This window comes from Thalassophryne amazonica, chromosome 7, assembly GCF_902500255.1.
Source record: "Thalassophryne amazonica chromosome 7, fThaAma1.1, whole genome shotgun sequence".
Lineage (NCBI taxonomy): Eukaryota > Metazoa > Chordata > Actinopteri > Batrachoidiformes > Batrachoididae > Thalassophryne > Thalassophryne amazonica.
Genome location: NC_047109.1, coordinates 44,000,273 through 44,072,361, shown reverse-complemented (window position 1 = coordinate 44,072,361; position 72,089 = coordinate 44,000,273). Strand labels below are relative to the sequence as shown.

The 72,089-nt window shown below is 41.1% G+C and overlaps 1 protein-coding gene across 1 annotated transcript; it reads right to left on the bottom strand.

Moving 5' to 3' along the window:
* Positions 1–15,444: 15,444 nt before the first annotated feature.
* Positions 15,445–57,828, bottom strand: eva1ba (eva-1 homolog Ba (C. elegans)). Its single transcript, XM_034174075.1, has 4 exons — positions 57,493–57,828; positions 27,435–27,573; positions 16,568–16,662; positions 15,445–16,473 (listed from the first exon to the last, which is right to left on the bottom strand). Exons 3-4 carry the CDS (start codon positions 16,632–16,634, stop codon positions 16,052–16,054), a joined length of 489 nt encoding a protein of 162 aa, XP_034029966.1. The 5' UTR covers positions 16,635–16,662; positions 27,435–27,573; positions 57,493–57,828; the 3' UTR covers positions 15,445–16,051.
* Between the last annotated feature and the right edge of the window lie 14,261 nt (positions 57,829–72,089).

Genomic DNA, 72,089 nt, shown 5'->3' with positions numbered 1-72,089 from the left:
CAGGTGGTCGCGGTGCGGTGGGAGGCACATCTGGAGCCATTCCAAAGGTGCTTACTTTATTTACATTGTAGTGCCTTGGTAAACAGTTGCATAATTAGGCCTTCTGATGGTTTGGGCGATGTATCGGTCATTATATGTCTATTACAGCTATGACACCGTGTTCACAAGCGCTGCGCATCAGCATGCCTCTGTGATGCACTGACACATAGTGCAGCCTTCTGGACAGGGTGTAACAGCCATGATAACATGATATTACAGATACATCCTCTGACACATGAGGTGGACTGACAATGGATCTGTGATATCATGCACATTATGGACATAACACCACGATCACAAGCTCTGCACGTCAGCACATCACAGTGATACATCACAGTGTGTAACAATCAGTGATGCCGGTAACGTGTTACTTAGTAACGCGTTACTCTAATCTAACCACTTTTTTTAGTAACGAGTAATCTAACGCGTTAATCTTTCCAAATCAGTAATCAGATTAAAGTTACTTCTCCAAGTCACTGTGCGTTACTATTATTTTTGCATTGTGGGTCGATAGCAGCATTAAACTTGGTCTGTGGGCAGGAGGTCGGGGTTCGACTGAACTGCCCACTTTAAGCGAGCTGTGAGCTTTTCAGCCGCGGTTTTCTGCAACAGCTACGACTCGTCGTCACCTCTTAAAGCGCGGTGATCAGCACACCTGCACTGAGCTTTACAAAGACATTTTTATGCTTTTTTTTTCTCCTTTATTTAGAATTCTGAGCTGAGCCGCTCCGTATCTGCTGGTAAAAACAGCTGATCCTCTGCGACGCGTCAACAACTAACACTATTTTCCACTCAAATGCACCTAAACTCTCTTTCTGAGGACCACATGATGTGAAAACGCACTAAAACTTTCTTACCTGTAAATCTGGTCATGTTTTCTGCATAAATAAATGTTATCCATTCTTTGTGTTTAAACGCCAAAGCAAAGGCGAATCCAGATGGAATGGGGGCGTGGGGCAAGGATGTCCCCCCCCACAACACCCCTAGATTAAAGGTCCAATTTTGAAGCCTTTTTTTACTACAACTACTAATACTGCTTATAATAATAAGAATTCCGACAAGTAAAATGTTTAGAGAGAATTTAAATGTTAGAAAAATGTTAGAAAGAATTTAATAGTTACATTTATAAACAATGTAGGTTAGAAATTGCAAGTTTTACTGTCACAGTGCCGTCAACAGTTAAATATGAGGCCAAGAAAGAGGTCTTTATTTTACTTTTTATAAAACAAGTATTTATTTTCATTGAAGTCAAGAAAGGGTGACTATAAAGTGAGTTTTGGCAAAACAAGTATCATTGTCATGTTGAGGTGGCAGAGGGTTGTTGTCGGCAGCTGGGGAAAATAACTAAAAAAGTATGTTGTGTGGGCCGCTGAAGAGGAGGTACTGCTGGCCCACCACCACCAGAGGGCACCCTGCCTGGAGTGCGGGCTCCAGGCACCAGAGGGCGCTGCCGCCTCACAGGAGCAGCCGGGGTGACAGCTGACACTCATCACCTGTGACAGCTGTCACCACTCATCTGATCTGCATCGGTATATCAGCAAGACGTCATCTCCACCTCTTTGCCGAGATATCGTTCTACCTGAAAGGTAATATCCTCAGCCTGACTGCTTGATAGAAAGCCCTTTTTGTGATTTTTGTGAGTGATAACAGACTTTTTCTCCAATGAGAGGTGGAGGTAGCTTCCCTGCCGTGCAGATTGCTGGGTGCAGACGCACCCACGTTTAATTGTGTTTTTGTTCCTCACCAGCAGTACCAGGTCCGACACGCGGAGGCAGTGGCCACCTGGGAGTTCGGGACTTTGCGGCTCCAGTATTCCCGGGGTCTGGTGGCGGAGGAAATCGTGTGGTTCCGGTTCTGCTTTGGACAGGCGTCTCCTATCTTCGAGCCTGCCCACACGACACCTTGTAATTTGACCTTTGATCTATTGTGCAATCTGTTGTGTTTGTTGTGCACGTTCGCAACAGTAAAGTGTTGTTATTTGACCTATTCCATTGTCCGTTCATTTGCGCCCCCTGTTGTGGGTCCGTGTACTTACACTTTCCCAACAGGATATCTCGGCCAACGTCATGGATCCCGAGGGGCGTCAACCGGCTGTTGAACGGCCAATGGAAGAACAGGGCGCACAGGCGCCCGCAGGAGGAATGATCGGTGAGTTGCAGCGGATCCTCACCGTTTTCACGGCTCGGTTGGATTTAATGACCGAGCAGAACGTCCTCCTTAACCGCAGGGTGGAGGCTCTCGCCGCGCAGGTGGAGGCGCGCCCTCAGGGCGCTGCTGCGGCTCTCCCTCCTGTCGACCCTGTGCGTAACAGTGACGTTCCACTGGTCGTTCAACGACCCCTCCCACCTTCCCCTGAAGCATACATAAGCCCTCCAGAACCGTACGGAGGTTGTGTGGAGACGTGCGCGGACTTCCTTATGCAGTGTTCGCTTGTCTTCGCACAACGTCCTGTCATGTACGCGACTGATTCTAGCAAGATAGCTTATGTAATTAATCTGCTTCGCGGCAAGGCACGCGCTTGGGCTACAGCGCTTTGGGAGCAAAATTCACGGCTCCTTCTGACATATGATGGGTTTGTGAGGGAGTTCAGAACAGTGTTCGATCACCCAAATAGAGGAGAGACCGCTTCAGCCGTGCTGCTGTCAATGAGACAGGGGCGCCGGAGTGCAGCTGCTTATGCAGTCGACTTCCGCATCGCGGCTGCGAGGTCCGGCTGGAATAACACTGCCCTCCAGTAACTCTGGTGGTGTCTGGAAACCACCGGGAGGAGATTGAGTTTTTTGTAACTCCTGCCACCTCCCGCGTGATTTTGGGCATCCCATGGATGTTAAAGCACAATCCCCGGATCGATTGGCCGTCTGGGGTGGTGGTTCAGTGGAGCGAAACCTGCCATCGGGTGTGTTTAGGATCCTCGGTTCCTCCCGGTTCCCAGGCTAAGGAGGAGGTCAAAGTCCCGCCCAATCTGACGGCAGTGCCGGTTGAGTACCACGATCTTGCTGACGTCTTCAGCAAGGATCTGGCACTCACCCTTCCCCCGCACCGTCCGTACGATTGTGCCATTGATTTGGTTCCAGGCGCTGAGTTCCCGTCCAGCAGGCTGTACAACCTCTCACGACCTGAGCGCGAATCAATGGAGACCTACATCCGGGACTCATTAGCTGCCGGGCTGATCCGGAACTCCACCTCCCCGATGGGGGCAGGTTTCTTTTTTGTGGGCAAGAAAGATGGCGGACTTCGTCCATGTATTGATTACAGGGGGCTGAATGAGATTACGGTTCGCAACCGATACCCGTTGCCATTATTAGATTCCGTGTTCACCCCCCTGCATGGAGCCAAAATCTTTACTAAACTGGATCTTAGAAATGCGTATCACCTGGTTCGGATCCGGAAGGGAGACGAATGGAAGACGGCATTCAACACCCCATTAGGTCACTTTGAGTACCTGGTTATGCCGTTCGGCCTCACAAACGCCCCCGCGACGTTCCAAGCATTAGTTAATGATGTCTTGCGGAATTTCCTGCACCGATTCGTCTTCGTATATCTAGACGATATACTCATCTTTTCTCCGGATCCTGAGACTCATGTCCGGCATGTACGTCAGGTCCTGCAGCGGTTGTTGGAGAACCGGCTGTTTGTGAAGGGCGAGAAGTGTGAGTTCCACCGCACCTCTTTGTCCTTCCTGGGGTTTATCATCTCCCCCAACTCCGTCGCTCCTGATCCGGCCAAGGTTGCGGCGGTGAGAGACTGGCCCCAACCCACTAGCCGTAGGAAGCTGCAACAGTTCCTCGGCTTTGCTAATTTCTACAGGAGGTTCATTAAGGGCTACAGTCAGGTAGTTAGCCCCCTGACAGCCCTGACCTCACCAAAAGTTCCCTTCACCTGGTCGGATCGTTGCGATGCCGCGTTCAAGGAGTTGAAATGGCGCTTCTCGTCTGCACCCGTTCTGGTGCAGCCCGATCCTAGTCGCCAGTTAGTGGTTGAAGTGGACGCCTCGGACTCAGGGATAGGAGCTGTGCTTTCCCAGAGTGGGAAGACCGATAAGGTCCTTCACCCGTGTGCCTATTTTTCCCGCAGGTTGACCCCGGCCGAACGGAACTATGACATCGGCAATCGAGAACTCCTTGCGGTGAAAGAGGCTCTTGAAGAGTGGAGACATCTGTTGGAGGGAACGTCCGTGCCATTCACGGTTTTCACTGACCACCGGAACCTGGAGTATATCAGGACCGCCAAGCGGCTGGATCCCAGGCAAGCCCGCTGGTCACTGTTCTTCGGCCGTTTTGACTTCCGGATCACCTACCGTCCCGGGACCAAGAACCAGAGATCGGATGCCTTGTCCCGGGTACATGAAGATGAAGTCAAAACGGAGTTGTCGGATCCACCGGAACCCATCATCCCGGAGTCCACTATCGTGGCCACCCTCACCTGGGACGTAGAGAGAACCGTCCGGGAGGCCCTGGCACGAAGCCTGGACCCCGGAACTGGGCCGAAGAACAGACTTTACGTCCCACCAGAAGCTAGGGCTGCAGTCCTGGACTTCTGTCACGGCTCTAAGCTCTCCTGTCATCCAGGGGTGCGAAGAACCGTGGCAGTTGTCCGGCAGCGCTTCTGGTGGGCGTCCCTAGAGGCCGACGTCCGGGATTATATCCAGGCCTGCACCACCTGCGCCAGGGGCAAAGCTGACCATCGTAGGGCTTCGGGTCTGCTCCAGCCGCTGCCCGTGCCCCATCGCCCCTGGTCCCACATCGGCCTGGATTTTGTCACGGGTCTCCCGCCGTCCCAGGGCAACACCACCATCTTCACGATAGTGGACCGATTCTCCAAGGTGGCCCACTTCGTGGCCCTCCCGAAGCTCCCGACGGCCCAGGAGACAGCGGACCTCCTGGTTCACCACGTCGTCCGGCTGCATGGGATCCCAACAGACATTGTCTCAGATCGCGGTCCCCAGTTCTCCTCGCACGTCTGGAGGAGCTTCTGCCGGGAACTGGGGGCCACGGTGAGTCTCTCATCCGGGTACCATCCCCAGACCAACGGGCAAGCAGAACGGGCCAATCAGGAGATGGAGCAGGCCCTGCGTTGCATGACAGCCACGCACCCGGCGGCCTGGAGTACCCATCTGGCCTGGATCGAGTATGCCCATAACAGCCAGGTGTCGTCAGCCACCGGCCTCTCCCCTTTCGAGGTATGTCTGGGGTACCAACCGCCTTTGTTTCCAGTGGTTGAGGGAGAGGTCGGTGTGCCCTCGGTCCAGGCCCACCTACGGAAGTGCCGTCAGGTGTGGCGTGCCGCCCGTTCTGCCTTGCTGAGGGCCCGGATGAGGTCAAAGGCCCATGCAGACCGTCGGCGGACCCCGGCCCCTGCGTATCGGCCAGGGCAGGAGGTGTGGTTGTCGACAAAGGACATCCCCCTCAAAGTGTACTCCCCCAAGTTACAGGACCGTTATATCGGTCCCTTCAAAATCCAGAAGGTCATCAGTCCAGCCGCAGTGAGGCTTCAGCTGCCGGCCTCACTGCGGATCCATCCTGTATTTCACGTGTCCCGAATCAAACAACATCACACCTCACCCCTCTGTACTCCGGGTCCGGCACCGCCTCCTGCCCGGATCATCGATGGCGAGCCAGCTTGGACTGTGCGCCGGCTTTTGGATGTCCGTAGGATGGGCCGGGGCTTCCAGTATTTGGTGGACTGGGAGGGGTACGGACCTGAAGAACGCTCCTGGGTGAAGAGGAGCTTCATTCTGGACCCGGCCCTCCTGGCCGATTTCTACCGCCGCCACCCGGACAAGCCTGGTTGGGCGCCAGGAGGCGCCCGTTGAGGGGGGGGTCCTGTTGTGTGGGCCGCTGAAGAGGAGGTACTGCTGGCCCACCACCACCAGAGGGCACCCTGCCTGGAGTGCGGGCTCCAGGCACCAGAGGGCGCTGCCGCCTCACAGGAGCAGCCGGGGTGACAGCTGACACTCATCACCTGTGACAGCTGTCACCACTCATCTGATCTGCATCGGTATATCAGCAAGACGTCATCTCCACCTCTTTGCCGAGATATCGTTCTACCTGAAAGGTAATATCCTCAGCCTGACTGCTTGATAGAAAGCCCTTTTTGTGATTTTTGTGAGTGATAACAGACTTTTTCTCCAACGAGAGGTGGAGGTAGCTTCCCTGCCGTGCAGATTGCTGGGTGCAGACGCACCCACGTTTAATTGTGTTTTTGTTCCTCGCCAGCAGTACCAGGTCCGACACGCGGAGGCAGTGGCCACCTGGGAGTTCGGGACTTGGCGGCTCCAGTATTCCCGGGGTCTGGTGGCGGAGGAAATCGTGTGGTTCCGGTTCTGCTTTGGACAGGCGTCTCCTATCTTCGAGCCTGCCCACACGACACCTTGTAATTTGACCTTTGATCTATTGTGTAATCTGTTGTGTTTGTTGTGCACGTTCGCAACAGTAAAGTGTTGTTATTTGACCTATTCCATTGTCCGTTCATTTGCGCCCCCTGTTGTGGGTCCGTGTACTTACACTTTCCCAACAAAGTAACTAGTAATCTAACTTAGTTACTTTTACAATTGAGTAATCAGTAAAGTAACTAAGTTACTTTTCAAGGATTAATCAGTAATCAGTAATTGGATTACTTTTTCAAAGTAACTGTGGCAACACTGGTAACAATGGACATTGATATTACTATTAATCAGTCCCTGGGAACCAGAAACGCTCTGAACAAAGGACATATGTCAACCTTGCCGGTTGTAAAACATGACATCAACTAAATGTGCCAAATAATAAATACAATTCTGAACAAAACCTTCTCATTTTTACTTTCCTGCACTTTCACTTTAAATGATTATTGAAACTTGCATTATTTATTACTACCCTTGAAAAATGCCAGCTAGCTATTTTACCAGGGAGCCCATGGATTCTCACAGACAAAGTGCAAGTTGTTTCATAACTGCATAATTACAATAAACCTATATTTCTCCTAATTAAAACATCTCAATTGATTCCTGCAAAATAATTACGTATGCCATTCCACTTATTAAATAGTGGATCTCTGAAACCTATGTTATATTCTACAATATAGTAGAGAACTACACACAGAGGTTTACATAAATATAATTACGCAGCTACTTCAAAGAGTGCACAACATCAGATCCATTGATTTCTCCAGTGAGAGCTTTTCCAAGACTTCAGTGAAGACTTTAATGTCAAACACAAACGGTCCCAAAGCAAACCCGAACCCTCTCTGCTCCACCAGCAATGTGTACTTTGTGGACCATTCAGATGGCTAGAGGAGGTTCTTGGCCTGTATCTTCATATTAAGGCAAGGCCTTTCTTTAAGCAATGCCAGCTTCACTGCAGGAGGGCTTCAGTTTCTGGCCTCCATGCTAGTCAACAGAAAGGTTAATGAAACATAATGAGCAAACAGTATTTTAACTCTTGCAAGGCTTTATTTTTGAGCAGGTTACATTTTAAAGTTTGTTTGGTTTTTTTTTGTTGTTGGTTTTTTTTTTCGTTTTTTTTTACGGTTTCTCTTCCAACCCCCCAAAAGAGATTATCTATAGCCTGGCAGGACATCTGCAGTCCATGGATGCACTCTAACAAATGTTTCATGGGGTTAGTGAGTTAGTGTGTACAGCTTAAATTGAAGAGCATTTTCAGCATGAAAATATAAGTTGACACGCATCAAAAAATTTACAACCTAAAAAATATTGCACTGCTCATCTTAAAAGAAATTAAGGTAACAATTTGCATCCATATTGGATCTGCTGTGGCTACCCCAAATGAGAAGGCAAAGACAGATTTTTTTTTAAATTTATTTTTCTTTTATTGCTGACTAAATGCAATGAGATTTTTATAGTCAGACTAACTCAAGTTTAGTAAAACATCTGGCTAAGTGGTTTAGTATACTTGATTTGCTTTGTCCTGCCCAAGATTAAATTTAATTAAATTGCCGAGCTTATGCAGGCCTACATGGCAATACTCTGAGGGCTGCAAAGGGGTCTGCGAAATGTCCACAAAAAAATGAAACATTTCGCAGACCCCTTTGCATCCCTCAGAGTATTGTTATGTAGGGGCTGCATAAGCTTGGCATAGTCAGTGTGCTGCATTACACAATTCTATGTTGGCCCAGTGTGAAAGGGGCTGAAGTCGACATCAGTCAGGCAATGCTGATGTTCATTGTGGTCCTGGTAAAACAGGTGACATCTCCGAAGTCCATGCTAAAATATCAGCAAGAATTGGGCTCCGCTACCACAACTTCACCTCTGCTAGTCTGCTGTTACTGCTAGCCAACATCAGAGGCTTAACTGGATGCAGCACCTTCTTTGGATCCATTGGGCATGAAAAAATATCTAGGACCGGTAGCAAGTGATGCAATCACAGTTGCGTCGAGTTTATATAAGCAACGTCACGTCTGAAATGTTGGATCCATACGTTCCGCCAAACTACACTACTGCTCCAAAGAGTGCATTACAAATGTGCCCACCCTCCGATGGCAGAAGGTAAAAAACATCCCGTGTGAGTCACTGGGACCATCTCACCAGTACAACACTACCATTTGCTGGGCTAAGGCGACTAGCGTTGGAGACAGGAAATTTTTGTGGATCTGCTGTGTCAGCCAGTGTAACCCACATCGCATAACATTTTTTTAGAGTGAAAAAAGTGTGCATAATTTAGTAAATTAATTGCTTATTATAAAATGTTTAGGAAAAACACACATAGGTTGACAGTGGTTTCAAAGTAAACAGTTTGATTGTTGAATTCCAATTGCATTGTGTATTTTTTTCTGATTTAAGTGAAATAAGTTACTAATCCTATTTGCATGGACATTCCTGATTAGAAGTTTGATCTGAATCTGATCTGGATTTGGGATTGTGTGGACATTCAAATTTAATATTGAAAAGTCCATTTGATGTACATTTTGCATCTGCCTCAATCACTCTTATCTCACGTTTGGCAATGAGGTGAAAAGTGGCACTCTCAATGAATAGGCTATGTTTGATCCACATCTGATCCGTATTGCAAATTTAGCAGATATTTCATTGTTGTTAACATTGATTGATATTTTGTATTATATTTTAGCTTATGAAAAGCCACTTCTAACAGGACTTTGACCTTGAAACTTTTTTCCATGTCCATTTTTTAATCATTGATGATGATTATTATTTACTCGGCAATGGCTGAGTTGGATGGTGGCTTATCGGTTAGCTCCACTGTCTCACAGCCAGAAGGTCATGAGATTGATTCTCACCTGTGGTTTTTCTGTGTGGAGTTTGCGTGTTCTCCCCGTGTTTGCGTGTGTTCTCTCTGGGTGCTCCGGCTTCCTCCCACATCCAAAGACATGCAGGTTAGGTGAATTGGAAACTTCCAATTGCCCGTAGATGTGCATGCGGGTGTTAATGTGTTTGTTTGTCTATATGTATCCTTGTGACAGGCTGGCGTCCTGTTCAGGGTGCACCCCACCTCATGCCCTATGACTGCTGGGATAGGCTCCAGCCCCCCGTGACACTTAATTGGAGTAAGTGTTGTGCTGCCTTGGCCTGCTCTCTCTCTCTCTCTCTCTCTCTCTCTCTCCCTTCCTGTCTCCTCCAGGAGCCACGTTATAGAGTTGATTTGTCTCACCTGTTCTTCATCAGTGGCACCTGTATATTAACTTCGGATCTTCCACTGCACAGACACCAGAAACTCAGTTTTCCCTGCGGGGTATCTGGTTTCCGTTCGTGTCCTAGTCTTTTCCTGGCTCCTCGTCTTTTGGCTCTTTTTGTAATGTGAATTTTTGCTCTTCATCAGATCACCCGCCTACCATCAGCGCCGTCATGGCTGCCTGGACCTGTCCGTCTGTTTTTGGAACTGGCTTCCTTATTTTTCCTGCTCTGGAACAGCTGCCCCTAAATTTGGGCACCCCAACAGAGAAAATACATCAATATTTAGTAGATCCTTCTTTTACAGAACAGCCTCTAAATACTTATTATAGCTTTCAATGAGAGTCTGGATTCTGCTTGAAGGTATTTTGGACCATTCTTCTTAAAAAAAAAACATCTCCAGTTCAGTCAGGTTTGTTGGTTTCTGAGCATGGACAGCCTGCTTAAAATCACACCACAGATTTTCAGTAACATTCAGGTCTGGGGACTGAGCTGGCCATTCCAGAACATTGTACTTGTTCCTCTGCATGAATGACTTAGTAGATTTGGAGCAGTGTTTAGGGTTGGTGTCTTGTTGAAGATCCAGCCCCGGTGCAACTTCAACTTTGTCACTGATTCTTGAACATTGTTCTCAAGAATCTGCTGAGATTGATTGGAATCCATGTGACACTCAACTTTAACCCTCTGGGGTCCAAGGGCATTTTTTGGACAGTGACATGTCTCTTTTTTTCAGGACATCCTGTGCTTTCATAATATATATGCTTTTGTTGTGTTTTATAAGTGTAATAAAGGTTTACAATCAAAAATAAGGAAGGAAAAAGTAAAGCAGAAAATAATTTTCCACACACATTTATTCAAAACACACAGCAAACTATAATAAACAACTGTTTTGACACTTTATAAAGGTAATTTGAGGTCTTGTGTGAAAGACTGTACAACAAAAAGGTTCAAATAATAAACACAAATGCACATTTTGAACAATATGTATATACAATGGTCTGTGCTGGGTTTTTTGGTCTTCATGGTAAAAGCAACAGAGTTATCCAGTAACATTCACATGCAAACTAGTGGAGCAATCCTGATAGTTACACACTCTGTTTGAGCACGTGAGATTGTCATCAGATGTTCTCCGTCTGCTCAGTCTGCTTCACTGATCGCTGTGCGTAATGGCACAGGGCGCATTTGGAGCCCAATAGTATGTACTCATTGAAGCACCCAGGGGGCTATTCAAACGGGCCAACTAGTAACATATCACTACTGAAAACGATCTTTGGCTTTTCATGTGAGGTGGCCCTATGATTGGATTTTGGAAAACCATGTGACGGTGAACCAATTCCGATTGGACACTCACATTGCGCACGTCATCACACAGCTTCTATGAGGAGAACAAAGATGGCCGATGGCTGGCTCGAAAGTCTGCAGAGTTAACATTTCCGCAAAAAAAAAGTAAGGTTATATCTCATGTCATTAAAAAGTTATTTATAATTTAGTAAAGCTTGGTCTTAGCCGTCGTATACGACGGCATCGGCCCCAGAGGTTTAAGAAGATTCCCAGTACCTGCGCTGGCCACACAGCCCCACAGTATGATGGAACCACCTCCAAATTTTACTGAAGGTAGCAAGTGTTTATCTTGGAATGCTGTGTTCTTTTTCTGCCATGCATACTGCCCCTTGTTATGTCCAAATAACTCAATTTTAGTTTCATCAGTCCACAGCACCTTATTCCAAAATGAAGCTGGCTTGTCCAAATGTGCTTTAGCATACCTCAAGTGACTCTGTTTGTGGCGTGTATGCAGAAAAGGCTTCCTCTGTATTACTCTCCCATACAACATCTCTTTCTGCAAAGTGCGCTGTACGAGGTCTATTAGGAAAGTATCCGACCTTATTATTTTATTTAAAAACCATATGGATTTGAATCACGTGTGATTGCGTCAGACAAGCTTGAACCCTCGTGTGCATGTGTGAGTTTTTTCATGCCTGTCGGTTGCGTCATTCGCCTGTGAGCAGGCTTTGAGTGAGGTGTGGTCCACCCCTCTCGTCTATTTTTTATTGAGAATAAATGTCTGAACGATTTGGAGCTTTGCTGCATCAATTTTTTTCCAGAAACTGTGAGAGACCTCCAGGTGGACACTGTTCGAAAAATTAATATGGCTTTCAGGGACGATTTTATGGGGATTACACAGATTAAGGAGTGATCCAGACGGTTTAAAGACCGCGCGCCGATCGACAGGCTCCAACCCCGCTGGAACAACCAGATCATTTCCAACGTGAAAGCTTTGTTGATCCGGGACCTCGTCTGACTTTCACAAAAAGGCAGAAGATGTGGACATCAGCACCTTATCGGCACATTCCACCGTTACAGGAGTTTTTTTCATGGAAAAAGAAGCGGAAGGACGCACCACCGTGCCACTCATGGCGCGGCACAAAAGCACCTGTGGCTTGACTATAATTGTTCTCACCATCCTTTGCTTCAGCTTATCTGAGATTTTTCTTGGCCTGCCACTTCGGGCCTTAATTAGTACTGTGCCTGTGGTCTTCCATTTCCTCACTATGTTCCTCACAGTGGAAACTGACAGCTGAAATATCTGAAATAGCTTTTTGTATTCTTCCTCTAAACCATGATGTTGGACAATCTTTGTTTTCAGGTCATTTGAGAGTTGTTTAGAGGCTCCCGTGTTGCCACTCATTAGAAGAGATTCAAAAAGGAGAAACATTTGCAAATGGCCACCTTAAATACCCTTTCTCATGACTGGATTCACCTGTGTAAGGAGGTCAGTGACCTTACCAAACCAATTCTGTGTTCCAATAATTAGTGCTAATGTATTCAGATGAATAAAATGACAAGGGTGCCCAGATTTATGCACCTGCCTAATTTAGTTTAAATAATTATTGCACACCTTCTGTAAATACTAGAAATTTCATTTCACTTCTCAATTATCAGTGTGTTCATCTGCTATATGATATATTTAACTGAAATTGCTGATCCAAACAACCAATGATTTATAAAGGAAAATCATGAAAATTATCAGGGGTGCCCAAATACATACATACCACTGTATTTTAGGGGATTTTAGCACTGCATTATATTTAGAGTGTGCAGAGTAATGTCATGCCCAGAATGTACATACATAAATTTCCTGATCTGGCCTGAAACAGATCTAATCATAGTGTGGAATGGATCAAGATGCAGTAAAGGGGAAAAAGTAGATTATTTTGAAACAAAGCTTTTGTGTTACCACATTGGTGTTTGGGTCATTTCTAGGATTTTAGGATTTATTTATTTTTTTAATTCATGTTCATGATAATTCCATTCTTTTTGTTTGGAAAGGAGAGCAGTGAGTGACTAAAACCATCTACTATCACACAGGACATCCCAGAAATTTTATTAAAAAACGGTTTCTTCAACACTCTAAGTCACATACACCAGACATCCACCAAAAATAACAAATAACAAATGATTACCTTCCTATTAATAACACTGGTAAAATAAGGCTTTTTCCAGAAACAGTATATGTTGATTATGGCCCAAAAGAAACACAGAGGAGCTCAGCTGTATGTTTGTCTGAGATTTAAAAATAGAAGCTTCAGAAAATGATCTCGGAGTGTGTATTTCTTTTATCCTTAAAAGACCCACACTGTAAAAAACAACAACAACAACAACAACAAAAAAACAACAACAAAAAAAGCAGAAAAATACATTACTTTTTTGGCGGGGTGGGGGCATTGTTGCATGCCCACAAACACACGATCCTTAACAGTTCCCGATGGCTGGGAAATCCCAGATGATTGGGATCTAAAGACGAGCCTTCACCCGCCTTTACAGCCATTGGATTACAAGCCATCACCTTGTCTGCCTGATCCATCACTGATGACTTCTTGTTTCACCAAAGAGCCCTTAGCCATCTCATGTTCAGGGTTCCTGTTGGGCCTTCATGATTACCGTAGGAGCCAATATGGCATTACGATATACATTATATTTTCAGAGTAGTTTCAGTTGTGTGACAGCACAGTGGCACAAAAAATAAGTGTGCTTATCTCCTGAGTAAAATAAACCAAGATTCAGGGCTGCTTGAACTCAGTTCACCTGGAGTTGTGGTTGGAAAAACCACATCAGCATGTGGCGCTCATGCCAAACCAGCCCTGTCTCACACTTTTTTTTCATGCCGTCACTAAATGTGTCACATTTTCATGACACCATTTATTTTCATTTATTTTACTATTCTTAACCCTACACCTTCGCCTAACCCAAGCCATAACCTAACCATCTCCCTTTCCCTTACACTAAACATAACCCCCACAGACCCCAACCCCACCGTGCCACCATGCATTTTGTGATACCATCACAAAATTAATTTTGTGCTCCCGTCATGAAAATGTGGCACTTTTCATGACAGTATCATGAACTAATAGATTAATTTACTTTTCATGATACCATCACAAAATGTATTTTGTGCTCCCATCATGAAAATGTGGCACTTTTCATGACAGTATCATGAACTAATAGATTAATTTACTTTTCATGATACCATCACAAAATGTATTTTGTGCTCCCATCATGAAAATGTGGCACTTTTCATGACAGTATCATGAACTAATAGATTAATTTACTTTTCATGATGCCATCACAAAATGGCGTGAGATTGGGTTGTGACAATTGGTTCAAAATGCTGCAGCCAGACTTTTGACACGAATCAGAATGTTCGACCACATTACACCCATTTTTGCATCCCTTCACTGGCTTCCTGTCCCAGTGAGATCAGGTTTTAAGGTTCTGCTACTAACCTATAAAATTATTCATGGACTGGCACCTCCCTACCTAGCTGACCTAATTAAACCTTTACGTTCTCAGGGTGCAGGACTACTTTGTGTACCTAACAGAGCTTTCTCTTATCGTGCCCCTGTTCTGTGGAATGATCTCCCTGCGTCAATAAAACAGTCAGATTCTGTGGAGATTTTCAAGTCCAGACTTAAGACGCACTTATTTTCCCTTTCATATGGCTAGCATATGGGTACAGTTTTGTTTTACGCTTTTTACTCTTTTAATTCATTTATTAGTAATTGGAATGGGCTGCGGCCTCAACTGTACCTAAATTCTGGGTCTTTTAGTGAAGCTTAGGGCTAGTGGCCGGCGATCACCTTAGTATTTCTCTGTTTTTCTTGTTATTTAATTCTGACAAATTATACTGTACGTATTTTTTGTCTATCTGATGCCTGATTCTGTTTTTTCTCTGTTTAAGGTGCAGCTCCATCCAGAGATGGGAGTTGTATTCGTATTGGCGATCCTCCTGTCCTGTGCGCCAATAGCATTTCTTGTATATTTGTCCGTGAATTGTTCTGTAAATTGTTTTGTAATTTATGTTTGTAGCATGGCTCAAGCAGAGGGTCACTCCTTTGAGTCTGGTCTGCTTGAGGTTTCTTCCTCAGTGGGAGTTTTTCCTTACCACTGTTGCTCTGGGAGTTAGTAAGGTTAGACCTTACCTGTGTGAAGCGCTTTGAGGCAACTCTATTGTGATTTGGCGCTATATAAATGAAAATAAATTGAAACTGAATTGAAATTGAAATTGACAAACACCCTTGTGGTGGCCCAGAGCAAATGGGATTCAGTATACAATAAGTAACAGCTGCATTTAAGCTTGACAAAAATAATTGTTTTAAAATATCATGATAATGCCAAATTAGCAGAAAAAAATTACTGGTATTTTTTTTTTCAATTGCAATAGTTTTATATCTTAAAATTTACAGGTTGCTTTGTAATGGTATTTTTAACAGAATTATTCTGAGAACCACAGCTGCAACAATTTTATTCTTTACTTATTTATGTATTACAGAGCATGAAGTAACATACTCTTAATTTAAACACATTTAAACATCCTGACATATCATGTGTGCAATCAGACTAAACAAATGAATCATTTGCTTGTTCCAACAAAGTTTTTTTCTGTTAATCGGACTCCTGAGCGTGTTTGTCTGGAGAACTGTTATCCCTTTGTGAAATCAATGGCTTTGAATAAAAGTGCCTCTTTGCTAAAGGAATGACTCTTCATTGAAACATACAGTACACACTTTTCCTTCTTTACACCCTCACATCAAACTCAAGGTTTTTGTATGCATTATGTGATATAAAGCTCCATGCATTTTAACTTCAGGTCTCCATCAGCCCAAACTGCATCTCTGTCTCTTAGTATAAATTCATTCAGTCAGATGAAAGCAACAAATTGCTGTGCATAAAGTGCCGTATCGTATAGATCAGCTCTGTCAGAGTCATGATTGTCAGATGTGGCACATCAATGTTGACCTGTTTGGGTGCACCTTTGTATTTAGCATAGGCTAAAGTCTTCCAGACGCTGGGGTCACTGGTCCCACCCACAGGTCTGCAGTGTCTCCAAGTATCTTAGTAGTAATGCACTCGTCCAATCGTCCCAGTTCCTGTACCGAGGATATCAGGCTGACCATTCCTCCAGATCTCACGTATGATGCGCTCCCTCTCCTCCAGCCGCTGAGCTCGTTCCAGTTCTTCAGCTGAGGTAAACACGTTCACGCTCAGAGTGGTGTCTGATTGGCTGGTGTGATTACCCACTGGTATTTCTGTACTGGGCAGTATGGCAGGTGTCTCAGCATCCTCCTCCTCATCTTCTTCATCCTCACTCTCTTCATCATCCTCGCTGATGTCTTTTAACTGCTTTTTCTCAGGCGTGGTTGCAGCGATGTTGGTCCGTGGCTTGCAGGAGATGCGGATGACCAGGAGGCAGAGTGTCAGCACCAGTCCGAAACACACACCGATCACAAAGTAAAGACCGAAGCTCTCTGGATTTGCTACAGGAAGGATAAAACAACAGCCAGAGTTAAAGTCTCTTATGACAAGTTGCTGTTCAGACATAATGGACGTGTACTGCTGACAGAGACGTACCTTTGATATGTGCGTATGCAGCAATGCTATTGCTCAGGAGGTCCATTTCTTTTTTCTTTACTTCCATGGTGGTGCTGGTACTGTGTTCTTCACACCTAACAAGGAATCCCAGAGTTATAATAAAAGTAGTATTTGATACCCCTCCCATTCCCTTTTTATTGGCATGTCAACACAAAATCAGCTCCAACAAAAGTCAAAATGTGAGCTATTTTTAAATTGCATAATAATAATAGCAAGAGCAATCAGAGATTTCTGATGTCCACCAAGGGTTGAGGAAGACTCAAAATAAAAATATGTGATTCACATCGTGACCCAGACTTTACGTGGATCTGGATTCCACAACACAATGCAATAATTCCAGAATCGTCCGACTGATCGAGATGTTTCAATCTTATGTTTAATTCACAAGCTGAATCAAAATAGTGTCTTCCTGATCTTGGTTTAATATCATGATGTCTTATCTTTCTGCTGTAGAACTTGCATATTGATCCAGATCACTCCCAACATCCAACGCTAACAGGCGCTTCCTTTGGACAATAGCTAACGCGTCACCGGTAAAACTCAATTTGCAACCGTAAAATCCAGCATGAACGTCCGCAAATCATCAGACACAACAAGGTTATTCCCATTCTAATCCAATTCCATCATTTGCACGGTTTATTTTTCTGTAAGGAATTCAGTCAGCGAATTGTTGTTAAAGGGTGTAGTTGGCTCGTCAAAACTTACCGTAGCAACAGCGTCTTCATGCCAAACTGGAAATTCTGTGAGCAGACCCACAGATTTCTCCATCTTGTCATCTTAAATCCATTAAATCCACACATTTTGACACTGATGTCACTGCACTAGTTTCAGTTGCTTTCAGCTGAGAGCACCATTATTGACACCTGTGTAGCAAAGCGGTCAGGGTGCGAAGTAATACATCAAATGTGAAATAGTTGAATATTTTGCCACTGTCTACTCCATATTTTATGGTCTGAATTCTCACATGGTTAACCAATCAGATTTGCGGAACAAATGCATTTGGATTATAATTAAATGTTGTCAAGATCCAGCAAGCAGATTTGAGATGATAATCAAACTGCTGAAAATTTTAGAAATGATCAAGAATTGGGATCTTGATCCTGACCCACTCCAAAATTTAATGGAGTCTTCCATGGCCTAAAATCTATATGTGGTGCAAATTTTGTGAGAATCCATGAAGTAGTTTTGACATAATCCTTCAAAGCCTATAAAGTGAAATCCTGAGCCAAAATCTGGATCCAGGTCACCTCCAAAATTCAGTGGAGTCTTCCATGCCCTAATAGCTATCTGTAGAGCAAATGTGGTGAGAATCCATGAAGTTGTTTTGACGTAATCCTTCAAAGCTTATATTAAGTCAAATCTTGATCCAGAATTCAGATCCGGTTCCGGATCACCTCCAAAATTTAATGGAGTCTTCCCTGGCTTGACATGTATCGGGGGTTAAAAAAAAATAAAAAATCATCAAAATCTGTGCAGTAGTTTTGACGTAATCCTGCTAAAAGACACATAAATAAATAAATAAATAAATAAATGTCAGTGATTTTATTACATCCTTGGTGGATGTATTAATTTCTTTGTAAGTGTACTCGCCAGTAGAATACCACACAAACACAGTTGCAAATGATCATGAAATATTAAAATGATTGTAAAACACAATTACAGGTGAACCCTGTTAAGAGCACCTTCACACATAGTGTGAATAAGTATAACTCAAGGCGTCTCACGACAGAACAGCTCATATGAACGACCCAAGAAAACATCAAGCTGATGGGCAGGCGTGCATGATGCCGCTGCAGTGGTTCATGCACACGGGAACACAGTGCAAACAGCTGCATGATGTGGTTACACATCGCACAGCTGCTGTGAAGAAAAATAAATAAAAAATTAAGAAATACATGCTGCAATGGTTTTGTGCCTGCAATGTGGTTACACATCATGCAGCTGCTCGCACATGCCACCCACAGAATTCGAACCTGCACTTTCTAGAAGCTCTGATTGCCAGTCAGAAACTTTACCACTGAGCTACCACCGCTGTGCTGTGAAAGGTGCAGGAAAATGCCTGAAACCAAGAAGGACATGAACGTATTTTAAAAAAATAAAACCACACACACACACACACACACACACACACACACACACACACACATATATATATATATATATATATATATATATATATATATATATATATATATATATATATATATATATATATATATATATATATATAGTTGCTTGTAAAATAATATATATTTTATTATTATAACGGTTGGACTCAAATAGTTCTTGGTTATCTTTACAATGTATTAATGTATAAATGCATGCTGTGTTTTGTGCCGCATTCCGCACAGTTCTGGCATGCTGAACCCACTGACTGCGGCACTTAGAATTTGGGTGGGTGGCAACAGGCGTCAAAGTGTCAAACAAAAGCTCCTCTGTGTCCTCCCTAAAATCTGGCTCCTGCTGGGATCATCATAACACATTTGGCACACGGCACCCTGCCTCTGAACCATGACAAGCCCCTGTAAAAGACGTCAGGGCCCTATTTTTCAAGTAGGCACAAAGGATTTTTTCCTGCCTGATGAGACTCGCAGGTCTATTCATGAAGCTTCCAGAAAAAGACCATTATGTTGTTGTTTGTTTTGTCTGTTGCTCTGGTTGTGTCCCTCCCTGTTTCCTGTCAGTCTCAGGGGTCATTTAAGTGCTATCAAACACTCCAATGAATTCCACAGTTAAAGCAGAACCTGTGGTGACAAACACCAGGTGAAATAGGAGGTGAGCCTCTTGCTACCTCTTGATGCTCCCTCAAACTCAGCATTTTTCTTCTGGCAATAATGTTTAATGAATACAAAATGCCAGAATTTTGCTGTCCTGCTGGGAGTTTCTGTATTTCCGTCAATAACTTCCCCTGACTCCCCTCCTCCATCCTGCAGCCTTTTCCTGGTGACTTTGGCTGTTCTCCACCACTTTGCTATTTTGTTAACAGTTTCCACCGAAACGTCTTGCTGACATCATGGCATTTCACCATGAGACAAGTAAAAGTGTTGATAGGAACAGAGCAGAGACTTGTTTAAAAATGAAAAGAGGTGCTTTGAGTCCTTCACAGTATATTTTGGTAAGTAAAACAGACTGTCAGGAGTACATCTGCCCCCATTCCACATAGTTTTGAACCACCTCTGTCACAGGGTCCTATCTTTCACCATGTGCAAAGCAGCACACAATGCAACACAGATGTCATTGCTAACTTCTACCTCGATGCAGCTGGGCAATTCTACGGTAATGGAATTACAATCTGAGCTAATCTGTCATGATTAGATGCCATATGTCCAGATTTTGCTGCTGTTGTAATTCCGTTACCATAGAATTACCCAGCTGTCACTTTCATGTTCAGTGCACATTTTCCTTTAATACAAAATGTGCTGTATTTGCACTCATTTTTGTGGCCATCTGTAAGTTCATTTGAATTTTTATTGGCAAGAGTGGACATTCTTTGGTATCTACAACATAATTTTGCAGAGTCAAAGATCTAACTCAAGATATTTGCAGTTTGATTTGTGATGAGCCCAAACTCTCATTTAAGATATGTGTAATTCAGTTTTAACGAGTAAGATTTGAACTGTATTTGCTAATGATGTTTATGGGGTTTCTCATTAGAGATATCTACAATTCAGTTCCGAATATATGCAAAAGGAATTGAAGACATCTGCGACTGAATTGGAGATATATATTTAAATGTACCTTTATTTAACTAGGTTAGTTCCATTGAGATCAAGATCTCTTTTGCAAGGGAGACCTGGGCAATTATAAAGTTTTCAATTAATCTAACCTGCTCCAGTTTCAGATGTGAACAATTCAGTTCTGACCAGGCATAATTCCAGTAGCTTTAAATCACCTCAAATCAATATCTATATTGTCCTTTTTAGAGATCTTAAGTTAGGTTTCAGCTTATCAGAATGATGTAATAGATATCTTGAACTTGAATTATCACTAGTCAGAATGATGATGTAGATATCACAAACTAGAATTATAGGTACAGTTGTGGTCAGGGGTTTACATACACTCATTATAGGCATGGATGTCATGGTAATTTTGGGCTTTTAATGATGCCTTTGAACTGTTCATTTGTCACAGTAGAATGACTGGACAGCATACATCATTAACAACTTTAAAAGCAAGAGTTACGTGTAAAAGTTTGAATTTATTTTGGATCTTCTTGATTTGGTCAAAATTATATGTACAGGCTCAAATATATACATACACCCAAACTAATATTTGGTTAAATGTCCCTTAGCAAGCTGCACCTTGACTAGGCTGTTTTGGTAGCCATTAACAAGCTTCTATGATTCTAGATGGATATTTCAAGCAGAGTTAATAGAGCTTATTCAAATTGGTTGTTTTCTGGCACAGGCCCCACTTTTAAGTGTAGTGTACAAATTGCTAAACTGTCTTCTGCTCTTCAGTAGAAGACAGTTTTGAGATGGAAATAGACACATTGTAGGTTTGTGTAAAAGATTTGGAATAGCCCGTTGATGTATGAACATAAACACTTGTGTAATGAGGCTCGTCCATGCTCCCATGTGTTCTATATTAATTGACAATACCCTGCAATCAGTTAAACCCATCTGTAAGCACTCATATGACAGTAGTTAATACAAAATTTGCCTGCTATTTTAATAAACTGGGCCCAGTTTCCTTAATTTTAAATCCGAAATGTGGTAAAAAAAAAAAAAAAAAATCCAATGGGAAGCTGCCTTAAATCCAGCTGGCTCTCTTCACATTACAGAACAACAAGTGTTAAAGGACAAAATATTCCAAAAGTGATTAATTAAAATGTCATTAATTTTCAGCATTTTGTCTCATTTGCACTCTCTCTTCAATACCATTGCACTGTGCACCTGTGCACTGCTGTTTAACAGTCTACGGTCCATGGATGCTCCCGTATCTCTAAGTGTACTTTTCATCATTCATTCATTTTCAGCCACTTATCCAGGTCTGGGCAGCAGAGCAGACATCTCCCTATCCTCGGCCAATTCCTGTAACTCTTCCTAGGGGATCCCACGGCGTTTCCAAACTAGCTGAGAAATATAATCTCCCCAGCATGTCCTGGGTCTTCCCCAGGGCCTCCTCCAGTTTGGACATGTCTGGAAGTCCTCCTCAGGGAGACAGCCAGGGAGCATCCTCTCCTGATGCCCAAATCAAACCAACCCAACAGAACCACATCTTGACGGAAGGCATGTCAGTAAGGTTGAGGAGATTCTCAAAGTGTCTGTTCCACTACCTGGCAATATCCTAAGTCCAGTTTAGCAGCTCTCATCCCTGCTGAACACAGCTTGGGCTAAGAACTGCCTCCCTAAGGCTCCTGGCAGTTTGCCAGAACCACTTTGAGACTGACTGAAAGTGTTTTCCATGGCCTCTCCAAACTCCTCCCATGCCCAAACTGAGGCTGCAGTCCTTCTGGCCTGCCAGTTTCAGGGATCTCTGTGCCAACCAAGCATGAAAGACCTCCTTCTTCAGCTCCATGACGTCCCTTGCCACTGGAGTCCACCAGCGGGTTCTTAGGGTACCACCACGAGAAGCACCGACCACCTTCTGGCCACAACTCAGAACAGCCACCTCAGCAATGGAAGACATGAACCACTCTGTTTCTATGTCATCAACCTCCCTCGAGATCTGGGAGAAGTTTCTTTGGCGGTGCAAGCTGAAGGCTGTCCGGATATGCTCTTCCACCAAGCATACCAAGAAAAGCCTCATAACAAGTTTAGGTATCCCAGGTTGGCCCGGCGCTTACCCCGCCATCTGAGCCTACTCATCACCAGATAGTGATCAGTTGACAGCTCCACCCCTTTCTTCACCAAAGTGTCAAAGTGTCATGTTTCTATTAATAGATCAGTGACACACTCAAAAAATAACTTGCTCAGTACACATGAGAAAATTATGTAAAGTATTTTCACCCAAGTAAATTACGTTAACCTAACCAGAAACAATTTTGCTGAGTGACTTAAGTGGAAATTTGTTGAGTGAACATGATGAATTTGTGTTACTGTTACTCAGTTACCATGGTTTAGGCCAACTAGATTTGTAAGGGTAAATTTAACAAAAATAAAATTAAGTCCCTTCAGCTTCTGCCTTGTTTGCACTCGGGGTCACCACAGCAAATCTGAGGTGGATCTGCATAATGAAATGGCACAGGTTTCACCCCAAATGCCTTTCCTGATGCATCTCCACATTACATGGAGAAATGTGCCAGCATGGGGTTTGAACCGGGAACCTTTCTTACTGAAACTAAGTACACTAACCACTTGGTCACCACCCCTGCCCTGTAAGTACGCAGTAAATTTTGTGGAGTAAAATTTACTCTGCCGGGATAACATTTGGTTCCAGTCCAAATAGAGTTAAATATACTCTATCACAGTGATAAATTAACTCTATCAAAGTGTAAAACAAACTCTTATTGGAGTAGAAACACTTGATTTGACAAGATGGTAGAGCTGATTCATTCCATAATAGAGTGTATTATAATCTATTTAGACTGGGACCAGATGTTATCAGAGTATATTTTACTCAGCAAAAAGTACTGTGTAGTTACAACTACTTTTAAAATAGTACAGTTACGTGTCAATTTAACTTTGCTGTGTTGGATCAGCACAATTTATGCAGCTCCACCTTGGATTTTCTGCGGTGACCCCGAGTGAAAACAAGCAAGCAGCCAAAGGGACTTACTGTTTTGTTTTGTTTTTACATTTACCCTTACAAATCTAGTTGGCCTGGCCCATAGTAATTAAGTAACAGTAACACAAATTCATCTCACTCAACAAATCTACATTTAGTTCACTCAGCAAAATTGTTTCTGGCTACATTAACACATTTTACTTGGGTGGAAATACTTCACATAATTTTATGTTCACTGAGCAAGATAAATTTAAAATTGTTGCATGTTATGTTAAAACTACATGATTTGAATGTGTTCACCCATAAAACTTGATTTTTTATCGTAGAAGCTACATGTTAGACTTTCACTCATGTAACATAAAAACCAACAACACCAGTGTTTTGTTTTTTTTGTTTGTTTTTTTGTTTTGTTTTTTGAGTGCAGGTCATCACAGAGACTTCATTCAAGTACTTTCTGAAATGACAAATTGTCATCTATAAAATGGATCTCTCCTTCAGGTAATGTTTGACTCACAGCCAATCCCAGAAGCAAGATAAAGTTGCATAATTTGTCTCCTTTCTCTTCCTGCTGTGAGAGGCAGCAGAATAATGTGGACAAATTATTTTGTTCAGGAACGGTTTGCAATTTATTTTCTCAAGGCAGGAATGGACATTTGTTGACATCAGCATCCATCACAAATGTATTATATCCATCCAAAAATGAGTCATATCAGAAGAACAACAGACAGGTAAGAGATGTTTTACAATTATCCTGTTTTTGAATGTTCCACATATTTGCAGCATAGTTTCCGGCAAGTGGCACTGCTGCACTGCACACGGTGCATATCTTATTGATTTAGATACAGTGTATATATATTCATACATTGCAGGGGTGGTGGCCAAGTGGGAGGTTCCCCGTTCAAACCCCACCCCATCTGTTCTCCATGTGGAGAGTGGAATTGCATCAGGAAGAGCATCCTGCGTATAACTTGTGCCAATTCAACTTGCAAATCCACCTCAGATTTGCTGTGTCCACCCAGACTGGAAAAACAATGGAGAAGCCAAAGGGACTTACTTTTTTACATTGTTTTAAATTCTTTTTATATATTACACTAATTTTGTAACCTGAAGACTTTGGTAAACCCATTTCCCCACACCAAAACAGTCTGTCCACATGAATCAAATTGTACAGTCACTGATGATTTCTAAAATCACATTTCATATTTGAATTATTAGAGCCAAGGTGATGACAAGTCACACTGATTTTTTGATATTATGATATACCTACAACACACCTTTGCATCATATACAGTGCATCCGGAAGGTTATTCACAGCACTTCACTTTTTCCACATTTTATGTTACAGGCTTATTTCAAAATTGAGTAAATTGATTTTTTCCCTCAAAATTCAAAAGTTTTTTTTATTATTATTATTGGAAATTTATTAAAAATAAAAACACTTACAACCTCAAGTCATCTTGAATATGATGCCACAAGCTTGGGCAGCTCTATCTATCTATCTTTGGGCAGTTTTGCCCATTCCTCTTTGCAGCGCCCCTCAAGCTCCATCAGGTTGGATGGGGAGTGTTGGTGCACAGACATTTTCAGATATCTACAGAGATGTTCAATTGGATTCAGGTCTGGGCTCTGGCTGGGCCACTCAAGGACATTCACTGTGTTGTCCTGAAGCAACTCCTTTGATTTCTTGGCTGTGTGCTTAGGGTCATTGTCCTGCTGAAAGATGAACAGTCATCTCATTCTGAGGTCAAGAGCGCTCTGGAGCAGGTTTTCATCCAGGATGTCTCTGTACATTGCTGCATTCATCTTTCCCTCAATCCTCACTAGTCTCCCAGGTTCTGCCACTGAAAAACATCCCCACAGCATGATGCTGCTACCACTATGCTTCACTTTAGGGATGGTGCCTGTTTTCCTCCAAACATGATGCCTGGCATTCATGCAAAAGAGTTCAATCTGTGTCTTATCAGACCAGATAATTTTGTTTCTCATGGTCTGAGAGTCCTTCAGGTGCCTTTTCACAAACTCCAGGTGAGCTGTCATGTGCCTTTTACTAAGGAGTGACTTCCGTCTGGCCACTCTACCATGCAGGCCTGATTGGTGGATTGCTGGAGAGATAGATGTCCTTCTGGAAGGTTCTCCTCTCTCCACAGAAGAATACTGGAACTCTGACAGTGACCATTAGGTTCTTGGTCAGCTCCCTGACTCAGGTCCTTCTCCCACGATCGCTCAGTGTAGACGGGCGGCCAGCTCTAGGAAGAGTCTTGGTGGATCCAAACTCCATTTATGGATGATGGAGGCCACTGTGTTCATTGGGACCTTCAAAGCAACAGAAATGTTTCTGCACCCTTCCCAAGATTTGTGACTCAAGACAATCCTGTCTCAGCGGTCTATAGGCAATTCCTTTGACTTCATGGTTAGTTTGTGTTCTGACATGTACTGTCAACTGTGGGACCTTATATCTAGATAGGTGTGTCCCTTTCCAAATCATGTCCAGTCAACTGAATTTACCCCAGGTGGACTCCAATTAAGCTGTAGAAACATCTCAAGGATGATCAGTGAAAAAAGGAGGTGCCTGAGCTCAATGTTGAGCTTCATGGCAAAGGCTGTGAATACCTATGTGCATGTGATTTCTTAGGTTTTGTTGTTGTTGTTGTTTTTTGTTTTTATAAATTTGCAATAATCAAAACTTTTTCACATTGTCATTATAGGGTATTGAGAATATTGTTATATAATATACGTATTATATTATATATATATATATATATATATATATATATATATATATATATATATATATATATATATATATATATATATATATATATATTGGTGGGGGGTGAGACAAAAGATTTTCATCCATTTTGTAATAATGCTGTAACATAACCCCTAATGCCCAGTGCTCCTTTTTATGCAGGACTGTAACTATGTGCTGTCTATATGTCAATGTGTGTTCAGCCACAAATGGATTTGCACTATGCCTTATAGGACCTCATTGTTATATCAGCTCCATCACAGTATAAATGACCCTGTTAATGGGTGATTCTTAGACTACGGGCACTTATTATGTCCTTTAATCATATTGTATGAAAAACAGAAAAAAGGGGAAATTTCACACTTTTATAGTTATCTTTACAATGAAAGTGTTTTAAGAAATTTGTTCTAGTAGTCTATGATGACTTTTTCACCTTTTTTCAGCATCATTATATGCAAATATTGCCGTTTTGTGCTTGTCCCACACCCAGACTTTTGATCTTCAATGATAAAAATGAATGGTAAAAAAATGTTTTTTCTAATGTTTTAAAATATCTCTGAATAAAATATCAGTAAAATAATCAAAACATAATTGGGATATTCAATGTCATACAACTGTTGTGATTTTTTTAAACAGAATGTATTTGTCCCACACTATTGCCGTAATTTCCACCACAACACTGTAATGTCCCTTTAAACAGTTTGTATGAAAGATTGTTTGGGTAGTTTCTATGGCAATAAACAGTGACATCAGAACACATGTATATAGCGCCAAATCACAACAAACAGTTGCCCCAAGGCGCTTTATATTGTAAGGCAATGGTGTGGTGGAAATTACATTTACAAGGCCAATAGTGCCTGTAGTTAAAGAATCACCCTAATATAGAGTTGAACAGCTTGATTTAACACTATGAAAGCTGATTCAGCACTACATGGAGTCGGACCAATAGTTGTCTAAGCAGCGTGTATTTTGCTCTGCAAAATTTCCTGTGTTCCTTCTTGTGTTACCTCCATTTCTTTTTAACGTGCTTTGTACTGAAAACATGTTCTGACTGTGCGAAATTATGACTAATTCTGAAGCAGGTCGATGCTAAGCTGTGTGCACTGCGCTCTTAACTCAAACCACATGTCACAAAATGTACACATGGATCATATGGATATCCTCAAACATCACAAACCGCATGTTTGTTTGCATTTACCTCCAAATTGAAGCCACTGATAACTTTGACGTGTCATTTCTACGCTGATGTGAAAACCTCAGTGATTAATGAAGCACTTGGACATATTTGCAAATGCAGCTTTTTTTTTATTCAAGTGCAGGACACCTCATGTGTAAGCCATATGGAGCAAAGTGGCTCACTAATGAACTTGAAAACACAATGAACACTCTCTCGTAAATCAGACGTGGAGCAAAAGTAAAGAATCTTACCGCAGAAATGAAGCTTTAGAATGAAGTATTTATTTAGTTCCAGCTCATAGTGCGATGAGAAGTTGAAAAATTGATGCTCAGCGATTACGTTGTCTCTGACTGGCTGTTGGATCAAGGCTCGTGATCTTTGGTCCTCAAGCTAAACAGACAAGAGCAAACACACACACACACGTCATTACATTAGATCCAAACTCACTGAGGCGTCTGCAGTGCAAACAACGACGGGCCTATTGCAGCCGATGCAGGATACACAGTCCAGCAAGTGGTGCACCCTTAAACCCACACAGTGTAAAAAAACCACAGAAACACGAGAAAGTCCATACTGTGAGTGCAGCTGTATGAGGCTGCAAACCAAAGAACGCCTTTGACATGAATTTAATCATTTGCTGAAATATTTTGAGAAAGACTCCAACACAAACACTCTGGTGACAAAAGCAGTAGTTGTCCTGACATGTAACACAACACTGGTAGGATTTTACAGACACAATGTTTAAACTTAGTACAATTCATTGTAAATCTGAATCCTATAAACAAAAGGTATTGTTGCACATTAAAGGAGCACTGTGTAGCAGGAGTTGGTAATGGTAGAATTTTTTTTTTTTTCAAATATGCTTACATCCACTTCAGAGATTGTGCATTGTGTAATTTGGGAGATATTTCATATAGGAAGTGGGTGTCTACCATGACAAAAAAAACCCCACCCCATGCAAAAAAGAAAACTGCAATATATACTGTAATTTTAACATCTTTCGAAATATTAGAATGTAATTGTTTTGACTTCATGATTAGTTTTGATGAACCCTGCATTGAACACAACATTCAAGTTTATGATATATAATGCTCCTGACTTGGTAGTACTTGTTTTAGAGAAGTCACAAAAGCTACATAAGTACTGATATATTACAGTGATCATGCAATTACACATGTAATTTCAAGTCACAGCATGGCAAGTTGTAGTAACTCAAGTGTCATGACCAAGCCAAAAACAAGATCTCAGGCTAAAGAATTTGATAAAACCTTTGACAATGGTTTATGTTTTTAAAGTTTTTGAAGAGAATGGACAAACTTCACACATAGCAGAATAGCCAGATAATTGAAAATAGACCATACTTTGTTACATTCAAGGGGTGAGGGGTTATTTTCAAGATATAGGATTCATTTTGATGCCAAAATGCTAGTATTAATATTGTGAATCATTTCCCAAGTGGATGTATTGAATTTCTGACTTGTGATTTTACCACCTCCTGCTACACTGTGGGATTTTTCAACGTGGGCCTTTTGTTTGTTTGTTTGATGTTTAAGGCTCAACTTTTCACTTGGACCAAAAATTGTTTCAATTTGTCCAGGAATGTGTTCATACTATCATGGGTTAAAAAGCTATACAACATATAATGGTATAGTGCAAGGTAAACCTCTTGTTATCAATAAATAGGTGAAAATATCATAAGAAGTATCTGGTCACATGGAGAGGATCCTTATGGTTAGACCTTACTTGTAAGCACCTTGAGGCAACTCTGTTGTGATTTGGCACTATATAAATTAAAATAAATTGAAATTAAAAAAAAATTATGGATGTACAGGTAGGTATATTTACTTCACTAAATGTAAAGAAACTTTTTAAAATGACTTAATATACAGCTAGCGTCTTACCCTAGCCTCCTTTGTCTTTGGTGACATGGCTCGACCATACAAGTTGAATGTCGATATCATTCATCTGCTTAACAGGAATGAGCCCCTGATCAACAGTCATCTTGTACATAATAACTTGTTGCCGAGCCACGATGTCAAAACAAGGCTAACATAAGAACTTAACTGTGAAATTGTGGAGAGACAGACAGGCCATAAAATGTATTATTATATGGCTACAACGCTACGCGTGCTCTGATTGGCTGATTTCCGGTCTGATATTTTCCTATAGCAGACTATGACAGTCAGTCCGGATCGCATATCACATTCATTACAAACCAGAAAGCTAAAAACATGATTAGAAAAACCAAGTCAGACATCAATATACTCTATAAATATCTAAACAGCATCAGAAAAAACACACAGATTGAAAGGTTATCAGTTAACGACCGGGCCACTTGTTAGCAAGTTATTCACGGAGGTCAAGCAACAGGTATGATTATGAGCCCAAAACCATCAGCAGCTTTCATATTCTGGCGATACCGTATGTTTGCGTGTTTACATATATAATAGCCATATAATAAACAAATTTTTAACCTCAATTGCTCGGTCTGTACAGGAATATCAGACCACGGCATTTTTCCCACGGACCTCGCTAAATGCTCAGTCCGAACTGTCAACACCTTGGTCTGATATTTCCCGTACAGACCTCGCGCTCGGTTAATAATCCTTTGATATCTGTTTCCAGTGTTTGTGGGAGTAATAATGGAGGTATCCAGCTTTGAAAAAAGAAAACAAACAGAACAAGAATGATGAACACAAACTGTAATCATAGATTACACAAGCAGCAACAGGCCTGATATTACAATAATTTGAACACTTGATTAAATCATCAACTTAATCAAATACTGTTGAGAAAGAACAAATGATCAGATGTGAAGATGTTAATACGTTGTCCTCAGGGACAGTTTTCCTGCAGACATCCCTGGTGTAAAAAATTAGAAATATGCCTTCTTTTTAGGTTTGTCTCAGTTATCTGTTACTCCAGCAATAGTACATTGAGAACTTGTTACACTATTATTTCCTATATCTTACTTGTTGAAGACAGCTCCCAGTTCTCCCGTTTCTTAACTGATAATCATTTAGTCTGTCCATCTGAATCTGATGGATGCTTTAAAAAGAAATCCCTTCTTTTATCCATGCCAAGTGTTGCAGCTACAGTAGTGTTCAGAATAATAGTAGTGCTGTGTGACTAAAAAGATTCATCCAGGTTTTGAGTATATTTCTTATTGTTACATCGGAAACAAGGTACCAGTAGATTCAGTAGATTCTCACAAATCCAACAAGACCAAGCATCCATGATATGTACACTCTTAAGGCTATGAAATTGGGCTATTAGTAAAAAAAAAAGTAGAAAAGGGGGTGTTCACAATAATAGTAGCATCTGCTGTTGATGCTACAAACTCAAAACTATTATGTTCAAACTGCTTTTTTAGCAATCCTGTGAATCACTAAACTAGTATTTAGTTGTATATCCACAGTTTTTCATGATTTCTTCACATCTGCGAGGCATTAATTTTGTTGGTTTGGAACCAAGATTTTGCAGTTTACTAGTGTGCTTGGGGTCATTGTCTTGTTGAAACACCCATTTCAAGGGCATGTCCTCTTCAGCATAAGGCAACATGACCTCTTCAAGTATTTTGACACATCCAAACTGATTCATGATACCTGGTATGCGATATATAGGCCCAACACCATAGTAGGAGAAACATGCCCATATCATGATGCTTGCACCACCATGCTTCACTGTCTTCACTGTAAACTGTGGCTTGAATTCAGAGTTTGGGGGTCGTCTCACAAACTGTCTGTGGCCCTTGGACCCAAAAAGAACAATTTTACTCTCATCAGTGCACAAACTATTCCTCCATTTCTCTTTAGGCCAGTTGATGTGTTCTTTGGCAAATTGTAACCTCTTCCGCACATCTTTTATTTAACAGAGGGACTTTGCGGGGGATTCTTGCAAATAAATTAGCTTCACACAGGCGTCTTCTAACTGTCACAGCACTTACAGGTAACTCCAGACTATCTTTGATCATCCTGGAGCTGATCAATGGGTGAGCCATTGCCATTCTGGTTATTCTTCTGTCCATTTTGATGGTTGTTTTCCATTTTCTTCCACGCGTCTCTTTTTTTGTGTCCATTTTAAAGCATTGGAGATCATTGTAGATCAGGGGTGGGCAACGAGGGCCGAGACACTGCATGTTTTCCTTGCAACCAATCACCTCAGCAGGTGGGTTTCTGATGAGCTTCTCCCTTGAACATAAACACCTGGTTGTCAATGAAATCACCTGCTGAAACACCTGAACATTAATGAAATCACCTGCTGAGGTGATTGGTAGCAAGGAAAACCTGCAGTGCTTCGGCCCTTCATGGCACATGATTGCCCACCCCTGTTGTAGATGAACAGCCTATAATTTTTTGCACCTGCGTATAAGTTTTCCCCTCTCCAATCAACTTTTTAATCAAACTACGCTGTTCTTCTGAACAATGTCTTGAAAGTCCCATTTTCCTCAGGCTTTCAAAGAGAAAAGCATGTTCAACAGGTGCTGGCTTCATCCTTAAATAGGGGACACCTAATTCACACCTGTTTGTTCCACAAAACTGACGAACTCACTGACTGAATGCCACACTACTATTATTGTGAACACCCCCTTTTCTACTTTTTTTTACTAATAGCCCAATTTCATAGCCTTAAGAGTGTGCATATCATGAATGCTTGGTCTTGTTGGATTTGTGAGAATCTACTGAATCTACTAGTACCTTGTTTCTCATGTAACAATAAGAAATATACTCAAAACCTAGATTAATCTTTTTAGTCACATAGCACTACTATCATTCTGAACACTACTGTACATGTGAGACTGGGTTGTCAAAATCAATAGGCTTTGATGCGTACATGGTCCAAGAGTATTCCAAAAATTTTGAGTTGATGTATTAGTAGATTTTTCAACAAATGTGCAGCAAGGGAGGGATGGCTGGACAGACATAGAGATAAGCAATGATAAGCAATGAATGCTGCAACAATCTGTCTGAGCAATATAAGCTCCTGCACCAGCTTGAGTTGGTTTAGCAAATCCTCTCTACCTTTCAGAGACATCTGGATTTTGAACTTGCTATTGATTCATAGACTGTGTCAGTGAATCAACAGCAACACCTGACAGAGGCCGTACTCAGGGGCTGGTGGCAGACCTGTGACTATGGCAACTGTTGACTGGGTCACCTTCTTGGCGCTCAACAGAGCAGACGGTGTGTCTTGTTTGTTTCTGGCTACATTGTTGCTATGGACCTACTTTGCAGATTTCTTCCATTCTTTTCATTAAGTTCACCCCCACAATCTAATGATTATCATGTAAGCACAGCTAAGAACTTCAGCTTGTAGATACGCACTTTGATTCAGTGTCAGTAAAGTGAAACACTTGACTAACTTCAGTTGATATTTAAGACAAGGTCAGAGCTCATGAATGGACACGTACAGTACAGTAACAGATCTCAAAATCCATGGAACTGCAGCAAACCGGAGCTTCGTCAGGACTCGAACATCTGCAACCAGTGGACAACTGGAGGTCCGTTAAAGTGCGTTTAAACACTAATTATCCTACCCTGTTGTTTTGTTGTGTTTTTCTTTTACCTCGACAAGGAAATTATTACCAGACGTTCCCCCTCCCCATTCCTCCCTTTGCTCATTTTCTCTGCGTGACCGAATCTGTTTTTCTATCAGACATGTTGCTCTTCTCTAAACAACTCCTTCTTTGTAAAACTCTGTGGATTTGAAAATTGTGATCTGTGGTCATCTTTATCTTGTCACGTTCCATCACAAACTGACTAGACAATTTGAAGCTATTTTGCAAAAAATATATATATTTTAGTTTCCAGTTTATGATGCAGAAGTAAGAAAATAAATAAAGTGGTAAAGCTTGTTATTAAAACTTAACTTTTTTGGATGTTATATGGTTCAGAATGGTTTTTTGGTAATCTGTCATTAATATTATGAAGTTTTAACTGGGATGTGACTTCACAGAAGTTCATCTACCTGCTTGCTGTGTGAGACCCGCCCACACAGATTGTGGGATGTGAAGAGATATAATGAGAGGGGGTGTGGCAAGCTACAGCTCCTTTCTATTTAAAGCAACAGTCACTGAAAGAGGAGAGACCAGAAATTTACAATGCATTACCTCAGTGATGATGGGCTTTTGCTGGCAACAACTTATTATGTACTTACTCTTATTTTTTTTGTTCTTCTTTCATTTACACAAAGTACAATGCCACTGATTAGAGCGAATGCCTCTGTCAGGTAGACCATACATAACAAAAACAAAAAAAAAACCTTGGCAAATTTCGTGTGCAATTTGTAACCTTTTCATCAAGTTTTGTAAAAGTGGTGAGCACTGTTACCTCACAGCAAGAAGGTCATGGGTTCAAGTCCCACCTGGGGCCTTTCTGTGTGAAGTTTTCATGTTTTCAACATGTTTTGTGTGGGTTCTGTTCAGGTCCACCCTTAATTGGCGTAAGCAGGTATGGAAAATGGATGGATGGATGGATGGATGGATGGATGGATGGATGGATGGATGGATGGATGGATGGATGGATGGATGGATGGATGGATGGATGGATGGATGGATGGATGGATGGATGGATGATAATTATTATCACTTTACCGAGGTGTTGCTAGACCAGTAGCGTAGATTTACATCGACGCTACCTGGCTATACATGTCCGCTATGCGTAAACAAATGACGTCATAGCGCGCAGCCCGAGAACTGTCCGCAGAAGGGAAAAAAAAAACTAAAAAGGCGAGAAGTGTGTGTTGGTCCCAATATGGATATTCCGGATGATTTTCTCATGGATAGTACGACAATGAACAGCAGCCAGAGCAGCCAGCTTGATGAGGACACACTGCCGAATTTGGAAAGCAGCGCCGCGCCAGCCGACACGACAAAAGTTAAAGTGAGCCAACTCTTTATGTACGCGTTACGTGTTGTGTATCTCAGTAAAAAGTGATAATAATGCAAATAACATGCTTTTGGAGGGCGGTATGCATTTTCTGAGTCCTTCCGTTCACGCCCAGTTGCCCAAAATGACAGATATTCGCCCGAGTTATAAAACTATAGGTCACTCAGAGAGCCCATAGCTCTGTCACGGTCCAACAGTTGAAGTTACATTTCGGTAACTGTGCCAAAGTATAGTTGAAATAACAATGAAATAAACTGGAAATATCATTAAAAAAATATTCATTAATACATTGTTTAGTTGTTTAGTTAAGTCAGTCAGTTACAGTTGCACTCTAGTTGCCTAGTTAATTTTGTCAATCACTTTTTTATTGACATTGCAGTTGGTAATTATTTCTATCAATAAGCTATTTAGTTGATATTCTAACTTACTTGCCTACCGTCATTGATCAAAGGCAAGTGATCGAGATTTGCATCAAAATACAACCATCATAGCCTCCATGTTCGCACTTGGGGTCACCATAGCAAATCCAAGGTGGCTCTGCATGTCGATTTGACACAGGTTTTACACCGGATGCCCTTCCTGACGCAACTCCACATGACATGGAGAAATGTGGCAGCAGGGGCAGTGAACCGGGAACCTTCCACACTGAAACCAAGTGCACTAACCACTAGGCCATCACCTCTAGTAACAGTCTTCATGTCACAAGCAGAAATCAGATGTCCCTGATCTGCAACTTGTCTCCCTCAAAATCCATGTTACATTTACTAGACCAGGCCCAACCTTTTCAATAAGTTAAAAAAAAAAAGTAATTCATTAGAGCTGACCAAACTTAATTCCATGTTGTACTCAATTTTCTCACCAAATTTGAAGATAAAATCAACATTATCATTCTTCTTCTTCTTCTTCTTCTTCTTCTTCTTCTTCTTCTTATTATTATTATTATTATTATTATTATTATTATTATTATTATTATTATTATTATTATGTTATGATTATTATTATTGTTGTTGTTGCAACCAGTCTACTCTGTGTGAGCCTGACCCCGTTGATTCTCAGAGATTAGGAAGACCAGGGGCTGTGTCTATTTCTGCAGGTGAAACTGGAGTTGCATCAGGAAGGACATCCAGCATAAAACATGTGCCAAAATCCCAATGCGGATCAGCAATAGATACCCTTGTTAAGGGTTGCTGTGGCAACGCTTAACAAATGAGAGGAGCCAAAAGTCGAGCATTATTGTTGTTATTGTTGTTCTAGTAATCCTTCTAAATCAACAAACAGAAAAGGACAAAAACAACTCCCTTTATGGATTTTTTTTTTCTGACATTATATATGACAAAAACTGGAACATGTCTAAAAATAGCATAACTTTGAGGTTGAAAGAAACCATACTTCTAGTATTCATGACAATTGGGAACATGAAAACCAACTGTTCTGTCAATGACATCTGAATATCTGTTTACTGAGAATGTCAAATGGTGTTATTGAAGGAAAAATGTCAAGTGAGTTTTAAATGCAAAAACAGATATTTCAATCTATTTCAAGAAGGACTGGACATTTAAGGCTTATAATAGAATCCAGGTTGGTCTTCCTGTGACGTTAATGATTAATGTTAGGTTTTGTTGTCCCTTCAGGCTTATCATTTACTTTTCCTGGCCTCATATCCTGAGTTCAAACCCTCAGGCATGCTGTTCCTGTGTGCACACACACACTGCTGACTCTTAAATATTTATTCATCCTACTGCGACACTTAAACCGTGGGCTAACTGTATACTTCGTGACGTATACAGATGGACATTGGCAACATGTTTGTTATTTTAGATGTCTATCACAACACATTAGAGTTGAAATTAAATATTGAATATGAAGCCAAAGTGCACAATATTTACTTTTGAAGGCAAAGTGCATCCAAGGATAAAAGGATAGATTCTTTCAAACACCTTATCATAAAGTCAAGTTGAGGTCAGTGGTTCCCAAAGTGTGGGCTGCAAAGGGTTTTCATCGCCCACTTGCTGTTGGTGATGAAAGGTCAATTAAAAAATTTAAAATGCCTTAATTTTCAATTTGTGATAAAAGTTAAAATTATCTAAAAAATATTCAGTTATTTAATGAATGAAAATAAGAAATAATAAAACAAAGTCAACAGATTTAAATTATGCATTGTTGGTCATTTTTTGACCTAGTTCAGCAAAATTTCCTGTATATGTGTATTTTCAAGTGTGTCAGTAGCATGGTCCAAGCAGAGGGTCACCCCCTTGGAGTCTGGTCTGCTTGAGGTTTGTTCCTCAAATCATCGGAGTGAGTTTCTCCTTACTACTGTCGCCTGTATGCTTGCTCTAGGGGTTGGTAAGGTTAGACCCACGAGCGCCACTAGCTTAGCTTATGGCAAGCTAAAAGTGGACGCTCTCGTTTTGGCCAAACAACTAACCACTTTCTGGGTATTCTCTGTTAGTATGTGCCCACAGCCAACGTGCTTGATGAATTCCTGCGCAAAAAGTAGTTCCCAGATCTGCGATGACAACAAATGGTAACAAAAACATCAGGAGTATATTTGGCACAAGAACTTGCGTATCTCATGTGTTTTTATGCCTAAATGATCGTAAGTCAATACCCACACTCATCCAGCAGCATCTTCTTATATCGGCAAATTCAGTGCTGTGTCAGGTGAAAGTAGTCCGGCGAGCTATCCCACAATGCCAAAATAGCAGAGATGTCGCTCCAACAAGAGCTGCACGCTGAGCAGGGTGGGTTAGACCTTACTTGTGTGAAGCGCCTTGAGGCAGCTTTGTTGTGATTTGACGCTTAAAAAAAATTAAATGAAATGAATGAAATTTTAAATATGTGGAAACCCTCATCTTAGTAGCCAGCACTGTAGCCAGGCTGACAAAGAGTCAGAGCTCTATTGAGCTGAGTATTCCATTAACTTTAACTAGTAATGACTTCATGACTTTCTTTGCTAACAAAATTTTGACTATTAGAGAAAAAATTACTCATAACCATCCCAAAGATGTATCGTTATCTTTGGCTGCTTTCAGTGATGCCGGTATTTGGTTAGACTCTTTCTCTCCGATTGTTCTGTCTGAGTTATTTTCATTAGTTACTTCATCCAAACCATCAACATGCTTATTAGACCCCATTCCTGCCAGGCTGCTCAAGGAAGTCCTACCATTATTTAATGCTTCAATCTTAAATATGATCAATCTATCTTTGTTAGTTGGTTATGTACCACAGGCCTTTAAGGTGGCAGTAATTAAACCATTACTTAAAAAGCCATCACTTGACCCAGCTATCTTAGCTAATTATAGGCCAATCTCCAACCTTCCTTTTCTCTCAAAGATTCTTGAAAGGGTAGTTGTAAAACAGCTAACTGATCACCTGCAGAGGAATGGTCTATTTGAAGAGTTTCAGTCAGGTTTTAGAATTCATCATAGTACAGAAACAGCATTAGTGAAGGTTACAAATGATCTTCTTATGGCTTCGGACAGTGGACTTATCTCTGTGCTTGTTCTGTTGGACCTCAGTGCTGCTTTTGATACTGTTGACCATAAAATTTTATTACAGAGATTAGAGCATGCCATAGGTATTAAAGGCACTGCGCTGCGGTGGTTTGAATCATATTTGTCTAATAGATTACAGTTTGTTCATGTAAATGGGGAATCTTCTTCACAGACTAAAGTTAATTATGGAGTTCCACAAGGTTCTGTGCTAGGACCAATTTTATTCACTTTATACATGCTTCCCTTGGGCAGTATTATTAGACGGTATTGCTTAAATTTTCATTGTTACGCAGATGATACCCAGCTTTATCTATCCATGAAGCCAGAGGATACACACCAATTAGCTAAACTGCAGGATTGTCTTACAGACATAAAGACATGGATGACCTCTAATTTCCTGCTTTTAAACTCAGATAAAACTGAAGTTATTGTACTTGGCCCCACAAATCTTAGAAGCATGGTGTCTAACCAGATCGTTACTCTGGATGGCATTTCCCTGATCTCTAGTAATACTGTGAGAAATCTTGGAGTTATTTTTGATCAGGATATGTCATTCAAAGCGCATATTAAACAAATATGTAGGACTGCCTTTTTGCATTTACGCAATATCTCTAAAATCAGAAAGGTCTTGTCTCAGAGTGATGCTGAAAAACTAATTCATGCATTTATTTCCTCTAGGCTGGACTATTGTAATTCATTATTATCAGGTTGTCCTAAAAGTTCCCTAAAAAGCCTTCAGTTGGTTCAGAATGCTGCAGCTAGAGTACTGACGGGGACTAGCAGGAGAGAGCATATCTCACCCGTGTTGGCCTCCCTTCATTGGCTTCCTGTTAATGCTAGAATAGAATTTAAAATTCTTCTTCTTACTTATAAGGTTTTGAATAATCAGGTCCCATCTTATCTTAGGGACCTCGTAGTACCATATTACCCCATTAGAGTGCTTCGCTCTCAGACTGCGGGCTTACTTGTAGTTCCTAGGGTTTGTAAGAGTAGAATGGGAGGCAGAGCCTTCAGCTTTCAGGCTCCTCTCCTGTGGAACCAGCTCCCAATTCAGATCAGGGAGACAGATACCCTCTCTACTTTTAAGATTAGGCTTAAAACTTTCCTTTTCGCTAAGGCTTATAGTTAGGGCTGGATCGGGTGACCCTGGACCATCCCTTGGTTATGTTGCTTTAGACGTAGACTGTGGGGGGGTTCCCATGATGCACTGTTTCTTTCTCTTTTTGCTCCGTATGCATCACTCTGCATTTAATCATTAGTGATCGATCTCTTTTTCCTGGTTCTTTCCCTCAGCCCCTACCAGTCTCAGCAGAAGACTGCCCCTCCCTGAGCCTGGTTCTGCTGGAGGTTTCTTCCTGTTAAAAGGGAGTTTTTCCTTCCCACTGTGGCCAAGTGCTTGCTCATAGGGGGTCGTTTTGACCGTTGGGGTTTTTCATGATTGTTGTATGGCCTTGCCTTGCAATGTGGAGCGCCTTGGGGCAACTGTTTGTTGTGATTTGGCGCTATATAAGAAACAAGTTGATTGATTGATTGATTAGTCTTTTGTTAATCAATAGTGTGATGAAAGGTTTTGGGTAGGCCCCAGCTGATTTTCAGATTTCAAAGTAGACCTTGGTGTTCTTTAGTTTAGGAACAGCCTACTATCTATTTTTTATTTATTTATTTGTTGTTTTTGTGATTTAATCTTTTGGTTCGTCATACAATCACAAAATGCATCATATTTTGTAACATGGTCAGTTTAGTTCACTATTTTTAACCCTACCATTAACCATAATCCCCATGCACTCCCCTCCACCCAAAATTTCATGAACCTTCATCAATTAATTTTGTGATACCATCACAAAATTTTACACTTTCATAGTGGTATCACTTTTCATGATGCCACCTGAGATCAGGTTGTTTAGGATGGCTGGTCTAGGTTATCTCTCTCTCTCTCTCTCTCTCTCTCTCTCTGCCTGTCTTATAACCGCCAATAGTACACAAGGGACATTTATCCCCAATTAACTTCAACTTCACCCAAAGGATTGCCCTCTACCTGGCCTTGCCAGGGCAGTTATGGAATCCACTACTGTGTGAGACAGTTAGACACACTTGGGATGAAAATCAAATTTCTTGACCTTTGCTAAAATGAACACTTTAAAAAGCAATTTTGGGGTCAATCTTCATTAGCGTACCCGGTTTGGTAAAACTCATTAAAGGGACCTGGGAGTAGTAGGTCAACAAACAGACAGGCAGACATGATCTTTACTCCAGTGATTTGACCTTTATAAAATTTCACTTTGCTGTGCAATTCCGGGACACATCTCCATATGTGTGCCATGTTTGGTGCAAATTGAGGGGAAAAGTCAAAGTTTTGCCCATTAACCCCAATGACCTTCACCCCAACGACTAACCCCTGGCAAATTTGACCTTGCTGGACAATTTCAGAGTCCACCCCAATATCTTTACCAAATTTACACAAAATTGGAGTGCATACATTAAAGCTAGAGTGCCAGGAAGCATATTGAAATTGAGACAATTGTTAGAATTTTGATGGGGACCAAAGTAATTTTTTTCGTTAGTGTGAATATAAAGAATTTCCAAAATATTAGTCTGAACATGATTAAAATTCGTCCATATCGAAACAAATTGTGAATTATTGGCACGTGCCAAAAATTCGAAAGCCAGGACACCATCGGGGTGACGTCACAGGTCACATGGGGGGTTTCACCACTAGCTGCAGCGACAGATGACTGGCGATCGAACTCACAAGGATTTTGCAGCGCTGCTTTTGGACAGGTGAGTTGCCTGGTGACTGGTGTCTGATGGTGTACAATTATGGTTATTATCTGAGTCTGTTATTATCTGATTATCTGAGATGCAGATGCACTTCGGACTTGAATTTGTCTGCAGGTTTTGACGTTCTCTGGGGCGAAATACGTTATGGATTTCCCTCAAATTATGTATGTTCCCACGAATTAAAAATTCCCCAAAAATTTTAATGGGTTCCAAATATGATGTAGTTTATATATATTAAACTTCAGACTATATTTTATCTATTGAAGATTGCCGGCATTCTAGCTTTAATGTATTCTGTTTGTACTGTAGTTGTTCAGTGAGATAAGTTGTGGTGCAACACAGTCAGCAAATGTACTGAATAATTTAACTTCCAATTCATGATATTAGATGTATATATGTCAATTAGTAACATTATGTCAATAGCCAATAACAGTACACAAGAAATCACAACATCACTAAGGTGCCAGATACACACAATTTAGCTGATACACACACTTTAGACGATTAAAATGTAAGGTTTGCATGCTCTGAGGCCCACTGGGCCAGTGCCTAGGCCCAGATACCGTAATATGAAGTGGACAAGCGTATAAGACTACTGAATACAGTATAAGATTGTTGCATTACTGTATAAGTACATACAGTATAGTAATTCTCGATTCAATTTACCACAACCACTCCTTCCAAATTAAGTGTACAACCCTTCAGTTGAATTTATTTCTTGCAGTCAAGCCATGTTTGATTTTTATAAGGAAGATGAAAATGTTAATTAGGCATCCTCATTGCCATGACACGACTAACCACAGAGCAGAAGAAATATTTTCATACTTATATGTGCAGCCACAAAAATTCCTGGAACAGTGTGGTTCAGTGGTTCACCTGGGACCAAGCTTCAAAGAATGAAAATGTAATTCTATTTTATTATTTGAAAGCATCTGCTTTCACTATTGAGGGAAATGGTCATTCATAGTATTTTTCATCGCATCTTCACAATTTGTTGCTCTGCAAGATAATTAGTGCTCTGATTTGCTGGCTATTGCTAAGAAAATGTATCTTGCTTTAATGATGCACATCATACAAACCAATCTGACTAATCTGTGATTTTCAGAGACATTCTCAAAGTGAGCATGTATAAATCCAATAAATGCATTGAATTTGGCCTGGGTTTCATCAGTCACTCTCATGCAGTGATGTGTTCTTCATGACAAAAAAATTCTCAATTCATTATTTAAATTGTCAAGAACTAACAGTGTTCTCTGTTTTTTGCAGGTACTGTGGTCCTGTTAGTATCATCAACCTGTGACCTCCAGCACTCACTGGGTCAGTTTGCAGCCAAGTGTGGAGCAGCTGGGATGAAGATCAGCACCTCTATATCTGAGGCCATAGTTCTCAGCAGGAAACCAATGGATTGCCTACTCTGGGTAGGGAATGAGGTCTTTGCCCCAAGTGAGGGAGTTCAAGTACCTTGGGGTCTTGTTCACAAGTGAGGGGACTGTGGAACTCTCAATCGACCAGTCAGTCTTCTTTCCTACTCTCACCTATGGTCATGAGGGTTGGGTTATGACTAAAAGAACAGACTCCGGATACAAGCGGCCAAAATGGGTTTCCTCAGGAGAGTGGCTGGAGTCTCCCTTAGAGCTAGGGCAAGAAGTTCAGTCATTCATGAGGAGCTCGGAATAGAGCCACTGCTCCTTCACAGGAGAGGATCCACCTGAGGTGGTTTGGGCATCTTGTAAGAGTGCCTCCCTAGGGAGGTGTTCCAGGCACATCCAGCTGGGAGGAGACCCAGAACTATGTGGAGACATTATATCTCCACACTGGGCTGGGAATCCCCCACTCAGTGAGGTCAACTGGCCATGTGATATGTTTCTCTGTGCATCTTCCACCTTGCAGGTGCCTCAGTATTCAGGATCCCAGTAATCAGAAAAGGCCACGGGGATGTCCACATTTCAAAGGAGGACATGTATATGAATGTGAACAAAAGAGAACCCAAATGAAGCAATCTTTTAAGTAAATGTGGTATTCTTTAAAATAAATGAACTTTTTCCACTATCACTACTAGTACTAGTACTACATTTCTGTAACATTTCTCATGAGAGGCTAACAGTGTCTTACAAACTCACAAAGAACGTGTAACTGTATCACAAAAATAACTCCTTGGTGTGTCAGGCATTTATCAAACACCTGAGCATCAAGCCAGTGATGTCTCAAGTACATTTAATGAAAATTCAGGATGTTCCCAGTACAGTAGAAGCACTGCCAATTACTGGACCTGTAAACAGAAATATTGTCCAAAGCATCTGTAAAAGCTTTCAGAGAGGTCCGCTGGGCAAATCGAATTTCTTATGAAAGGCAAAGTTTGCCTTTATGACATTCAACAGGGTTGCAAAGACGTTTCTCTGGAGGAAGAAATAGGGAATTTCTTGTCTTTTTCTTTTGACATGCAAACTCATGTTTCAAGCTGTGCTGAGTGTCAAGGCCTGCCAGAGTATTGGACCGAAAGGCAAACTGTTGTATTTGGAAGCAGCCAGGACAGGCATGTATTTCCCATCAAGGCATAGGCATGGTGCTCTGGAGATGACCCCCAAATAGACATGGATAAAATAGGATTTGCAATTACTTTTTTTAGTTTCCATTATCCTCTTTTGTGTGGATTCAGCTGGATAGTGTGTGTCACTGTCAAAATAATGAAAGTCAATATTTTATTATAATCATATTTAAGTTTTTAAGAGGCATATAATCTCATTAAATGGCAGTGCTTCATCCAAGATGAATGTATTTTCAAAGGTGATGTGTGGAGCCTGTGAGGGAAAAGTGAAAATAGACAAGGTCTTAAGAAGTTGAAGGAGCTACACAAAATGAAATATTACATTTACAGATCGCACATAATAATCCAAATTTTCCCATTGAAGCACTACTTTTCTCATAGTGCATTTGCACAAAATAGAGGAGCAGGGATAGTACTGTAAAACCCAATTGGTTGGAAGAAAAAAATAACATTGGTAAACTGATTACCTCAACTTTTCAACTTCCAGTATCCCAGTTCATAGAACCTAACAATTGTAAAAAGTGATTCATGATTACCTCTTTTTTTTACGTTTATGTACTTAAAAATGACAAGTCATTAGAAATTAAATATTTGAAATTAGTGTTACATGTCACTTATGGTCACACCTAAATTCAAGCTACTGATTAAATTAATTCAAATGTTTTCAGTTGTTCCAACTTCCAGGACCCCAGTTAGCAGAACTTAAGTTTAATAATAACTCTATTATTATCTATTCATGTTAGATGTTAGAAAATAAAATATTTGACATTAGTGTTATATATCTCTTTTAGATGCAGGTATGTTCATTAAATTATTTAAATTTTATGAAACTAATTCAAATATCTTCAGTTGTTACAATTTCCAGTATAATGGAAGGACCTTCATTGTCATTGTACATACATACAACAAAATTTGTCCTCTGCATTTAACCCATTCTAATTAGTTAGACACAGTCCAACCACTAGGATCAGTGGGCAACCATAGTCAGGTGCCTGAGGACAACTCCAGATCTACAGACATGGTCTTGATCAGGAAAAGAGAAAGGAGCAGACCTTAAGTAAGTGTTTTTATTTGTGGGAGGAAACCAGAGCACAGACACAAGGAGAACATGCATAGTCCACACAGAAAGGGTGGGAAGCAATTCTATGACCTTCTTGCTGTGAGGCATCAGTGCTAACCACTAAGCCACCATTCCCCAGTTAAATTGCCTTCAGTTCTGTTATAGATTACAAAAGTATTTACCCTGTCTCTAAAAGTGAGTCCCCCTGTATAAAATATTAATTTAAGTGACTTCTGAACTTAGTCTTTCAGTCCCCAAAATTCTTTATTATAGGAGAGGATTGGCACATACCGTAAATCAAATTTTAAAATGCCAGCACCTTCTGATTTGATGCTGCATTGCAGACATTGCCCCAGTCCACCAGCCGATGACATATTCCATGTTTCTTTAGACCTAAAGAAACTTGAACTTCTTCACTTGAGACAGAAACATGCCCCAAACTGTAAGGGACAAATCATCATTTTTTTTAGAAGAGGAGTCTGACCTATGAAGGTGGTTGTTCTCATGCCAGCACTTTCACACTTGGCTGCAAACTATCCCACTTCTCATAGAAAACATTTTCTGAAAAGACACCACAACATCATCTGCAAACGTGATGAGGCAATTCTAATACCTTCACAGCATTTACCCTCCAAACCTAGGCTACACTATATGTTTATGGAAATCATAAGCAGAATCAATAAGCAGACGGAACCCTAATGGACTTTAAACACATGCTCCAGTAATATTTGATCCTCTGAACTTGAGCTGCCAGCAGCAAACAGCAGTCCATTTTTATTCCATTTGAATTTTGAAATTACCTAAATTTTACCATACTGGGGTTTGATTTTCCTGTTGACAGTGTATTTTTTCATATATTTCTCCAGCTTTGACAGTTTGACAAATTATGTGATTTGATTTTTCTCTGAAACTCGCCACCATTTGCTATGGTGCTCAAAGAATGTGTTGATGTATTTGGTTTCAACATTAACTTTCTTAGACAAATATTCAATGAAATAACCCTTCAAGGGCAAAAATGATTGCAGAGGTAAACACACAATCAAAGACGTCCAGCATACTTGGTTATTTATTATTTGACTTTGGACATTAGACCTTTCAGTGAGAACAAATATCTAAGATGAGAGGGATTGCCAACTTGACACCAGCTTGGCTCAACTAAATCCTTTATTTTCAAGGGAGTGAAAGAATCTTTGAATCATAAAAAGTGAACCACAGTGCACTGCTGGTCCTATGAAAAGCATATTTCTGGCTTTGGCAGGTAATAGGAGGTTAATGGAGATATGGAACTGAGCAGGAGGTTCAGGCAAGTGTTTAATGACACCCAGATGTTTTCCTACTGTGAGGCAAGTACAGAAGGCTTTACTATGTAAATCAAGTGGAGATATTCTATCTTCATGCTGACCTTATCTTAGCCCTAATCAAGTAAATCAAACAGAGCCCCTGGCAGTAGAAGGCTGCAATTGTAATATATGTTGTGTGCTGGTTGACAGTTACCGCTGGATCTGTTTATGTTGCTGCATGCTGAAATGGATTCCTGTAAGCCTTTTGCTAATATGTTCTGGGCTCCAGCATGCATTAGATCATCTGAAATTCCTAGTTCCAAAAATAGAGCCCTGACCTCACATTTCTAATCAATCTGGACCAGCAGAACCCCATAGTGCATTAATTACAAGGACCCTACCTGTTGCTGTTTGACACAAAAACAAGTGTTTGCCCTTTGTGTGGTTGGGTACACACAAACATGGCGCTGAGATTTAGGACATACAGATATATTGTTATGACACATTTGAGATCGATATAGAGCAGTTCCATGTTTGTGGATTTTTTTAAATAACCAAGAATAGAATTAACATCACAGTCAACTGTTATAGTCCAGAAATAACAAATTCTGTTTTGACATTTGTACTGATCTTAAGGCAGACACGACCCGATTTACTTGAAGAATAGCTGTGCACATGTGGATGGTAACATAACGTAGACAGCATTTTTAAATGAGGATTTTGTATGTGTTTATGAGCCTAAGTGCAAAAGGGACATTTAATCAGATGCACCTTGTACTTAATTACATACTAACTCTGCCACATAATTGAGCATGTTCATGCATAGGCAATTAAAAAAAACAAATAAAAAAACAGAACAGAAAAAAGAAATCTTTCATGTCAGACATTTAATTATTTTTCTATTGATGGTATTTAATCAAAATGGGAGAACAAAATTAATTAACTGAAGTTTGCTTGTGAATTTCTTTTGATTCTGTGCACCCGAAAACTATAACACAATTCACATTCGAGAAGCCCATTTGTACAGGGTGACCCAAAACAAAAACAAAACCTATAAAAATTGTAATAAATCCTACAAACTTCAGTCTGTGCACAATCATTCCCCAAAGTTTTGGTTATCTTGGTCGCTTTGCATCAAAGTCATGTTCTTTCCAAATTATGCTCCAAATGGTAAGATTTGTTGGCAAACTAGACCTCCGGGCAAAATGTCTTTTCCTTGGTTGATCAAGACATGATGGTGAAGACATTGCTTGACCTTTGTAGGATTTATTACACTTTTTATGGGTTCTGGGATTTGTTTTTTGTTTTGTTTTTGTTGTTGTTGTTTTTTGGTCACCTTGTGTATCAGCTTTCATAAAACCCTTTATGTGAAAGTGACTTTAAAGTAGATCAGTGTCAGTAGAGTCACACTAAAATATACATTTTTGATAGCTCAGAAATGCACAGAACTATGGTCCACCTGTTGTGCCCGGAGATGTTTCTTATTAACAAAACAGCACAATGTAATTGTTTACTCTTTTTTTTATCTTGATAGATCAATTATGTGTGCAAACCTCACCTATTAGCATGTTCAACACCCAGAATTTTGCGCGCTCTGTTGGACACACCCGAAATTGCATGTGCATGGAGGCAAATATAAGAGGCCATCCTCAGTGCACACGTTAGGAAGTCAGCATGCACTATTTCTGCAAGTGCTATTGTTATGATGTTTGTGCAGTGTTTTACACTCGCAAGCCTTAAATAAATCAGCCCTACACTGTAAAACAATTTTTCGGTGTTTTATTTATATTAATTTATTCCACCTTTGTTAGTGACACCTCCAGAAGCGCATGCTGTTGTGATTGTCTTGGTCGCTATGTAATTATGTTTGTTTGTTTGTATGTTAGCAAGATGTCTTCAGAACGTCTAATCTTAGTTTGATTAAACTTGGCCGATACACTAGGTTTATTGACAGGAATTCAAGAAAGGGAACATGCACTAACCCACATCCAACAACCACAGAACTACCTTGGGTTGGGACAACACATTAATTGCAGCTGAAGCAAATTTTCAAGTTGAAGTTCAGACACACACACATTTGAAGTCATGCATTGACATGAATGCAAATTCAACCCAGAATTTCATGGCCACAGTGCAAGTGTGACCTCAGCGTCCAACCAGAATGTAAACTTCAACTCACCGGACCTAGCCATATTACATGACACGGCTATTAATATGATGGTTACCACTATTTTGGACTGGTGTTTTTGTTTGTTTGCGTGTTTCTTTTTTGAAACTTAAATGGAAGCAAGTCACACTTGAATAAAGATCATTGCCTCCTGAGGAGAATCCAGGCAAATGTGAATAAGTGAATTGAAATTTAACCCAAAAATGCTTTGCCTCGATGCAAGCGTGGCCGTGCATGGCAGTGCAAGATAGGATTGTAAACTTACTAACCCCTTGAATTTAAGCATGAGAAACATCTGCCCAAGCCTGCAGATGGGAGTGTCTGGGCTGGCAATAAATCGTGTCAGACAGCAGTGGCTGGGACGTGCTGCAGTTTCAGCACAGTACATCCTTCAAAACCTCCCTTTTTCTCGGACCGTTTGTTAATAACACTAAAATATGTCATTGGTAATTTACTGTTAGTGAGAGTAAAGCTTCATGTTTGATGTACAATATTCACATGCATTTATCGTTGTTAGTTTATGTAAAAATAATCCCATTAATGTCAAAGGTGCACTGAGTGAGCATTTCACTATACCCATCTTGAAAAGGGATGTAAATCATCCAGGCACAAAACAGCACTCCCAGTCAGCACCAAGGCATTCTTCTTGCTTCTCTTGTGGTGATGAAAACTTGGATATGAGATCACTGTTTTGCACTTAAACAATTATACAGGAGTAGATCTTTAACATGTCCTTTAGGGTGAGCTGAACATGTGTGAGTTTTTTTGTTTTAGCATACCAGCAAATCAAGAATTTGACATCGCACTTTTGTAATGTGAAATATACATAAAGTGTCCATCTTTAGATGCTTTATGATATTTTTTATATCATATTAGCTGAGTTACTCTTTCTAGGATGCTTAACAGAGAAGAATTTTAGTCATGTCATTGTATATTTCATGTCACTTTATTTAAGGTGTACTAAGTTGCACTGCATTATGTGTATGTTGTCATCATTAATTTTCATCGAGCAACTTGATATGATGATGAAAAGGTGATAGCATGTCATATCACTGCAATGCTATGGGATATATAATGTTCTTAGCATCTCTGCAGATGTTTCCCCTGTGTTATTACATTGCATCCGTTTAGCTCTTGGGGTTTTATGACCTAACTCCCCTCACTTCTTGGGAGGCATATCGACAGTCTCCCAGTCTGCAGGTACATTTTAAGTCAAAAAACACTCCTTAACTAACACGCGGTGGGCGCTGAGCCGTTCGCATTCTAATTAAATTCCACCCTAGCCAGCCGTTACTACATAGTAAGTAAAGTGTGATGCTTGCTAACTGACCTGAGTACCACATGGATTGTGAAAATAAGGGCTCCATTGAGCAGGTTGCGATCTAATATATAAGGCTGACCATGTGTGTGTGTGTGTGTGTGTTTGTGTGTGTGTGTGTGTGTGTGTGTGTGTGTTTAGGGGGAATAACTACAGGCAGATTCATGGTTGTGCGATGGGGTCTCCAGTATCCCCCACTGTGGCCAATCTGTACATGGAGCGAGTGGAGAAGACAGCCTTGACGTCTTTCACAGGCATCTCTCCCAGTCACTGGTTCAGATATGTTGATGACGCATGGGTTAAAATCAAGCAACAGGAAGTTGAGGACTTTACAGAACACATCAACTCGGTGGACGCCAATATCAAGTTCACACGTGAGGATGCCAGAAACAACCATTTAGCCTTCTTGGACTGTGATGTTACGATTGGAGAGAACAGGCAGCTCCAGACAGGGGTTTACAGAAAACCAACTCACACTGACCAATATTTGCTCTTTGGCTCAAACCACCCCCTTGAACACAAGCTCAGGGTGATCAGGACGCTTCAACACAGAGCCCTACAGGTGCCCACAACTGCAGAGGAAAGGGCTAAAGAACAACAACTTGTCCGGAAAGCCCTCACAGTATGTGGGTACCCATGATGGTCCCTGGACAAAGTGCAGAAGTCCCAGAGAACAAAGAGACCAGATAGACAGGAGACGGAGACAAGAAGAAGAGGAGTGTCTCTCCCTTATTTAGCAGGAGTAGGGGAAAAACTACAGAGGATCTTCAGACAGCACAAAATCCCAGTTTACTTTAAACCGGTTAACACCTTGAGACAGAAATTAGTTCACCCTAAGGACAGGATCCCTAGTTACAAACAGAGCAATGTAGTGTATTCTATCAGATGTCAGGAAAACTGTAACGAACACTACATAGGTGAGACTAAGCAACCTTTACACAAAAGGCTATACCAGCACCGCAGAGAGGGCGCCAGTGGACCTGCAGTTCATCTCCACCTTAAAGACACTAACCACACATTTGAGGACAAGGAAGTTAAAATATTAGCCAGAGAGAAGAAATGGTTTGAGAGATGGGTCAAGGAGACATTCTTTGTGAAACGTTTGAAACCTTAACCGGGGAGGGGGTCTGAGACACGCTTTATCCCCTGTTTACAATGGGGTACTCAGGTCAAAGCAGTTTCAGTCTTTTGTTCATGGTAATGAGTCATTCACGTCATCAGCAGAGTCATCAAGGGAGCCATCAGGAGAGGGTCCGTCCCATCATTAGGAGGGACAGCTGCCCTGTCATTAGGAGGGTGCTAATTAGAGCACAATAGGTGCTAATTAGAGCTGCTGTTTAGTCACTAGCCTATAGCAGTCTGCCTTTCGGTAGGAGGGGTCTGGTTAGGTTTAAAACTCCAGCTTTTGTGACTTCTTGATTATTCTTCTCTACAAGAGTCAAGGCAGAAGTCAGACCACCAGAGCAAGAATTTTAGCTGAGGAAGCTTCTGCGATTTGAAGCGAAACGTCCTCGCGTCAAGCAACCCAGTCCAGTCGAAGATTCAAGCTTCTCTACTGTGTGTGTGTGTGTGTGTGTGTGTGTGTGTGTGTGTGTGTGTGTGTGTGTGTGTGTGTGTGTGTGTGTGTGTGTGTGTGTGTGTGTGTGTGTGTGTGTTTGCACACATACGCTTTCAACCTAAGGGTCCCAGTGACCTCCCCCCTTGGTGCTCCCAGTCACCACAGCAAGTTTGGTGTTGATTGCTTAATTCCTGTGACTGTGCATAACAAACACACACACACACACACACACACATACACACACACACACACACACGGTCAGCTTTATATATTAGATTTCAACTCTGGAATTAAGTGAAGAAGGTGATCTGGTGCTCAATCAGTTTTGATAATGGTCAGCAGAAGATCATCTGATTAATCAGATGGTCAGACACTGTTCCTGATGCTCCCTTATCACACTGTTCCAGTTACACACACACACACTCACACACACACACACACACACATATACACACTCATCTTCAACCGTTTAGTCCAGTTAAGGGTTGTGGTGGGCTGGAGCCTATGCCAGCAGTCACAGAGTGTGAGAGGTACACCCTGGACAGGACGCCAGTCTGTCACAGGGCCACAAACAGACAAACAAACACAGTCACATCCACACGCACACCTACGGACAATTTAAAGATTCCAATCTACCTAACCTGCATGCCTTTGAATGTGGGAGGAAACCAGAGCACCTGGGGGGAAACCCATGCAAACACGGGGAGAACATGCAAACTCCACACAGAAAGGCCACAGGTGGAAATTGAACCCATGATCTTTTCGCTGTGAGGCAACAGTGCTAACCACTAAGCCACCGTGCTGCCCCTGTTCCAGTTAATGGTACTGTATATTATTTCAGACTTCTAATGAACAGCTGACTTAGTCATCTGTGTTGTGAAAATGTGACTGTTATTACAAGACAAAATCCTGCCCTGATACAAGCTGGTTCCGCAAAACAATTTGCGCGATCACCAGCAGAAGTCCAATCAGCAATGGCTGGATGTGTTTGATTCTATAGGTCTCTTCAGAAGATCCTTCGGTACTGCTAAAACTAAGTTATGTCAAACAAGCAAATATGCTGTGAGACTCAGATGGGGAACATCATTTGCATTGTGAGGGAATATCATTTATGACATTTTGGTCACATGAAGGAAAAGCAATAAGATGGATGAGCAAGAGCACTGAGTGCAATCCGATTAGAAAACTTACCTCATCACTGTTTGACAGCCGAGATAATTCCATCACTGCTTAATTCACAATTTAAGGTGCATTAAGAGACTTTGAGTGGCTTCTACGCCATATGCTGCTGCATGTCCCACACTCTGGATGTCAACCACCCAGTCAGACCAAGATCTGTCCCTGCCTCCCAAAAGTAACCATATATCTCCTGCAGCCAGAATAAACATTAGTATTCTCTGGGCCTTCTCCAGCTGCTGGGCTCCTCGACACTAAGGCACCTGCACACTGGACCGTGCTCAACAAAGTGCACCACATTGCCAAAATGTTTTTGCTGACATTCCCTCACAATACATGATATGTGTCATGTGAAAGTCTCTAAGTAATGGTTCATTACTTAGAGAGTCATTCCAGATGTACAGTACATTATATTGTAGTTCCAATATATTAAGTCAATAATAACTGACTTATTATTAATCAATATCACATTTTAAAAACAACCAGACACAGGAACAGTTTCTTTCCACAGGCCATCACACCGATGAACAATGCAACCTGCCAAAAAACTCACTAATTAATTTATCTCATATACATTTAACTTCAATCTGTTGTCTGTTTCACACATCCTTTTCTTTTTTCTTTTCTGTTATTGCACATTTTACTTTACTTGCACATTTCATTTGCACATTTTATTACTCTGAAGTATTCAGTGTTCAGTGTATATATGCTGTACAGAGAGAGAGTGCAGCTCAAACCGAAGTCAAATTCCTTGTATTCTGTGGCTACTTGGTGAATGAAAGCTATTCTGATTCTGATTCTGACTATAATAATAACAAGAATAGTAACTTGAAAGTAATTAACTTTTGTGTCACCAGTGTCTTAAAACCAGTTGCACAATGTATCATTCTGTTTTTTGAACAGTTTATACTGTCTTAGACCAGATTTTTTATTCATGCTTCAGTATATGAATTGCTATGTAAATCCATCAATGCATTTCAAATGGTATAACCCTCACTGCCCACATACTTCAATGTGTCATTTATTTTGGCAAAGATGTTAAGAAAAAGTCCACTAGATGGCACTGCACACACTCTTCAAAGTTTCTGACTACATGAAATATGGCATCTGTCAACAGATTCACAAAAATGATTTTACTGCAAAACAAACAAAAGTGTAGGCATCAGTGGAGATGGAGGTAGTGCTTGTAAAGTAAAAATATAAATATTATAAACATATACTTGTATAAGTATATAAGTCTAAAATTCTTGTCAAAGTATTGTGCCACTGCTGACATTCTTCTTCTTGCCCTTTTGCATGGGGTTGTGTCTCACTTGAACAGTGTCCACACTGCCCCTGTGATTACTGGTGGTACTGCTCTGTTTTCTACACAGAGTATGGACAGAAGGCCTGAATCCGTTCTTGAATTTTAGCATAAATTAGCCTTAAAGGTCAGCATTATTAAGACAGCTAGCGATTGGATATTCATTCATATGGCTAAAGTTCACCAAAACCTTGGGAGAATCTCTGGATCACATTAAAACTGAATGGCATTCAGATGAATTGAAATGTGACCTGTCTCTAAGAATTAGTGTCCATTTGATTGTAATTACACATAGAGCATTAGGATGTCACATGCTCTGTAGCTTCTGACATTTCAGAAACGTTTTATGTTCAGAACATCCAATAATACTGTCTCAAACCAGTAACTCTGGCAGCATTTGTTAGTTTCCCTCCAAGCTCCCTTGAACGTCCACATCCTCGAGGTTGTTTTTCCATTTCGCCGTGTCACACTCCTTACACGAGGCTCATTCCTCTGGAGCCACACTGGCTGAAATGATGTGTGTCTCCTCTGCAATCTGATTGGTACCATGGGAGTTTAAACAAGTGTTTCAAATCAGAGAATGACCTCTGACCTCAGGCTAAACAGTAAGTTTGCAGGAATCCTCTGGACAGATAAGACAAATAAGTCAGGCACTGGATTTTGGGACAAAGGATGGTCTTGGCATCACTAGTTTGGAGAGGTCGCTCTGAAGTTAGCGGCTCCGGGGTGAACTAAGCCTTTGCACTTATTCAGCTGACGCTTATCTGATTTACTTGAGGAGGCGTGGCTAAAGTGCTGCCAGCCTATTTAGATAGTGTCACTTTAAAGGAGAGGCTGGCCTCCACCCGTCTCACCTCAATTTCTCCTTGATCGGACGCGTTAACCACAATCGTCCGTTGGAGTACGAGAGTTGAAGTGTATGGTTTCCTGCTGTTCCCCATGAACGTTTCTTTGGGTGAGATTAGCAAAGGACAAATCTAGAGGAAAAATATGCCACATGAGCCATATGGTGACTTTATAGGCTGGAGGCCTCTTGCCTTCTTTTAAATATTTGTGACAATCCTCACGTATGTCTGTCTGCTCTCTCTCTCTCTCTCTCTCTCTCGTCATACAACAAAAAGACAGGATGTTTGCTTTTATTGCAGCTGGGTGACGACTAATTAATCACCGCATGGTCGGCCAATGATGTGCAGCTGCACAGGAAAGCCAAGCATCAGCTCTTCTTTGGCACAGTTTATCAAATACATGCTGAAAACACACACTTAGCAGGGCTGCCCTGTGATGGACACATGATGTTTGGATGAAGACCTCAGGCCATGACAGTGCACGAAGGCGGTGGTTGGGGGGTGGGGCATTTGAGCATAAACAATAAGACAAAGATCTTGTTCACTCACACTGAAAAAAGAATCAACTTAAAAATGTGTTTCAATTGGAAAATCTCAATGAATTAAGTTGTTTGAACTTAAATTAGTAAATTAGATCACTCTAACTTACAAACTTAAGTTCAAACAACTTAATTTGTTTGGCTATTACTAATTGAAACAATTCATTTAAGTTGGTTCAACTATTCTCTTTTTTCAGTACAGGACATAAGTATTTACAGAGTGAATATTTTTGTAGCGTTCCCTGTGTACACCACCACAATACAGTCGAAATAAAGCCTTCAAGATGTACTTGCAGTGCAGACGTTCAGCACTGAAAAAGAACCAACTTAAAAAACTGTCACAATTGGTAAAACCTGAATGAATTAAGTTGTTCGAACATAGGTTTGTAGGTTTCAAACAACTTAATTCATTCAGGTTTTACCAATTGTGATTTTTTTAAGTTGGTTTAACGATTCTCTTTTTTCAGTGACCTCTAACTCAATATTGTAAGTCCCTTTGGCTCCTCCCTTGTTTGCACTTGGGGTCGCCACAGCAAATCCAAGGTGGATCTGCATGTTGAATTGGCACAGGTTTTACGGCGGATGCCCTTCCTGACGCAACTCCACATTACATGGAGAAATGTGGCAGGAGTGGGATTTGAACCCAGAACATTCTGAACTGAAACCAAGCGCATTAACCACTTGAGCTCTAATTCAATATTAAATTACCAAATTAAGAATTCCAGACATCAATCAATCAATCAATTTTTTTTATATAGCGCCAAATCACAACAAACAGTTGCCCCAAGGCGCTTTATATTGTAAGGCAAGGCCATACAATAATTATGTAAAACCCCAACGGTCAAAACAACCCCCTGTGAGCAAGCACTTGGCTACATTGGTAAGGAAAAACTCCCTTTTAACAGGAAGAAACCTCCAGCAGAACCAGGCTCAGGGAGGGGCAGTCTTCTGCTGGGACTGGTTGGGGCTGAGGGAGAGAACCAGGAAAAAGACATGCTGTGGAGGGGAGCAGAGATCGATCACTAATGATTAAATGCAGAGTGGTGCATACAGAGCAAAAAGAGAAAGAAACAGTGCATCATGGGAACCCCCCAGCAGTCTACGTCTATAGCAGCATAACTAAGGGATGGTTCAGGGTCACCTGATCCAGCCCTAACGATAAGCTTTAGCAAAAAGGAAAGTTTTAAGCCTAATCCTAAAAGTAGAGAGGGTGTCTGTCTCCCTGATCTGAATTGGGAGCTGGTTCCACAGGAGAGGAGCCTGAAAGCTGAAGGCTCTGCCTCCCATTCTACTCTTACAAACCCTAGGAACTACAAGTAAGCCTGCAGTCTGAGAGCGAAGCGCTCTATTGGGGTGATATGGTACTACGAGGTCCCTAAGATAAGATGGGACCTGATTATTCAAAACCTTATAAGTAAGAAGAAGAATTTTAAATTCTATTCTAGAATTAACAGGAAGCCAATGAAGAGAGGCCAATATGGGTGAGATATGCTCTCTCCTTCTAGTCCCCGTCAGTACTCTAGCTGCAGCATTTTGAATTAACTGAAGGCTTTTTAGGGAACTTTTAGGACAACCTGATAATAATGAATTACAATAGTCCAGCCTAGAGGAAATAAATGCATGAATTAGTTTTTCAGCATCACTCTGAGACAAGACCTTTCTGATTTTAGAGATATTGCGTAAATGCAAAAAAGCAGTCCTACATATTTGTTTAATATGCGCTTTGAATGACATATCCTGATCAAAAATGACTCCGAGATTTCTCACAGTATTACTAGAGGTCAGGGTAATGCCATCCAGAGTAAGGATCTGGTTAGACACCATGTTTCTAAGATTTGTGGGGCCAAGTACAATAACTTCAGTTTTATCTGAGTTTAAAAGCAGGAAATTAGAGGTCATCCATGTCTTTATGTCTGTAAGACAATCCTGCAGTTTAGCTAATTGGTGTGTGTCCTCTGGCTTCATGGATAGATAAAGCTGGGTATCATCTGCGTAACAATGAAAATTTAAGCAATACCGTCTAATAATACTGCCTAAGGGAAGCATGTATAAAGTGAATAAAATTGGTCCTAGCACAGAACCTTGTGGAACTCCATAATTAACTTTAGTCTGTGAAGAAGATTCCCCATTTACATGAACAAATTGTAATCTATTAGACAAATATGATTCAAACCACTGCAGCGCAGTGCCTTTAATACCTATGGCATGCTCTAATCTCTGTAATAAAATTTTATGGTCAACAGTATCAAAAGCAGCACTGAGGTCTAACAGAACATATATTTAATATATTTAACATAAATTAAATATATTTCTATTTCTAGTTTGTTTTGTTGTCATTCACCGTTATGTACTTCCATACATATTAGAAACAAAATATTTTTCCCTTACAAGACCAAAAGGAAAAAAAGATATTTTTTAAAAACATGGTTTAAATAAAATATAAGAATTGCTGTTAATACAAATTATCACCATTGTAGCCAGTTTTCTTTAGACAAGCCCAGGGTTTGGTTCTTGAACACTGGACTTGGATTTCATTTACATCAATCATTAAGACACACACATACAATATTGTACCTTATTGTAAACCTGCCGGGAGCAGTCAGATTTCAAAAGGTAAGTTACTACTCTTGAAAACGAGTCAGAGAAGCCACCAAGACACCCATGACAACTCTGAAGGAGTTAAGGGCATTTATGACTGTGACTGAAACAAAATTATGCACTGTTCAGCTTTTGTCTGCAGCATCACCTGTTACAGTGCTACAGTGTTACAGTGTTACAGAGAAACAAAACATGAAATTTCAGCTAAAGCTTGCCAGAAGGCACATATTAGACTCACCTAGATTTGATCTGTTTTGTATTAAATGAAGATCGTTCTCAAGTCTCCTCCACCCTGAAGCTGTAACTTGGAGACAAAAGTTGCACTATGTAGAGATTCTGCAATCACAGCCCCAAATTATAACTCCTTCGAAGTTCTCATGAGTGTCTTGGTGGCTTCCCTCACTAGTAGAGAACTGATGACTCCACACTGATTCACTGTGACTGTATTTCTCAATGACTGATGTAAATGAAGTGACTTCAGTGACTTTCAGTTTGTCTCCGTTGCAGTGCTGTACAGAGGGAAAATTGCAAATCAATCAATCAATAAATTGTTGGTGTCCAAATACTTATGGACCTGACCCTATTGAGCGTGAAATGACATGAGCGGCGCCACAATCAGAACAGTTTCTTATGCTGCTCTCGAGTCCATGTGAGCTGCAGAGCATGAAAACCTCAGACACATTCAGTGAAAGAAACTCAAGTTGATGTTTTTTTCCCACAAAGTACACTGACAGGAAACTTGTGAAACATGTCAAACTCACCGGTCTGTGATGAGGAAAAACGGTTCAGTCCACACAAGTCTTCACTTCAGGTTTCTTTCCCTCCAAATTTTGAAAGAGCTGCATTGCAAGCAGTCCTGAACGTTTCTGCCGATTCCCTGTTATTGCTGTGAATCCTGGTCTGTGTGTATGTGTGTGTGTGTGTGTGTGTGTGTGTGTGTGTGTGTGTGTGTGTGTGTGTGTGTGTGTGTGTGTGTGTGTGTGTGTGTGTGTGTGTGTGTGTGTGTGTGTGTGTAACCATGTGTGTGTGTGCACAGCCAGGGGAAGAGGTGGCAACTTCCTCTGAAAAGTTGGAGACGGAGTAAGAGTTTTCTCTCTCCCGACTCCAATCCCCAAGAAGCAGGAAAAGCTGTCATACTAAACCTCTTCTTGGATGAGGGGGGAGGAAAAAAAAAGAGGAAAAGCCTAAAAAGGGCAAGCGTGTGTGTGTGTGCGCACATGCATTGAGGGCGGGGTGGACTTGGAGGGAGCTTTCCCCTCTGTTGTTAAGGAAACCGACTCCAGACAAATTAGCTCACCGATTTTTTCCACACGGAGTCCGGTGTGAAACAAAAACACAAACAAGGAGCAAAACTGTGTGCGGCTTTGAAGCATCTGGCTCATCTGTAGCTAATGCGGCTGAACCGAAGCGATTCACCTCAAATGAACGATTTGCTGCAGTTATTTAAATGAAATAAATGTCTCTTCGTGAGTCACTCGTCAACATCAGGTTTTGTGGAATGACAGAGTTTAATAGTTTTCACTTGACATCACCATTCCCATAATCCCTCATGTGCTCGCCTTGTCAAAGGGTTTGTTTTGAGACAGAGTGAGTGGTTCTGACAAGTCACGGTAAACATACAGTTGGGTCCACCGCAATGGACACACAATCTATTTTCTTGCATGAAAGTTCATCTCATTTCATCATGAAGCTGTGACTGGAGGTGCAACAGACAGAACTTGCACTATTCACAGTTTTTCCACACACAGAAGACTAGAACTTCTTCAGAGTGGTCATGGATGTCTTGGTGGCTTCCCTCACTGGTCTCCTTCTTGCAAAGGAACTCGGTTTTGGGGGATTTACCATAGAGTAACAAAGAAAATATGCAAACACTGCTCAGAGCATTGCATCAGCATTCAGCAGGAGTGCATGAAGGTGGCTTTTTTTTTTTTTTTTTTTGGTCCTGTGCGTCCATCTGTTTGTGCGCATGTGCTGGTGCCATGCATTGTCGCATCCACCAGACCCAGGGTTCTTGGATGGCAAACACCCAAACTGATTTAGGGGAGGTGATGGTCTAGTGGTTAAGGTGTTAGGCTTGAGTCCAAAAGATCATGGGTTCAAATCCCCATCTGACTGGAAAATCACTAAGGGCCCTTGGGCAAGGCCTTTAATCCCCTATTGCTCCCGGTGTGTAGTGATCGCCTTGTATGGCAGCACACTGACATCGGGGTGAATGTGAGGCATAATTGTAAAGCGCTTTGAGCGTCTGATACAGATGGAAAAGCGCTATATAAATGCAGTCCATTTACCATCTGATATCCGGTTCATTCCCACCTCTCATTGCCTCCTCCAGCCTGGGGGTCCTCAATACTCAGGCACCTGTGTGCTGGATCATAAATAGAGAAACGCCGCACAGCCAAAATGGTACACTTGAATCTCCCTCAGTAACCATTTGTTTAACACAGTCATTCCAGCGGTACTCAGGTATCATCTCAACAGACTTGCTACCAAAGACTTTCAGTCATCACTGTGGTCAGTAAGACAAGACGCCCCAAGACCCTTAGGACTTGGACCTTCCTTCTCCTCCAAATATATTGGTATTGCCAAGCACCTCAAGCACTCCACAAACTCACCTCTCAATCTCAAAGGAAATAGATCCAGAAATAAGAATGATATCAGACAGAGGAATGTCTCTACAAGTTCAAAACTTCAACTGCATGTAGATTTACTTCTGATGGGTCCAGGAAGTAGCTGAAAGCCTGGATCTTAATCTTGATCCAGGACAATCTCAACCCTAGACACTGTGATTCCTCACTCATCTTCTCAAGTGCAGCAGTTACAGTATCCATTCATTTTGCAAAGATCACAACATTATCTGTGACGTCACAGTGAGTAAACTTTTCCTCAAAGAAGCTGATTTCCACAACCCTACCCATCATCAAATGAATTAATGAATGGGATTCAAGTCATAAAATTTGACAAGAGCATTTTTTTTTTTTTCAAAATACTTAAGTAGAGTGGTTTTTGCATATATTACTACATTCTGTCACATAAAATTGATTGTAAATTTATTATAAGACTTCATTTTGAGGGACCAGTTGATGTTGGTTGTGTGAGGCAGATGGTAACCCACTGAGACTATGACAGACAACATTACTACTGCTGGCCCTGACAGAAGCACAACTGATGTGCTTGCATGGATCTCTTCTCAAGGAGAAACCTGATTCCAATATTCATAAGTGGTAATTTGTTAAAAGTGAGTTACAAGTTTCTGCCTTCAGATGAGAGAGCAGTGCTTAACATTGACTAGTCCCTGATCATGTGATCTCCCCCTGCCATCCCCTCATTACCCCATCCCCGTAGAGACGGTGCCTGCTCCCAGACTACCAATAACCAGCAAAAATCTATTTAAGCATAAAAATTCAAAAAGAAAAAATAATATAGCACCTTCAACTGCACCACAGACTAAAACAGTTAAATGTGGTCTATTAAACATTAGGTCTCTCTCTTCTAAGTCCCTGTTGGTAAATGATATAATAATTGATCAACATATTGATTTATTCTGCCTTACAGAAACCTGGTTACAGCAGGATGAATATGTTAGTTTAAATGAGTCAACACCCCCGAGTCACACTAACTGTCAGAATGCTCGTAGCACGGGCCGGGGCGGAGGATTAGCAGCAATCTTCCATTCCAGCTTATTAATTAATCAAAAATCCAGACAGAGCTTTAATTCATTTGAAAGCTTGACTCTTAGTCTTGTCCATCCAAATTGGAAGTCCCAAAAACCAGTTTTATTTGTTATTATCTATCGTCCACCTGGTCGTTACTGTGAGTTTCTCTGTGAATTTTCAGACCTTTTGTCTGACTTAGTGCTTAGCTCAGATAAGATAATTATAGTGGGCGATTTTAACATCCACACAGATGCTGAGAATGACAGCCTCAACACTGCATTTAATCTATTATTAGACTCAATTGGCTTTGCTCAAAAAGTAAATGAGTCCACCCACCACTTTAATCATATCTTAGATCTTGTTCTGACTTATGGTATGGAAATAGAAGACTTAACAGTATTCCCTGAAAACTCCCTTCTGTCTGATCATTTCTTAATAACATTTACATTTACTCTGATGGACTACCCAGCAGTGGGGAATAAGTTTCATTACACTAGAAGTCTTTCAGAAAGCGCTGTAACTAGGTTTAAGGATATGATTCCTTCTTTATGTTCTCTAATGCCATATACCAACACAGTGCAGAGTAGCTACCTAAACTCTGTAAGTGAGATAGAGTATCTCGTCAATAGTTTTACATCCTCATTGAAGACAACTTTGGATGCTGTAGCTCCTCTGAAAAAGAGAGCTTTAAATCAGAAGTGTCTGACTCCGTGGTATAACTCACAAACTCGTAGCTTAAAGCAGATAACCCGTAAGTTGGAGTGGAAATGGCGTCTCACTAATTTAGAAGATCTTCACTTAGCCTGGAAAAAGAGTCTGTTGCTCTATAAAAAGCCCTCCGTAAAGCTAGGACATCTTTCTACTCATCACTAATTGAAGAAAATAAGAACAACCCCAGGTTTCTTTTCAGCACTGTAGCCAGGCTGACAAAGAGTCAGAGCTCTATTGAGCTGAGTATTCCATTAACTTTAACTAGTAATGACTTCATGACTTTCTTTGCTAACAAAATTTTAACTATTAGAGAAAAAATTACTCATAACCATCCCAAAGACGTATCGTTATCTTTGGCTGCTTTCAGTGATGCCGGTATTTGGTTAGACTCTTTCTCTCCGATTGTTCTGAGTTATTTTCATTAGTTACTTCATCCAAACCATCAACATGTTTATTAGACCCCATTCCTACCAGGCTGCTCAAGGAAGCCCTACCATTATTTAATGCTTCGATCTTAAATATGATCAATCTATCTTTGTTAGTTGGCTATGTACCACAGGCTTTTAAGGTGGCAGTAATTAAACCATTACTTAAAAAGCCATCACTTGACCCAGCTATCTTAGCTAATTATAGGCCAATCTCCAACCTTCCTTTTCTCTCAAAAATTCTTGAAAGGGTAGTTGTAAAACAGCTAACTGATCATCTGGAGAGGAATGGTCTATTTGAAGAGTTTCAGTCAGGTTTTAGAATTCATCATAGTACAGAAACAGCATTAGTGAAGGTTACAAATGATCTTCTTATGGCCTCGGACAGTGGACTCATCTCTGTGCTTGTTCTGTTAGACCTCAGTGCTGCTTTTGATACTGTTGACCATAAAATTTTATTACAGAGATTAGAGCATGCCATAGGTATTAAAGGCACTGCGCTGCGGTGGTTTGAATCATATTTGTCTAATAGATTACAATTTGTTCATGTAAATGGGGAATCTTCTTCACAGACTAAAGTTAATTATGGAGTTCCACAAGGTTCTGTGCTAGGACCAATTTTATTCACTTTATACATGCTTCCCTTAAGCAGTATTATTAGACGGTATTGCTTACATTTTCATTGTTACGCAGATGATACCCAGCTTTATCTATCCATGAAGCCAGAGGACACACACCAATTAGCTAAACTGCAGGATTGTCTTACAGACATAAAGACATGGATGACCTCTAATTTCCTGCTTTTAAACTCAGATAAAACTGAAGTTATTGTACTTAGCCCCACAAATCTTAGAAACATGGTGTCTAACCAGATCCTTACTCTGGATGGCATTACCCTGACCTCTAGTAATACTGTGAGAAATCTTGGAGTCATTTTTGATCAGGATATGTCATTCAAAGCGCATATTAAACAAATATGTAGGACTGCTTTTTTGCATTTACGCAATATCTCTAAAATCAGAAAGGTCTTGTCTCAGAGTGATGCTGAAAAACTAATTCATGCATTTATTTCCTCTAGGCTGGACTATTGTAATTCATTATTATCAGGTTGTCCTAAAAGTTCCCTAAAAAGCCTTCAGTTAATTAAAAATGCTGCAGCTAGAGTACTGACGGGGACTAGAAGGAGAGAGCATATCTCACCCATATTGGCCTCTCTTCATTGGCTTCCTGTTAATTCTAGAATAGAATTTAAAATTCTTCTTCTTACTTATAAGGTTTTGAATAATCAGGTCCCATCTTATCTTAGGGACCTCGTAGTACCATATCACCCCAATAGAGCGCTTCGCTCTCAGACTGCAGGCTTACTTGTAGTTCCTAGGGTTTGTAAGAGTAGAATGGGAGGCAGAGCCTTCAGCTTTCAGGCTCCTCTCCTGTGGAACCAGCTCCCAATTCAGATCAGGGAGACAGACACCCTCTCTACTTTTAAGATTAGGCTTAAAACTTTCCTTTTTGCTAAAGCTTATAGTTAGGGCTGGATCAGGTGACCCTGAACCATCCCTTAGTTATGCTGCTATAGACGTAGACTGCTGGGGGGTTCCCATGATGCACTGTTTCTTTCTCTTTTTGCTCTGTATGCACCACTCTGCATTTAATCATTAGTGATCGATCTCTGCTCCCCTCCACAGCATGTCTTTTTCCTGGTTCTCTCCCTCAGCCCCAACCAGTCCCAGCAGAAGACTGCCCCTCCCTGAGCCTGGTTCTGCTGGAGGTTTCTTCCTGTTAAAAGGGAGTTTTTCCTTCCCACTGTAGCCAAGTGCTTGCTCACAGGGGGTCGTTTTGACCGTTGGGGTTTTACATAATTATTGTATGGCCTTGCCTTACAATATAAAGCGCCTTGGGGCAACTGTTTGTTGTGATTTGGCGCTATATAAAAAAATTGATTGATTGATTGATTAAACTCGTACCGACACTGCTGTGAGGGATAATGCCGGGGAAACTCCTTCTCACAGGCAACAGTCTGGCCAGGCAGAATGTTCCCAGATGTATTGAAAATCTACAGTGCATCTGGAAAGTATTCACAGCACTTCACTTTTTCCACATTTTACGTTATAGCCTTATTCCAAAATGAATGAAATTCTTTTTTTTTCCTCAACATTTTACACACAACTCCATAAGGACAATGCCATTTGTTGTTTTTTAGATTTTTGCAAATTTATTAAAAAATAAAATAAAATAAAAAAAACCTAAGAAATCACATGTACATAAGTAGCTATGTAGCCTTTGTCATGAAGCTCAAAATTGAGCTCAGGCATCCTTTTTCCACTAATGATCTTTGAGATGATCTTAATTGGAGTCCATCTGGGTTCAAATGATTATTTATTGCTCCCTGTGTTGTGTGTTGGGGGGGTGTGCTGGACATTTTGGTGTTCTTTTCTTTTCTTTGCTCTCCAGGTGGTATGCAAACTGATTTATTGTCTGTGGAGAAGGTGCTGGCAGAAGAGTCCTTCACCCTCATCAACATGATGTGCAGCACCTGTGGATGGTGCTCACGTGCAACCTTAAAGACTTTCAGCTGAAGCAGATAATGAGATGGCGTTCTGCATTTAAGTCATGTGTGATTCAAGCAGAATTGCCTGGAACTCGACCTTGTGATGTTCGTTTGTGAGACGCTGAGGACCGCGCCTGGGTTTGACACATCGTGCCTGTGAAGGAGGAAGGGTGAGGGACACATGCTGTCAGCACACATCAGAGGTGATTGAGTATCTGAATAATTGTTAACAGTAACTTGGTATTTTGTTACGCAGTATATTTGAACTTTGATGAGAGTTGTGCAGCTCGCTTCTCACTGCCGTGGCATGCGGACTGATGATCCTCCACCTGTTGTGAGAAGCTGCTCATTTACATAAAGCTTGAATTCGGACCTGAATGTGTTGCTGATAGTGTGGGCCTTTTGAAGGATATTAGTTGTAGCTGCTGACTTACCTCACCTTTTCTATCCTTCACAGAGTCGGTTTGTCGTGTCCACCTGGGGGGTGTTTGGCGGTGAACGTGGGTCCAGAAGCGCCGGGCTTCGATCCTTTTGGGCGCTGGAGAGCGTGCCGTCCTTCACTCCGCCAGACCGACGCAGTTTTTGTTTGTACACTTTGTTATGCACCAAAGGGGGAAAATAAATTGTTTTGTTGTTGGAACCGCTTTCTGGTTGTTTTAGCGCTGGGTTCCGTCAGACGCAGGTCCGCTCCTCAACCCGCGTCGACACATAACACCCTGTTCCATTTGCCCACACAAAACTGGGAAAAGGGCTACTTGGCTCCGTCTACATAGAACATGTTGCAAAAAGATGGGAAATTACTTGAACTTGAGCACTTGAGATGACTTCTTTAAATTGTAACTGTTATTCTTAATTGTATGTTATTTTGATTGTATGAACTTAATTCAAATTGTGTAACTTTTGCTGCCTCTTGACCAGGACTCCCTTAGAAAAGAGGTTTTTAAACTCAATGGGACTTTCCTGGTTAAATACAGGTTAAATAAATAAAAAAATTCAGTTGATTGGGTATGATTAGGAAAGACACACACCTGTCTACATATAAGGTCCCACAGTTGACAGTTCACATCAGAGCACAAACCAAGCATGAAGTCAAAGGAATTGACTATAGACCTCTGAAACAGGATTGTCTAGAGGAACAAATCTGGGGAAGGGTACAGAAACATTTCTGCTGCTTTGAAGGTCCCAATGAGCACAGTGACCTCCATCATCTGTAAATGGAAGAAGTTCAGATCCACCAGGACTCTTCCTAGAGCTGGACACCCATCTAAACTGAGTGATCAGAAGAGAAGGGCCTGAGTCAGGGAGGTGACCAAGAACCTGATAGTGAATCTGTCAGAGCTCCAGCATTCCTCTGTGGAGAGAAGATTAATAATAAATATAATAATAAATATAATAATAATAATAATAATAATAATAATAATAATACATTTTATTTATATTGCACTTTGCTACAGTCAATAAAAAATCAAGAACAGAAACAATAAGAAGCTGATAAAAGACATCATTAAAAATGATTGTGAAAAGAAAAAAGTGGACATCATTTCATTTAAAACAATGGGTAAAAAGAAAAGATTTCAGACCCTTTTTAAAAGATTCCACTGTCTGTGGAGCCCTCAGATGAGGAGGCAGAGCATTCCACAGTCAAGAGGCTGCACAGGAGAAGGTGCGGTCTCCTGTGGTGCAGGATCAAGTCCTGAGAGTCAGAAGGAGGTGGGTGTTGGAGTGGAGACAACGTGCGGGACAGTGAAGGGTTTAAGAGTTTTGCAAGACATGATGGGTCATTACATATAAACATTGAAAAGTGAGCAGAGAGATTTTGTATGTCATCCGAACAGAAATGGAGGCCAGTGAAGTGAGCGGAGGATAGGAGTGATGTGCTCGTGCCGACCCTGGCAGCGATGTTCTGGACATACTGAAGTCTATATATGTTCTTGTCAGGAATCCCACGAGAAGTGCATTGCAATAGTCCAGTATGGAGGAGACGAAGGCATGGGCGAACTTTTCAGCATTGGAAAGGGAGCGTGTGGGCCTGAGTTTAGCTATGTTATGAAGGTGGAAGAATGAGGTTTTACAGATGTATTTTATATGAGATTCAAAGGTGAGTTGTGGATCAAAGATGACACCAAAGTTGGTGACTGTAGCAGAAAGTGAGATGTTGTTTGTGTGTGTGTGTGTGTGTGTGTGTGTGTGTGTGTGTGTGTGTGTGTGTGTGTGTGTGTGTGTGTGTGTGTGTGTGTGTGTGTGTGTGTGTGTGTATACGAGGTCTGTGATAAAAGTAACGGACCTTATTATTTTTTTCAAAAACCATATGGATTTGAATCACGTGTGATTACATCAGACATGCTTGAACCCTCGTGGGCATGCGAGAGTTTTTTCACGCCTGTCGGTTACGTCATTCGTCTGTGGGCAGTCTTTGAGTGAGGAGTCGCCCACCCTCTCGTCGTTTTTTCATTGTGTAGGAATGGCTCAGAGACTGCTGCTTTGTTTGATAAAAATTTGTTCAAAAACTGTAAGGCACAACTGAGTGGACACCATTCGATAAATTCAGCTGGTTTTCAGTAAAAATTTTAACGGATGATGATAGATTTTGGTCTGTAGTGTTGCCGTAAGGATGGCCCACGGCTCCTGACGGCAATCTGCGCTTCGAGGCGGCAGCGTCTCGCCGTTTCAAGTTGAAAACTTCCACATTTCAGGCTCTGTTGACTCAGTAAGTCGTCAGAGAACAGAGAACTTTCAGAAGAAGTCAGCATGAGGAGTTTATTCAGACATTCCATTGTTTTATATATATATATATATATATATATATATATATATATATATATATATATATATATATATATATATAAACTAAAAATGTCTGAAGCATTTCTACTATTTTTTGACAATCACAGTCTATAGCTCCAAAAAATGTTTCTTAAAATATTAGAATAATTCAATTTCCAGTTGCTATTTCTACAATAGACGTACCATGAATCTCTGAGTCTGGTTCAGTACACACAGTCACAATAATGGAGAAGACTGCTGACTTGACAGTCCAGAAGACACTCATTGACACCCTCCACAACAAGGGTCAACAGAAGGTCATTGTTAAAAGGTCCAGTTGCTCACAGAGTGCTGTATCAAAGCATATTCATGGAAAGTTGTCTGGAAGGGTAAAGTGTGGTTACAAAAGATGCACAAGCAACAGGGATGATCATCAAGCAAAGCTGAAGAACATGACAGAGCTTCATAAGCGTGGGTGTGGCATCAAGAGACACCACACACAGTACATCAAGAGATACTACACAAAGACGTGTTCAGAAAATGGGCTACAAGTGTCACATTCACAGTGTCAAGCCAATCAAAGTCCCAGAGTCTGGAGGAGGGGTGGCAAGGCACAAAATTCCCAAGTTGTTTGAAGTCCAGTGTGACGTTTCCACAGTCAGTGATGTTTTGGGGATCCACGTCATCTGCTGGTGCACTCAAAAAATAGCTCACTGGATGAACTCAATTCAATTATGTACAGTATTTCCATCAAATAAATATATGTAGCCCCAACTCATATAAAGCACATTCATGCACGACAATGTAATTTAATTTAGTTGGGACTACATATATTTATTAGATGGAAATCCAATCCAATGAGTTAGTTTTTTGAGTGATGACTCACTGAATGAACTCAATTCAATTTTGGGCAGGATTCGGACCATGCCGCAGTCATCATACAAGCAAAGCAAAGCTAAGAGTACCAGGCTAACTGTGGTTCACATATGTTTGTGGATTGGGGGTAATTGGGTGCTGTTATTAAAATGTATAACTGACATATTCCTTAGGGCTCCTTCACACATAGTGCGAAGTGTGGTCGACGTCTCTTCGATTACGGTGAAACAGTTCAAAATTAGCGCACCACGAAACATTGCGCCAACAGACAGGCATGCACGAACCTGGTGCGAGAGTTCATGCATGTGCCGGTGGCTTTTGAGGAGGAACAGTGCAAGGTGCAGCACATGGCACTGCTTATGTGGAAGAAATAAAAAAATAAAACCAGCTGGTACGTGTGGAACCACATTGCGCCATTTATGTGGAAAAAATGAAAAAATAAAAACCAGTTGGTACCTGTGGAACTACATCGTGCCGCTTATGTGGAATAAATAAATAAATAAGAAACCACATATCACCCACTGGACATGAACCCGCGCCTTCCAAAAGCTCTGATCGCCAGTCAGCAACTTTACCACTGAGCTACAGAGCTGTTCTTTGAAAGCTGGGGGAATCTGCCTCATATCAGGAAGGACGTGGAAGTATTACAAAAAAAATTTAAAGTCACACACCATGTAAAACACTGCATTTATCAAGTGAGCAATACAAATATGATCCATCTGTTCCTCTGGTGATGACCCATGGTCACAGACATATAGTCATGAAATGACATGAATGAGAAGCAGTGTGCTCTGATCATGTCCACATCTACTGGTCAGGTGCATCCATTTGGCCGCGTGCGTGTTCTGCCCGACACGCATGTTTTGTGGACAGCGCGGCGCAGCAGAGACACTGCGTCATGTGGAACAGAGATCACGTGGGTGACGTGACGGTCAGATCGCTCACTGTGTGTTCTGATCTGATGGTCCGTTTCAACCTCTGGGGCTGCACCTCTAGTGTGCAGAAAAATCAGAGCACAATTTTAAGAAACCTCATACAAAACATAGTAACAATATAATCACAACATTATCAACATGTTTGAGCTGACATGCTAATTGTTAGCAGTTGTGAAGTTGATTTGTTACATCTTCATGTAAGACTTCATGTAAGACAAAACTGCAGAGAATAACCATTTTTCCTAATACCACCAAGACTGTGTTCAAAATATTTCATAACCAAAATTTCCTGCCAACATCTCCACTGATGCAAATGTTTTTAACCCGCTCAATATCCTGGTTGTAACTCTTCTTAACCACCAAATTTGGCCTTGTTTGAGTTTTTATTGAGGTCATACGCTTGTCAGGGCATGATGATGTTTTTCATTAATGATGCCCCTAGACCTCATGGGAAAGTAGAAGAATAAAGTACTAAAGGATCAAAGTTAGAGCGTAGCATTTATTTTGGTGCATACTCTTGGTATTTGAAGAAACAGCTTGGTTTCCATTACGCATTAACACAGTCACTATGGACACCAACTCAAGCTGGCTACTCCTCAAGGACTGTAAAATGATATGATGATGCACTGATTCCAGATGGAATCAAATGGTGTAATCCACCCACTGAACTCACAAGATCATCAATCCGAATCAAATATCCTCCCACTGCGCAATGAAAGAAACACCAGTGGAGATTTGTGCCAACTAGCTTAGAGCCGTAAGTGAATAAAAGGTATGCCGGCATTCCTCCAGTAACCTTTCCTGCCAATTTAATTAATGAAGAGGAGGTGTGGAGGTTGGAACATGGAGTTCAGGAAAAGCAGTGCACCATCCAGAGCCAGGAATTCAAGGTTTCACTGGGTTCATCGGGAAAGCTGCATCAACGATCACATTCCTGTTTGAATCCCCTCATGGCTGGCAGATGTCCATCTGTCCCTGGGGCTGATTTATGTTCCAGCACCGGGTTGGTCTGAGTGGATGGATAACATAACAAAAGGGGAATGGAGAAGAACACAAGCAGGGAGAAAGCAGGCAGATGACACAGAGAGGTGCACAAGGAGAAACAAAAAAATCTAAATACAAGGGAGATGGTGAAAACGAGAGAGGTCTAATTACAGAGCACGTACCACGGCTGACTTTTCCTGAGTCATGAGAAACACTCCCAGGTATGCCGTTGAAATGCCAAATGTATACTTAATAAAAATCCAGGAAGTAGAATGTTCAACCATGTCAAAGATTATACTGAAAACAAAGCAATCAATGAAGGTGTCATTGTTAATTTCCACCTGACACAAGTGTCTTTCTTACGCCCAGTGCCTCTACATCACAATATAACTTGCGATTGAGTGGGTGTATCATTTTAAAAATGAGTTGGTGCGTTGATATCCATCAGAGAAAGCATTTGCACCTTGAACCACTAAAGATCCGCTCTAAAACACAGCACTGTCTAACTCATTAGAAAGTGTGCTACATTCAGACACACCTTACATAAGAAGGTCACAATGCATGTACACTCTGCTTGCTTGTACATATTGCCAGCGATTTGTAATTGTGCATTATTCATATGACCTTGTATTATTGCCAATACAGCAAGTGCATCAGTGGGTTAAAGAGTTGGACTACCAATATTTAAAGCTGGGTTTGCTTCCAAGTCAAGCTTCCTGTCTGTGTCCTTGGACAAGACAAGACACTTCAAGACACTTTTCCCAGCTGCAAATGGGTATGAGCCTTGGCTGGGAAAAGTAATTTGTGTCAACGCTGCTTTAACCTGTGGTTTCCACATGGTTCACTTTTAAGACCTATTCCATTTTACAACCCCAATTCCAATGAAGTTGGTTGTGTAAAATGTAAACAAAAACAGAATACAATGATTTGCAAATCCTCTTCAACCTATATTCAATTGAATATACCACAAAGACAAGATATTTAATGTTCAAACTGATAAACTTTGTTGTTTTTGTGCAAATATTTGCTTCATTTTGAAAACACGTCTCAAAAAAGCTGGGACAGTGGTATGTTTACCACAGTGTTACATCACCTTTCCTTCTAACAACACTCAATAAAGTGTTTGGGAACTGAGGACACTCATGATTGGGTATAAAAGGAGCATTTCAAAAAGTCTCAGCCATTCACAAGCAAAGATGAAAAAATGAAAAAAATGTCCAACAGATTAAAAACACTGTTTCTGAATGTTCAATTGCAAGGAATTTAGGGATTCCATCATCTACAGTCCATAATATAATCAGAAAATTCAGAGAATCTGGAGAACTTTCTACACGCAAGCAGCAAGGCTGAAAACCAGCATTGAATGCCCGTGACCTTCGATCCTTCAGGCGGCACTGCATTAAAAACCGATATTGTGTAAAGGATCTAACCGCGTGGGCTAAGGAACACTTCAGAAAACCATAGTCAGTTAACACAGTTCGTTGCTACTTCAACAGGTGCAAGTTAAAACTCTACCATGCAAAGCGAAAGCCATACATCAACAACATCCAGAAACACCGCCGACTTCTCTGGACCCGAGCTCATTTAAATGGACAGATGCAAAGTGGAAAAGTGTGCTGTGGTCTGATGAGTCCACATTTCAAATAGTTTTTTGGAAATCATGGACATCGTGTCCTCTGGACAAAAGAGGAAAAAGACAATCCAGATTGTTACCAGCACAAAGTTCAAAAGCCAGCATCTGTGATGGTATGGGGGTGTGTTAGTGCCCATGGCATAGGCAACTTACACATCTGTGATGGCACCATCAATGCTGAAAGGTACATCCAGGTTTTGCAGCAACACATGCTGCCATCCAAGCAACATCTTTTTCAGGGACGTCCCTGCTTATTTCAGCAAGATAATGCCAAGCCACATTCTGCACGTGTTACAACAGCGTGGTTTTGTAGTAAAAGATTGTAGGTACTAGACTGGCTTGACTGCAGTCCAGACCTGTCGCCCATTGAAAATGTGTGGCACATTATGAAGCGCAAAATACAATGGAGACCCCGGACTGCTAAACAACTGAAGTAGATCAAGCAAGAATGGGAAAGAATTCCACCTACAAAGCTTCAAAAATTAGTGTCCTCAGTTCCCAAACGCTTATTATACCACTGTCCCAGCTTTTTTGGAACATGTTGAAGGCATCCATTTCAAAATGAGCAAATATTTGCACAAAAACAACAAAGTTTATCAGTTTGAACATTAAATATCTTGTCTTTGTGGTGTATTCAATTGAATATAGGTTGAAGAGAATTTGCAAAATCATTGTATTCTGTTTTTATTTTCATTTTACACAACGTCCCAACTTCATTGGAATTGGGGTTGTGTCTTTTGGATAATTGTTGTGGTATGTTTTCATATTTATCATGGCATTTTCTTGCATGCAGTTGGTATTGTAAAGCACTTTGTTGACTGAAAAGGTTT

Bases quoted from the DNA above. Each gene is read 5' to 3' on its own strand.
- eva1ba (XM_034174075.1), bottom strand. From the start codon at position 16,634: ATGGAAGTAAAGAAAAAAGAAATGGACCTCCTGAGCAATAGCATTGCT. The intron at 16,474-16,567 runs GTACGTCTCTGT...TCCTTCCTGTAG, and splicing joins TGCATACGCACATATCAAAG to CAAATCCAGAGAGCTTCGGT.